The sequence below is a fragment of the Botrytis sinoallii genome (assembly GCF_014898435.1).
Source record: "Botrytis sinoallii strain Bc 23 chromosome Unknown BSIN_013, whole genome shotgun sequence".
Classification (NCBI taxonomy): Eukaryota; Fungi; Ascomycota; class Leotiomycetes; order Helotiales; family Sclerotiniaceae; genus Botrytis; species Botrytis sinoallii.
This window is the reverse complement of record NW_024066040.1, coordinates 436,717-508,330: the sequence shown is the minus strand read 5'-3', so window position 1 is coordinate 508,330 and position 71,614 is coordinate 436,717. Positions and strand designations below refer to the sequence as shown.

Below are 71,614 nucleotides of genomic sequence, written 5' to 3'. Positions count from 1 at the left end.
GTATTATAAACAGATTATATCATGCAGATCTTGTGCTTTACAATAAATACACTGTATAAGCACAGTTTGTATCTCAATTTGTATAAAAGACATATGCCGATTACTTGAAAATATTCCGAATTGAAATATTCAAATTTGCGAAAGTAATCTGATCATAGCTTGTTGTTATAATATTTCGATCATTAATATTCGTAAAATTTATACTTACAAAAATCCCTAACCTCTTTTATACCTATTTTCTTTATAAAATTAATAAGGTTATCCTGCTATTGCTCAATTATTATATTAAAACTATTAATCATAATAACTGATGATATAGTCGATTCAGCCACACTTCCAATATTATCGTTACATTTAGGCTTATACTCCGTGGAGTTGTTTTTATAAGATTCTGCCATATTGATGGATAGTAGATAGATAATGAGGTGAGATGCTTAAATATAATTTTGCCAAAATCTGGCAAAGTTGTATTTAATCATAGAAAATAATGCTTAATTCAAACTGATAGCTACTAATTTATATTCTTTAATACATATTACCTTAAAGAATAAAATATAGATTAAGATTAATTATAAGAATTGTTGCTATGTTGCTAACTAAATTCGGTTTGTCAGTATTAAACCATATTGGATTAATACTGAATATAAGAACTACCGTCACATTGCTGATGATTCTTATTTATATAAAAATAGGTATTAAACTACATTACTTTGATATGAGAGCTTATACCTTTTCAGAGAAATATTAACCTTAGTCACAAATCCATATTGCATTTGAAATTAAGGTGCCAGGCTCTTGATCTGTAATATCACTGATCAATGTTAATATCACCATGGGGATAATGAAGTAATATAGTATTAATGATTCACACTGTTATAATATTGCTCAAGGTTCTAAAAGCTAAAGGCTATGAACGTATATGCTATAGTGCGGGGGCGCTAGCGCATGCGCTAGCGCGGTCAGTCACATGATCCCTATCCCAACAATATCGAAAAGCAGTGTAATTGCGTATATATCGATATTTGCGACTATATTTAGATCTTGCTATAGAGATTCGTATATAATCTTTGTATCCATCTGATTATCTTTTATAAACTGCTGAAGACGATTCTTCTTTTTAATATTGTTCTGTTAATCCAACTCGTTAGTATAGTGTATAAACGTATCTGTGAGTGGATTGTTCTTTCCAGTACAGTATATAATAATGAAGTTATAATTAGCAAGTAGTTCTATCCAGTATGCTTATCAAGCATTTAGCTGTTTAGTAGATATAAAATACTCAAGTGCTGTTACGGCGCCAACTATATGATCTATAGTTGCCTTCGTGCCTCAGGTATAGCATACTAGTACGCCCTACTTCCTATAAATAGGATTTCACTTTTCCATAGCTCTTCTACCCTTATAGTACAATATAAGTCTTTACCCATATCTTAATAGTTTGTATCATCTTTAAATAAACTATTACAGCTTTATTTTTTATTTTATTTCTAAAGCCTCATCAATGCCTTATTCTAATCGCATCAATCACACTCACTATTGATTCATTATATATTCTACCGCCGATATTTTGAGCCTCAAAAAGTATCAAAGATAAATAAACAAACACCTACATCAAAAACACCTATATCTAGCTTACCTCCACAGTTTCTTTTCTTGAACCATATTCTTAATTCCGCTGAAACCGATATTTCTCCCTTTACAGATTTATTCAATGATCTAAACACTACACACTTCGCTACTGTTCAAGTTGTATTTGAATCAATCGAATCGATTATAAACTCATTACAAACTTAAACTGCTATTGTTTAGATTTAAACCATCAATACTCAATCAAAGATTATCGAATTAAAAGATATAATTAAAATATTAAGATTGTTATTTATAATAATTTACAAGCTTCATTTTATTGCAAATATCTTACTACCTCTGAAAAGTTTAGTAATAATAAGTAAGATATTGCAAAGCATCAAAATTAATATACAACTTTTGTAGTATAATTAATTACTATTTAACTACAAATTACAAAAATAAATCAGAGTTTCAGAAAATCATATTTTTTATTAATCTATTTTTTAGCTTTATTTATACAAATAATCAAATATATTTTAATATAATTATAGATAACATATATAATTCCGATCTTTAGCCCTTTGGATGACATACTATAACAGGTATTTGGTGTGAATTAAACAAACAATATCAGATTCTAGATCTTTTATATAAAACTTTTATAGATTATAATAAATATAAAATAAAGAAAATCCTATTTAGTAATTTTATTACCAATTCAAATAATTTGTTATTAAATATAAAAAGACTACCAAATAACAAATTACTGATTTTAAATTCAAAGTTTTATAAAAATTAATCAATACTTCAATTAACCACCCCAATAAACCTTTTGTTGCTAATATCGATATATGGGTAGTCTAGTGGCAAAATATTTATAATAACTTAAAAAAAAAGATTCATCTTGATAATCAATACAAAAATCAAAACATCAACTTTAGTGATCAGAAAAAATCCAATAAAAAGAAGCCTACTATCACTACTATAATATCTATACCTGATTTTTCTAAAAATTCTATACAACTAAATACTGCTCGCCAAGGCTAGTGATTCTTATTACATTACAATAGAAAACAATATCTAGATCTTAGCCTCTGTCTTTATTACAAAAAGCCCGGTTATATCAAATTCAACTGCGAAAAAAAGCAACACAACAATACAAAATATAATATTAATTCAGAAATTATATAATATCCCGATTATCCCCCTGCTACAAACCAATATGCTTCGAATATCCACCGTTTTCCTGTTACCGATTATTATTACAACCCCGAACCCTATTACAACACTTATAGCCCTATTTACCAGAATACATTCCCGCCTACTAATTGTTTTCCAACTGCTACAGTATTATTTCGATATGCTTTTCCAGTTCCTATTGGTAATAGAGATCTGGGCGGATTCGTTGAAGGCTCTGTATATTCGGATAATAGCGGAAATTCAATTCCCCAGTTAAGTATATTAAAAGACTAACCTCGATTTATAATCGCGAATCGAGGTTCTTTATAGAAAGTTTGCCTTTATGGATTAAGAGATCAATTATATCTAGGGATTCTTTATATCTTAAAATAATGAATAGCAAATCTCTTAAAATCTCAACAGAAATTTTCCTTGTGTCTAATATAATTATTCTATTTATTGACTTAATAGATAATAGAGCTACAGAATATAAGTTTATAAATAGAACTCTTATATTCAAGCTTGATATCCCTATACATCCCCTTTCTACTATCCATAACCTATTACTTATAGACAGAAGGATTTCTGATATTCTATCTCAATATATACTATTAGATTTATAGATTAATAATCATAAAGAAATTGGGCTTATCCTATATTATTAATCTTTCCAACGCAAACCCTATAATCCTCAATCTTCTATAATTTCAATATTATAATCCTATCATTAATTGAGCAATAATAACTCTTAAGTTTATATTTATATACTGCTTCAGATATTGCTGTTAGTTAATTTTGCTGTAACTATCATCCCCAATCATAATGATATACCATCCCAGCAGATACAACACTTAATCCAATATTATATATATCTATTAGGAAATCTATTTTGAAATCTATTTCAAAGAAATCTATCTCAACCTATATTATACCTTTACTGAAGAAGTTATTAATAAAAATCTCCAGACTCCCTCCTTCTCATTTCAAAATTAGTTGATACTTTTGAATACAATCCTCCGACTCTAGTTATGGAGAAGAATACTGATAAAAACCTTTATAATATAGATTCTGCTGATTTAATACTATCTAACTCAAACTACTACTATATTTATTGAATCAACAGAAAAACAAAAACTTGTGCTAAGATGATACCAACTGGCCAATGCTGAAACCAAGCTCCAACACGGATCATTGCAGGCTCTAGGATATACAAAAGACTATTACAAAACTAAAATGTTTTATTCCTATTGAATCCCCTATTGCTATAGAAGCCTTTTAAGGAATCGATTGATGTTTTACGAAATATTTAATAGAAAATGAATGATATAAAATTCCTTATAGCTAATAGCTTTATTTAATCTGTAAAGATCAGAAAGTTTATATTACAAAAATAACCTGGGATGAATTAGATAAAGCTTGTGAGTTATATTGTATAGTAATAAACAATCCTATTCAATTATATTATAATATCATAAGAAAGCGATATTAAAAAGTTTATGGAAAAGACTGACCGACTTATATTATTTATAATAAAGATTCAGAGCAAACTATTATTCTGGCTTGGCGATCTGTTTACTGGGTTCTTATTCTTTCTTATTAATGAGCTCTTGCTATAATATTCTTAGGATTACAAAATCGAGAGTATACTAGGCAAAAAGTCCCTGTACAATAAAGGTTATCTAATATCCCCAGTCGAACTTCAATTGTTTACAAATAATTGATAATAATCTAAATAAAGGATTCATTTGCAAATCTTACTCCCAACGGTTATCTTACTTTTCCTAACTACAAAGCCCAGGGGGGTATTCGAATTTGCTAGGATTATTGTGAACTGAACAATATTATTATTAAGAACTATTATTTGCTGTTATTAATCAAAGAAACCCTTAATACCTTATATTATACTAAAGTTTATATCAAATTAAATATCATTACTGTATTTAATAAACTATAGATTACAGAAGATCACAAATAAAAGATGCTTTTATAACTCGTTTCAGCTTATTCGAATTCCTAATAATATCTTTTGGGCTTTGTAATACTTTTGTTTCGTTTTAGAATTATATTAATTATATTCTTTTTACTCTCCTGAATAAAAATTGTATAATATACCTAAACAATATCTTGATTTACTCTAAAAATATTATAAATCATTAAAAGCAAGTTCATAAAGTTATTTTAGAGATTTATTAATATTAGATTACAAATTGATATTAACAAATGCGAGTTTGAAACAAAAAGAACGAAATACTTCAACCTAATCATTATTCCTAATAATATTGAGATAGATCCTGATAAGGTTAAAACTATCCTTGAATAAAAGTTGTTAATTAAGTTAAAAGATCTCTAATACTTTTTAGAATTCGCTAACTTTTACCAATACTTCATTTACAACTTTTCTAAAATCACAAAATCTTTAAACTATTGCTGAAAAAGAGAATATATAAATTGAACTACTAATCAAGAAAATATTTTTGAAAAACCTGAAGTATATCTTTTGCCTTTACTTCAGTCCTTACAATATTTGATTACCACCACCATACAATTATCGAAACAGATACTTCCAATTAGGCTGCAGACAGAATACTCTCTTAATATAACGATAAGAGCCAACTACGCCCGGTTATATACTTCTCTTCAAAATATAGTATTGCCAAATATAATTATAAGATCTATAATAAGGAATTACTAACTATCATTAAATCCTTAAAAAAATGAAAACCCAAACTATATAGAATTCAAGAGCCGTTTGAGATTATTATTAATTATAAGAATCTAGAGTATTTTATATCGATAAAGATATTGAATTAAAGATAAGCTAAATAGACTGAATTCCTAGCTGGTTTTAATTTTTATATTATATATAGATTGGATCTTAAAGTAATTCGCCTTAATATATTAAATAAAAAAGCAGAAGATCATCTTATATATACCGACTCTAATAACAATTGAATCAAGAATCGCTTACAAACAGTTCTCCTGAAAAGAATATTCAATATTACTACATTCAAAAACCTCATCCAACAAATAAATAACAATATCAACCTCACCGCGGCGTTTATGAATATAATTATTCCTAATATTGAGAAGCTGATTGATAATCTTATCAATAAAGCATATAAATCATTCGAATTGGTTATTATTATGTATAAAACACTTTAGAATCTAATTACTTGCTATTGGTTGCTATCGATCTGAAAAGATCTCTGAATCGCTCTTCAAGACTGTAGATTAATCAATAATAAAATTTTCTATCACAACCGCTTCTTTGTTCTCTTTTTTGTTAAGCTTCATATTCAGATTATATATTGAATGTATTTTATTGGTCTAGTAGAATATTCTGGTTGAATTAAAATTATTGATCTCGTTTCCTGTATATACTAATAATCCAATATATCGAGGGAAATCAAAACTTACATATAAGCCTATCAACTCTACTTTCAAACCAAAGTCTCTCGTTTTACCGCATCCGGATTCCTAAAACCCTTATCAATACTATTCCGCCTCTAATCCAATATCTTCATTAACTATATTACACTGCTATTGATTAGTAAATACTATAGCAAAAAGTATTAATATATTATTATAGTTATCTGCCGTTTAATGAAAATATATTATTTTATTCTGATTATAGAATTATTCGCAAAGGAGTTTGTTAATTAATTTATCAAAAAAATCTACTACTTACATGGTACACCTGATAATATAATATCTAATAGAGGTTTACAATTTATATCAGAATTCTAAAAGCATTTATTCAAATATTTATTAATCACTTTAAAACAATCCTCCTCGTTTCACCCCAAATCCGATAAACAAACAAAAAGAATCAATACTATAATAGAATAATATCTTCAGGTTTTTATAAACTTTCATTAAAATGATTAATACAATTGGCTCCCATTTGTAGAGTTTGCACTTAATAATACCACCTCAGAGATTACCAGCATATCCCCATTTTTTGTTAATTACAATTTTCACCCATACCTTGATGTTGAGCCCTCTTCATCTATTCCCTTAAACCTATTATATCAATACAAACACGAATTCCTAAAGGCCAATAAGATTGCAAATTGATTTGATATTATCTTAATAAAATTAAAAGTTCTAATTGCTCAATTTATTTAGAGATATAAAGATTACACTAACAAAACTTATACCAACACCCCTCTATACAAAGAAGATAACAAAGTATAGGTTAATACTAAGAATATAAAAACTAATTGTTTGATAAAGAAAGATAATAATAAATAAGATAGTTTTTATAAAATTCTAAAAGTTTATAAATAAGCCTGTTTATTTTAGCTCCCTACTAGTTTTAAGATCTTTCCAATATTTTATAATTCATTACTTTGATCACTCCATTACTCATCTGGATTAGTTAATTAAAAAGCAATTAATAAAGCCGAATTCCATCGAAACTAAGGCTATATCCTAAAAAGAAATAATAAAATGAACGAGGAAATCAAGCAATGGAAATTTAATAAATTATTTGATTATCATAATAAAAACAGATTTCATTATTAAGTCAAATGGAAATATTACCTAGTATTTTGGTAACCCGCTGAAAATCTTTGTGGTTAGGAAGATATAATTATTGCTTTTTATTTAGCAAATCCAGATAAATCAGAATCGCCTGTTTAAGTAAACTTCAAAAAATCTATTACTTCTAATCCTCTGCTAATATTTATATTAAACATACCCCTAAATCAAGACTAAAGCAAATCTAAAAAGCTTCGACAATTGATTATTACTCCCAAAAAAGTTTATTTTAATTTAATAATAGAAATTAGAGTATTTTAGTATTATTTTGTTTTCTAAAAGGTTAATTAATATTATAATTATAAACCAATCATCTTAAACGGGGGGTACTATCACAGCGCCAACTATATGATCTATAGTTGCCTTTATATCTCCAAGTACATATATACTAGCATACCCTACGTCCTATAAATAGGGCTTCACTTTTCCATAACTCTTCTATCCTTATAGTACAATATAAGTCTTTACCTGTACCTTGACAAGTGCTTTATAATCAGTATACATTTTGATCTAATACAAAGATCCAACAAGTTCGGCTTTCCAATGATCTAGGGATTTGATAATCACAAGTATTTCTTTATTATAAACTTTATAGTTCAGTTTGGCGATGATTATTGTTTTCGAAAAGTAAGCAATTGATAACTATTCGTTATTATACTTCTGAAATAGCACGCTAGCGACTACGCTATCGGATATATTGGTTTCCAGTATACAAGGTAGTGTATAATTGTAATACTGCAGGAGAGGAGCGGAGATGAGTTGTCTTTAAGTATATCAAATACAATTTGACAGATTTCGTTAAGTAGAATTTGATATTTGCTTTTATAAATTCATAAAAAGGTTTTGTTATTATACTATAATCCTTGATAAATTGACAATAAAAGTTATAAAAACCTAAAACAATTGGATATCTTTTACGGTAGTAGAATAAGTTCAAATAGCAATCATTTTACTTTTTTCTGAGTCGATTTGTATATTATTTATAGAGATAATAAAATCTAAATACTTTGTATGTTTGATATTGAATTCATATTTCTTGAGGTTTGCCTGAAGGCTAGCGGACTCAAGTCGTTCGAGGATGTGCTTGATATGTTTTTTGTGTTTATTTTCGTTTCAGAATATATAAAAATATTATTGAGGTAAGTAGTACAGAAATCATTAAATAATCAAATAGGATATCGTTTATATATTGTTAGTAAGTTGTAGGGCTATTGTTAATCTAAAAGATAAACTTTGTATTTGTAGGAACTATATCGAGTGTGGAAGGTTAGTCTATTCTTCGGAAACTGGATTTATATGTATATAATAAAATGTTTATTGAATGTCTAATTTGGTATATACCTTTGTACTAGTGAATCGTACAAGTATCTTATCAATGAGAGATAAAGGATATCTATCTTTGCATATTAAAGAATTAAAATAATCAGAAGTTTATATAGAACCTTAAGCTCCATTCGGTCTTTTTACAAAGAGAATTAGTACTACGAATAATACTTGGACTAGATTCTATAAATCCTTTAGTAAGATTTTCTATAATATATTCTTTAATAATCTTAAGCTGTTTAAACAATATCTTATATAGAGGACTGTATTTGAAAGCTTTTTCAATCTTCTCTTTCAAATATAATCTTATAATCATACAACTAAAAGAAAAATAGAATATCAGATTTACACTTAGAGAACACCTCAATAATATTGCTAATAAACTTTAGGAATCGAAAACTCTATCTCGTATCTGCGATAATGCAATTGAGAATAACGATAATTTTCTGATTTAGAATTGTTTAAAACAGCAACTACAATTGAGATTTAATAATTATTATTATTAGAAGATTGGTGGAAGAGGCCTCTATATTGACTATATAGTTACGCGTGTAAGCATATTGATCTCTCCATAGTATTATATGAGGGATCAATATGCCTTCTATGGTTCATCTAATCTAGCCCGTTTAGAGAGCTGTATTACTAATCACTAGATATACTTAGTACCAATAACTTCTATTCTTTTACACTTCTTATAAAAAATTACTATCTTTGATCTCCCTAATCTTCCACACCTTTACTATTCAATCCTAGTATATTTTGAATCTTTCGAATACTACTCTTACTAAGAGTTTAGTCATTCTATCTACTACTATATCCGATGTATTAATATAACTAATTACCACCTTTTTTTTTTTAATAAAATCCCTAATAAAGTAATAGCATATATCGATATACTTTGATTATTTATGTAAATGCGGGTTTTTAGTTAAAACAATTACTCCTTAATTATTGCTTAACAATTAAACAATATCTTTATGTGCAAATACATATTCAGTCTTTTCAAAATCTTTAAGTACTTAAACTAACCATCTTTCTTGCTTGATAAACATCGCCATTAATATATATTCGAATTCAGCACTTGATATTGTTATTGAATTCTGCTTTTTATTAGCCTATAATATTAGTTCGTTATAGAATATAGTAATTTTCCTAGAAATACTTTTCCGATTATATTGATTATTTACCCAGTCTGTGTCAGTAAAGACTTTTATAATATCTACTAATAAATTATATTCCTTTACAATTTGGTATTATACTCTCTCAGATCCGTATTTGAGTTTCTAAATAATTATAGTTTTCAGATATTATATTAAGTTCTTTACTCTTATTTTATGGTATTTTGTTGGCTTTATTATATACTATAATAGTTAATTTAATATAAAGGAAATATCTAGTTTTATGTATACTATTGAATAAATAAAACTATTTATAGCTTATTAGTATTTAATAATATTAATCAATTCGTTATCTTCTATAGCAGATTATAGATATAAGTAATTAGTAATAGATATCTTCTTAGTATAATACTGAGCATATAAGATTCTGAATTTTGTAAGTATAGTTTTTAGATATTCTTTTTGATTTAATATAAAAGATCTATTTGCTTGATTTCTTATAACCCTAATGCTTAGAATCTTGTTAATCTTCTTTAGATTCTTGGTATTGAAATATAATGAAAGTATTATAAAAAACCAATTGAATTAATCTTTTAAGGTTGAAAAAGCAATTATATCATCGATATATACTAGCAGATTAAATTGATAAGCAGTGTATGTATAGAAATATAGATTAGCAAGATTTTGAATAAAGCTCTAATTGATTAATTGAGATTTTAAAAGTTAACTCTAATCTTATCCAATTTATTTAAAACTATATAAGCTTTTCAATATATATAAAACATATCTATTTGATATCTTGAGTTTTTAAGGTGATATAAGATATATTTTTTTTTTAAGATAGGATTCTATAAAAGTATTCTTTATATCGAATTACTAGCATTCCAAATTCTCTTTTGCAATAATCGCTAAGAATAAGTGGAATGTATCAAGTCGTATTGTAGGAGTAAAGGTTTTGTTATAATCTTTTTTAAGAATTTGATTAAAATCTCTTATTATTAATTGTGCCTTGAATCTCTTAATCTTATTATTCTTTGTTTTTATTGTAAATACCTATTTTGTTAAATAAGGTTCTCTTCTTTTGGTAGAATATACTTTTCCTAAATATTATTTGCAATTAATAAATTAATCTTTTCTTTAATAGCTTACTTCCATTTTTCTTTATATTTGGGGTTTGAGATTGCTTAATAATATATAATAGAAATAGGGATTTCTAGAATCTGTTCTATAAAGAAAAACTATATTCTTGTTATAGGGTTTCTTAAGATTACTTATAGGTTTTTGGATAATTTTGTTTTAATATTTATATCGATTTTTGATATAAGCGATATAAAGATCATAATATATTCGATAGCATTTTTATTTAGGTTTGCTATAAGTATTACTATCATTACTTTAATTAGTTTCTGGATATACTTATTTGATTTATTATTATCTGCTTATGTTTTTGAAAAAAGTATTTTTCAGAAGTATTTATATCCATAAATATAATCAGGATTTTAATCGAAAATTGAATTATAGATATAGTATCTGATATTTCTGCCTTCATTATTCCTAAAGATAATATTAAGTCCTCAAATAGATTGATTTTGATAATATTCCCTTTACTATCTTTATTGAATTTCTAGATATTGTTTATCTTAAATCTACTAAGGATTATTATCTTTAGGGTTTTGGGAATAGTAATATCTTATAATGAATCAAATAAACATTCTGATTTCTCTTACATTTTGTGAGATTTATTTCTAGGTCTTTTATCAGAAATAATATTCTTTATACTTTAAAGATCTAATACTGAATTCTTTATTTTCAAGTTTAGATCTCCTTCCTTTCTGGATTCGTTTATAATTATTCGGCTTGTTTATATAGTATAGCCTAATTCCAATGAGTACATTCTAATATATCTATTAGTTGTAATCAAATATTCCATAAAGATATCTTTTCGAATTATATCTTGTAACTTGTTATATTGTTGATTCTTTAGAATTGTTTTTGAATTGATATATATATAATACTTGCTTCCCTATATTCTATAATAATTGATGTCCGGGTTAATTCTGTGAATACTTTGATTAAGCTGATTATATTATTATTGATAATTGATTTAATATTTGTTTTGTTCCTATAATATATATCATATTCAATAGCTTCGTTCTAGAATTCTAATGGCAATCCAGATTCCTTTAGTATAGCTTTTATATCGACTTCAGTAATACCAATATTTCTTTTAATAGCTTTGTTTTGATAAAATGATATTATAGTTATTAATTCTGATCGGATCCCAGAATTCCATTCTTTAATAGTTTGGATTAGCTCTAATGCATTATCAGTTCGAGTAGCTACTATCTTGTTACCAATACCGAGTTCCAATTCGGTTTTCTATTCTTCAATCTGGGTATAACTTTATCTTTTTGTTTTTAGAATCAAAATCCAATTTATTTTATCCAGCTATTTATAATTAATAGGAAATAGCGGTTTTCTTATAATAATCTTGGGAATAGATTAATAATATCAAAATGAATAAACTCTAGTCTTTTTGTTTTATAAGGATTGAGTTGTTTTGGAATTAAATTCTTTATCTTAATAAGTATACAAACTTTGTATATAAGGATTTTGGATAGGATTTGATTGGCTTTTTTAATATAATAATTTTATAAAGATTCTGTATTTTCTCTAAATTAAGATAATTAAATTGTTTATATTATAATAAATACATTTCTAGATTCTTTTTAATTTTATCTAAAAAGATATCTAGAGTAATTTTATTTGGCTCAATATTATTAATGATCTTTATACTTAATAGAACGATATCTTTATATCCCTTTTGCGATATCCAAGAGTATATAAATTCCTTTATCCATTTTTGCTTTAATAATATTTATTCTATTTTTTCAAAAGTATATATAATCTGAATTGAATCTGCCCTTAAATTTAGCTTTACAAATCTTTTTATCAAAAGGAGATTAATTCCTAATCCCAATATATATAACATTTTTGAAAATAAAATCATATTCCCATTTTCCAGCTTCATTACAGCAATATCTATCCGATTATAGTATATAACTCCCCTATTAACTTTTATTGTTTTTCTCTTTATTTTCTTAATATTTCTAAAAGAAAAAGTTGGTTAAATATATATAAGGAAATACTAATATTTGTATACTAATAAGAAGGGGTGATTTTATGGATAAGCTTTTTGGATACACAGCATTTTTCGTTATTAGATTCTTCTTCGCTTTCTAATAAATCGAGATCAATTAGAAGGCTTTTGCTATCTACAAAATGAGCTTGATTGCTTTTTTTAGAAAATGATATTTTGGTTATCTTTTTAAATATTGTTTTCTATTACTGGACTTTATAGTATTTGTGGATTAAAGTTTATACAAATAAAAGATCTTACAATCACATAAAAAGTATTCTTTTTATTTATACAGGTAATAAGTAAAGGATTTTATATTATCATTTTATTCTTGTTTTCCAAATAGATTTAATCCTTTATATTCTCTTTATTGATCCAAGATTATATACTTTCTACTAGCGATATAAACTTATTCTGTCTCTTTAATATTGAGTTCTTTAGCTATAAGATATTTGATCTTATCTTCAACTATTAGTATACTTTGAATGCTTATAGTATCAATTGTTGTTTAATAATCAATTGATAAGCTTTTTGTAAGAATTAAAAAGAGAGCTTGATTTTTATATGAATCTTTGAATGTAGGATTAATTGTATTAAGCTTGTATTAATATTCCTTGAGCTTGTTTTAGGCTTTAATAATAATTATCTTCGATTGATTTGAGGGTTTGAAAATAAATATCTAAATCATTATTAGGTATAAATTTGTTATGATATTATTTATTCTCGAGTATTTGGATTTCAGATAATTCTATAATGTATGTGCTGTATTGTATTTATTGACTAATACTTTATTGTTATCGCTAAGCGATTTGTATATATATAAAAGTGTATTAGTTTTGTTCTTTAAATATGCAGTTTTCTTTTTAATATTGAGTTTGATATGTATTATTGTAGTACCTTTAGTGATCGAGAAGATCTCAGTATTATCAATCTCTATCCCAAGTTCTCCAATCCTTGCATAATCCTAAAACGTAAATTCAATTGTATAAAACCAATTCTTTCCTCTCAATTGTATTTTTATTTATTGAAACCATCTTTCGTAAATCTCTTAGGTAAAAATTGGGATATGCTTGGCTTGTTTCTTGATATCATCCATTTTGGTGTCTGTGTAGAGAATTTGCAGAGTTTTTTCCTTTTTTTTTTTTTTTTTTTTTTTTTTCTTTTTTTGTATAGATAATGCTATATAGATTTGTGATTGTAAATATATAAATGTAGATAGCATTGTGTGCTTTTCAACTTTACAAGTTAATAATAGTAATCAATTGTAATACTGTATACTAATTGTAAGGTAGTGCTGCGCATTCTTCAATTCTGTGAATTGAATATAAGATAATATTACACACTCTTCAGCTTCGCGAAACTAAATATAATATTAATCACATTAATTCTATTTAAAGGCCATGTTAATCGAGTCTTATAATCTATTAAAAGATTAAATGGAAGAGACCTCTATATTGACTATATAATTACGCGTGTAAGCATATTGATCTCCTTATAGTATTATATAAGGGAATCAATATGCCTGTCTATAGTTCATCTAATCTAGCCCGTTTAGGTAGCTGTATTACTAATCACTACACGTGCTTAGCATCGGTAACTTCTATTCCTTTTAACAATTATCTTGATTAGATTTGTGAATCGAGATAATATTATCAATCTCTATATATATAATTATAAAGATCTTATAATCTTTACTTTTTTTATAGATAAGTTGAAATTGAATCGGCTTGAGTACATAGATATTGAACATATCGGAGATACGAAGCAAAAGGGATTCGTAAACAGACTAAATAGAGATTTGATTGAAAATAGGTTTCTTCTTCAGATTGACTAGAACCTGAGCTTCGATTACATTTGAGATTACTATATTAATCTCTTGAAAAGAAATAATAAGTATTTCAAATACAATCAATACTATAATCGATTATCCATTATCAAATCAGTAATACATCTCTTCCAATTAGATATTCCGATCGTCAGCATCTTTCTATCTCAAATAACTGATTCTGGATTATTAAAGACTATCTCTAATTAAAAGTATATTTTTTGATAAGGAAATAATAGAAGAATGCTCGAAAGGCTATTCAAGATATCAGTTAAAACAATCAACTTTAATTCAGATCTTTACTAATCATTTGTAATCTAGAATTACACTATATAAACCCAAATCGATAATAAGAAATAGCAAATAAGATTATTGTCGAGCATCAATCATAAAATTAAGAAATATAAAATGAGTAATAGTTTTATCTTGTATATTATTATAGCTTTTGATTTCAATTGATAATTCGAATAATATAAAGCAGGGTTTGAATATAGGAAATAATAATAAAAGGAATATCTTATCAATAAAAACAAAGCTATTCGCTTTGGAATCTATAAGAGATTGAGTATTATATGAATATCCGTTCTTTGAAAGTATATATAATAAGTTTATAAAATTACTTCTCATTAGTTTTATTAAATCGAGGAATCTCATATCCGAATTACATTTAGAAAGAAACTTCTATCTAAATATATTGATTTTAAATATTGGTTTTTGGTAATCTAAACAGACTTGATAGCTTCCACTTACACTTCTTGATTTACATTCTCCTCAACATTCTCTTTTACATTATAGAACTCTTTATCTTCTCTAATCTCTTGAATCTTAATTATAGTATTTATATTATTTGTATATAGTATGAAACTGCAATTCACTTTTAATATAGGGGGTAGTAGTATTATAATTGAAATTGTTTTCTAAAGATAGAGTATTATTTAGTTTGAAGGTTTTTATATAGCTAATAGGAGTGTAAGGAGAATATTGGATATGAAATTGAGTAGATAGGTTTGAATTACTTGATAAGCAAAGAATGCTTTTAGAAATAGTTAACAAATCAATATTATTAGATAGTTTTCTAAAAGATATCTTTTTAACTCATTCTGTAATAATTATATTCTCAAAGTATAATTTCAAGTTTGTTGATTTCAGTAAGCTTGATAGCCAAATCCTCAATAGTATAATATTTATTGATATAAAAGCTAATAATTTGTTAAAGGAAATTAAATATTTTTTTTTCTAGATTGTAAAAGAAAGTTATCGGATTGATGATTTCTATTTGTATAGTTAATAGTCTAAACCTATAATATTATACTAGGAAGTTTTCTTATTGGGTGTTATTAGATATAACTCAGTATTTATATTTAGTTTGTGTGTAATTAGCTTTAACAGGATTCTTATAAATAGCTATAAGCTAATCGATTAATTATTATTCTATTAAATAGGGAACTTGAATATACAATAAGAATACATATTTTTATATCTTTCCTTCTATCTAATCTACTATATAAGATTGTTGTTATACTTCCGAGATAAGCGAATTTTGTAAAATTCGAATTACTCGGTAATTAATAGTTATTAGAGGCTTGCTTTCAGTTTTACATTATTTTTAAGTTTGAATAAAAGATTAATGGACTTTGGAATATATAGATACTCTATTACAATGATAAATAAACAAAAATAGAGTGTTTAGTGAATTTATAGATTGTTTAATAGAATGATTAGATTTGAAAAGGGTTTACTATCAATATTCGAAAGAGATTATCACGAAGACTGATTTTGCAAACAGGGTTTTTCTTATTCTTCCTTTTTCTGGTAATAGGAGATGCCTTTTTAATAGAATTGATTAGAATATTAGGAATCCGGATTTTGTGATTTATAAGGGAATCTGTATAATATTGCTATTGGTATTTTGGAGATTGAGATGGGTAAGTAATATTAAAACTATATTATAGTAATTTGTTTTTGAGTTTTATGATTTCGTTTTTGTAAGTTTTTAAAGTCCTTTAAGGATTGATATTTATTCTTTTTATAATAGAAGAGTATATATCGATATGCTATTCTTGAGAATTAATACTTTAATCAAGGACTCATTTCCAGACTGTTTATCCTTTCTACATCTACTAGTATTTATATTAGAATTATAAGAACTATAATCATTGCTTTATTGAGATTGATTATTGTTGGCTAAGGATATTTGGCTAATGAGAAAGGGAGAGTGATAGAGTCTTTTTAAGATAAATGAATTGGATATAATAATAATACTTATAACTCTATATATTGAAGGTTTATTATCTTCTATCAAATAGATTACTCAGAATCAGCCCTTTTCCTATAAGTAATATCAAATGTCCTCGATATACCTAAGAAGATATTATAGTTATAAGGTATTATTTGATCGGCCATCAGATAGTTATATGATTATATAATGAGTTATAAATAATATAACACTTTGTCTTAAAAGAATTATAAAAGCAGAGTACAATTTATTCTTAGAATTTATTTATTTATTTATTTATTTATTTATAGTGATTAACGTCTAATATCTGACCTCCCAAGGGGTATTCTAGACGTACTAAGGAGCGGGCCTATGGGCCACTAGTGTTCCAGCCGCTTATAGTAGTGTAATGTTAGCTAAATAGGGGCTTGTTGCCTTTGGTATTCTCCTGTTCAATATCGCTTATAGCGATCCTACAACTGTTTTATCTAAGAATTTGTGATTCTGTTTTAGAGGGTCTTGTTTTGTATACTATCCAGATATCGGCAAATAATTAGATCGATCACTATCAATCGGGAAAGTATTTGGAGCGCTTATAATTGTTCAGTATAAGTTTTAGATTGATTAGGATAAAGAGCTTATTCTCAGGGTATTGGAATAAATTGGAATTCATATAGTTCCATATAGTTTGAGTATATTCTAATATAGAATCTGGATTTAGTGAAAAGGTTAATAAAGCTATATTATATTTACAGGATATAATTGATATATATTATCGCATCCCATTCGGATTGAAGTTGATTTGATACAAGCGGTCAGTTACTGTACATCTGATTATTGATTGAATATTAAAAGAATGTAATAGGCTTTTTTTAGTCCTATATATATAAATGTTTATACTATTTTTGTAATTGAATTTGATATAATAGATTGCAAAGTCATTATATTCAGTCCGTATTGCTATAAGTCTATATAATATCTCACAAAGAAGTTTGAAGCTTTCTGGCTCTGAGGTATTATATATCAGTTTCCATATATTGTACATTTTAAAGATCAGGTCTCTTTTTTCCTTTCACTATCTGTTTTCGAAATATCGATATTTGACATATAGAATAAAGCGAAAGCTACTAATTATAGAGAAATAGGATAAGCTAGAGTCAAGCAGCCTAGCTATATCCTGATTAACAAGGCAATCAACTACTTTGTTGCCCTCAATCTCAATATACCTAGAGGATCACTTGATTATAATATTGTAGTATTGCATTGTTTGATAATATTTATAATATACTTATTGAAAGAAGACAGTAGTACTTTTTTACATTCCCTAGATTACTGAAATACTATCAATACATAATTATATTCGTTTCTGATAAAGACAATTAATAATGCTTAGAAGGTATTTTAGTCCCTACCATATACTGATCGCCTTAATGTCAAAAATATGCGATTATTCGCGTATATAGCTGTAACCGGTATCGATTTGTTATTTGCTATAATAAATTGCAAAGCTATACCCCATATGATAATCATATTCGTTGTATTGTTCAGATCTGTCTGAAAATATAAAATAGTTTTTTTGGAGAATTAAATCCCATTATTTCTTGAATACTTTTGCAATATCCTTTTTATCCATATTATTTGTTGGATCAATATAATATTCAGAAGAGAAGTAAAGCCATAAGAGTCTGGGACACTTGGTGATAAAAATCGCCTATCCTATTCTTTGTAGTTTTGTATTGAGACCTTTCAGAATACTTATATTTTATTTTCTTTTTCTAGTATATAGCTTTAATTGGTTTATAAGTAGGTATTGTACATTCATTATCTAAAGCCAAAACACAAACCTCAGTCTGGCTTGCTTTAGTACAACAATTCCAATTGGGAAACCAGCTTTTACAAGGAGTACAGTCGTTGGGATTGTTTTGTAGATAGGTAAAGCTTTTTGTATTGTATTATAAATTGTTTTATTAACTAAATCGATATATTTTTTGATTCTAGTGCTAACCGGAATATAGCCTGTATTTGAGCATTATTTGTATAGCTCATTGAATTATACTTTGGAGTCGAAAAGAGTGACAGGGAGTACACAGGTAATAATCGCTTTTCATAAGCAGGCTATAGATGGTCTATAGGCTGTATGAGTTATTAATTGGATATAGGATGTAATATGTATAGTTTTTGTAGTATGCATTTTGATATACTATAGAAATATTAGATGTCAATCAAAAAAGACGCTAAACTAGTATAAAATCGGTTGTACTTTATTGGTAAGCCTTAGAGGGATTGGCATAATAATTAGATCCCGATTTATCCTTATAACCAGATTTGCAATTTCATATTTCCTCGATATATAAAATAGTTCAAATTTTTCTGGAACGAAAAAGATCTTATTCTGATCTTCTCATTATAGAATGTATCGAATGGTTTGGTGGAGTATACATATATTTATAGATAGATTCTTAGATGTATGATATATAGTTATATTGTTAGTATATCTAAAGCACTGTACTTTATCTTGATTAAGAAGTTCAATAAGATAAAGGGTATACAGGATAGGGGAGAGTAGCGATCTCTGGGGGGTACTGTATACGACCGGGAAATCCTGTATTGTGATCCCCTCAAGTCTTACACATATATATCTCTCAGTCAGGAATAAATCAATAAGTTACAAAAGCATTATAAGCCAACCCTGTTTCTTTATATGTTATAGAAGCCATCTTTAAGAAGTATATTATAAACACCTTATACATCCATTATTACTAGTATAACCACTTTGCCAGCTGCTAAAATAAGCTTAGCATTATAAGTGAAGGCAGCTGTGAGATCAATACCGGCTCTTTTCGGTAGCGCTTTGTAATACTAAGGGCTGATAATGTTGTATTTCATGGCTGTTTATGTAATTTGACTGGCGATATACCTTTCTAATCCTTTTTCAATATATAATATCAATACAATCAGTCTCCACAATCTCGGAGACGTTCTATCCTTCTTATCAACCTTAGATAGTATAACTATTTCAATAAGTTTCTACTCGTTAGGGTAATAGCTAAGTCTAAGGCAAATTGCGAAAATCTTATATATTACATTCTTTGTACTAAATCAGTATGCCTTGAAAAAACAAACAATTATTTGATCGATTCCGGATGATATGCTTCTAACTTCTATTATATGTTTTTCCATTTTCTTTATAATGATTGTTCTTTTTTATAATAAAGTTATTTAACAGTCCTGTTTCTATAAAGGGTTGTGCTGTAGATTGTCTAATACTTTAAAGCAATCAAGTATCATTATAAAGAGTGCTTCGGCTTTTTCCCTAATATTAATAATCTCCTAACCTTCAATCACCAGAGAAGAGACCTTAAGGCTTGCTTTTAAGGTTAGCTTATACCAGTTCATGACTTTATATAATTCCTGATCATCCTATACATTATCCAAGCGCTTAGTCCAATAGATTTGTTTCAATGCTCGCATGACCCTCTGTAGGTCCTGCTGAGCCGTTACCATTCCGTCAGCAGTTCCAGTTCTCCTGGCTTGTGTGTATGTTCGGTGTGCCTCCTTACACTCGTCGGTCCACCACGGGGATGATCGGTAGGGTTTGCGGCCTTTCTGCTCCACAGCTATTACAGAGGCGCTCAGTGCGCTTGTGAGTCTGGTGATCAGTCTGTCGACATCGTAGGTAGATCGGCAGAAATGAATTATATTATAACTACTTTCTAGAATATATTATAACACAAAGTAGGTTCGCTATACCTACAGACGCTTTCCCGGCTCACTTGTGATAAAGCCACTAGTACTAGACTTCTGTAGAATCTTCTGATTACATTAAACTACTTATTATATGATTACCTTCAGAAATTTCGGCTAGAACCAAAACCATTTCTTTACGCCTCCATTCCTGTTTGTTTTTTAAGCCTATCTAATACCTCCATCATACCCTCTGCCCTATAATATCCGATTATAGATCGATATACACATCCGTCCTCTCGAGCCATATAGATAGTGTCACTATCACTGTCATTATATGCTATGCCTTGCAGCTAATAATTGTTTTGCATTACCTTACCAGATCTCTCCTGCACAATAAAACCGACTATATTTTGCAGGCTTGTTATTTCAGATCCCTAGCCAGGTAGTTCTTCTATAATGTTTTTAATCTACTAATTAAAGCTCTGCTTGTAAAATCCATTTCCCCAATATATAGTTTATAATCGAAAATAGAACGCTAGGAGCGTGTTGCACATATATATTGTAGGATTGGCCTCTACCTGAGATTCTCTATTACTGTAATACCGATCGAGTGTTGTTGAGTATGGCTTACTAAAAGCGTTCTTCCTATATCGAACTTCTCTACCACTATATTGCTTCCACACACTCGAAAATAAGGTACTAAAAACATTTCTTCTCCTACTCTATATATACTCCTGTTGGTCTCAGTAGATATTATTCTAGCCTTTGTATACTTCTTATTACTCCCCTTACTATTTGTAAATATCTGATTTGGTATACTTACGGATTATATATATTATTAGATTATGAAAACTCTGTATACTAGTGTTTCAGAAGTATTCTATCGATTTTCGTTCGTTAAATTAAAGATATCGGCTTTATTCTCAATATAAGCTTCAGTTAGATTCAACTATATTATAGAAGCTTTATTATCTATTGTTTCAAGGACTAGTTTCGCTTTGCAGATATTTTGTTGTGATATATTCTAGCTTTATTTTCTATATAGATTTGTAAAAACATGATTCCATATCAATCCCGCTCTCATCTCCCTTCCACCATCGAATAGTTTTTATTTCCATTTTGTTGATAGTTCTCTGTTCTAAGTATCTTTGCGATTACCCTCTGGTGATTAGCTATATATACCTTTGCTCTCAGTACAGCCTCCGATTAGTGTACAACCACCACCCAGTTCCAGCTGACTCTACTTAGCTCTCCGATCGCACGATCAAAGGTTTGTAGGATACACCACGTACAGGTGAGAGTCATCGTATCCCTTCTTAGAATTTACAATTACAAAATTAAAAGTAAAACGCTTATAGAACACTTCTATATACTAACTATATATACATGATCGTGCATATGCGCAAGCACGCACATAAGCGATCACAACTGCGATTGGGTGCGATCCGTGACAATATATATAATATAAATGAAATCGAATTTGGAATTGGAAATACTCAAAGTATTTATATAATAATTGATTCTATTCAGAAATCAAATTGGAAAGTTATAGCTAGTAAATAAGAATAAATAACTGTATTTGAATATATCAATATAGCTAGAAATACTCTATCACCTATAATCATTTTCAAGGCTTAGAATACAAATTCTGTATGGATTTTAAAAGACATATCTCAAAGCTGGCAGTTCTCTACTAATACAAATGGATGGACCTCAAATAGTTATAGATTAGAATAATTAAAAAGGGTTTTTGAATCAGAATCCAAGAAAGTGTTAGATAACCAATCTCGACTTTGATTATAGATGGCTATTCAAGCTATATTATAGATAGCTTTATTGCTTTCTATATAGATAATGATATTGATTTATTTATATTACCTTCTCATTGCTTTTATTTGCTTCAGCCATTGATATTACAATGTATAGACTAATAAAACGATATTATACTTTAAAGGTTAATCGATATTCTCGAACTAGTATAAAGCAAATCCAAAAAGCTGAATGGATAGAATTCTTTCAAAATATTAGAAAAAAAGTATTGAATTCTTCTAATATTAAAGCTGGTTGAAGAGGAACTGATTTAATACCTTTTGCTTCACGAAAAGTATTCGATTCATTATTATTTAATTCCTTCCAGCAACCTTTTACTCTACAAATGAAAACCCCCAATCAAGATCTAGACTTGTCTATACTCAGGAGTTCTCCTCCAGATGGAATAGAACTAAAGCAAGCAAATCAGATCTTTAATACAATTCTAGTAAATAGTGGTTCTCCTGTATTGCCAACTTATCAATATATTAAGAGAATGATTAGGCTTGTAGAATCTCAAAATATTAAGATAGCTTTATTTTGGAAACAGTTCTCTAATACCCAGGAGGTAATTAAAATTCGAAAGAAGAGAATTAAAGGCAAAAGAGTTAAATTACAAGGTCAATTTGTTTTTAGTATTAAGGAAGTATTGAAAATGGTATATAAGGTGGAGGAAAAACTGAAGGAGAAAAAGCCATAAGGATAGCTATGCAAATATCCAATTGAAGAATCAGAAGAAGAGATTGAAGAAGAAAAGCTAGAGAATAGTTTAAGTGATTCGGAATTGGAATTGGAGGATTATATAACTTGTAGAACAAGATCGCATATAGAATAATTGAAAAAGTGTCCGAGTTCCCCATATGTCCGAGTTCTCTATATGTACGTTATATTATTAACATTTAATTAAATTTTGGATCAAGTAAGGCCATCTAAATTCATCAAGGTCCTCTACTCCAATCTAACTCATTCAACCAATCCAGATTCCCAAATGCTCCCACATCATCACCCATTGCATCTAGATCATCTACTCCCATAATACCCCACATCCACAATTCCCATTCCATTCTCACACTCCCAACCCATCATTCCCATCCTCAACCAACCCTATTCCACTCCTCTCCCCTCTTGTCCCTGTCCCTGCGAATTCCCACGACCACCAACTCGATGATTCAAAATCTGATCTAGAATCCTCTTCACCAATTTACTCATACGTCCCCACAGTAGATAATTCCCCGCACTCGGTTTGATCCATTCGAAAAACCCAACCAACAAACTTAAGTTCTGCACAATTTCCGACGTCGGGAGTTTGATCGTCGATTCATGCGGCGATTTCATCTGTTTAAGGATTTCTACACACAAGACTCCGCTGGAGGGAACACCCCAACACATCAGCATCCAATCGTAATCATGATGGTGTTCGACGAAGCGATCGCGTTGGACCCAGAAGAGGACGGTCAGTTGAAGCATTTCGAGAGCGCAAGATATAATGGATTGGCCGGAGAGAAGGAGAGATTTGTGAGCGAGTCGTTCGAGCGTGAGTCGTTGTTCGAGATATGCGAGACGCAGACCGATGCGACGCCATAGTACACTATCAGATATCAAAGGAGAGTATACGTCGTTAGGACGGTAATGGGTGTAGCAGGGAAAACCATCGTAGGTTTCTTGTAGACGAGCTAGAAGATCGGTAATGCGGGTATCGCTGATATTACCAGTGAGAGATAGTTCGAGAATTTCATCGGTGATTATAGTAAGATAGCCGTGAGCGCGAATGTACGTTGCGTTTGTCATTCTGCCTTCTTGATTCCAGCCATTGGCGTCTAATTTCCCCGCAGCTTTCCTAAGAGCTTCGGGACCTTGAGCAAATACTTCATCGTCGATGTCAAGAGGGAAGCGGAACCGTGTATAGCGGTAACTCAAAGCTGGTGGGCGACCTGTAAGATGGGCAGAACTTTTATCGACATTGAATATTATCGTGAATAAACGTCTTTTACACTCGGATAAGAATGTGACGGGTCCATCATTATCCGGTTGGCGATGGAGACCAAGTGCCGTTGACATGCTAACCAAGTCTCCTATCTGTCTCCAAACAATCAAACTCGCGTCGCCCATGATTACAGTAGCAATTATAAGATTTTGAGTCAAAAGTCCCACCATGACGGTATTAATGTAGTCCATATAATTAGACAATGTGACACAAGCTTGTGTGCAATCTTTCAACTCTAGAGCGAAATGTTTTCGGTCTTTCCTTTGCCCAGGCTGAGTTGTAAAAAAAGCATCTCTTTCAGATAGCGACAAAATGGATTGACATAGAGCCGCAAATATGAGTCCCACGGACTCCCATCTCATATTGGGTCCTGTAATACTGTCTAACCAAGGTTGGTAATCCTCTGCCTCCTGTAAATGATGCTCGGAGTTCCTGCATAGATGCGTTAGATACGTTCCATATCATCGAGACGTCTTGGCTCTTTAAACTCCTTTCCCCATTGAGACCACAAAGAATATACTATTTGTGCCGAAATTAGTCTTGGGGTATAAGGACTACACTCGCCTTTCCTTTCCAAAAACCATTTCAGCAAATGGTCACATGTTCGTTTGTCGGGCAGTTTTTGCAATATCTTGATTCCGAGCTGGATTCGTGGGGACCCTCCAAATGCATTTCCGGGTAGCATCAGGAAGTTATGAGTCTGGAGACTATCATAAGATGGAAGTGCACCAGAGTCATTGGAGATTTGTATATCGTTACCGATATTCTCCCGATTTTCCTCGAATACAGCGGAGAAGTTTGTTGGGCCAAAGAAACCCCCGGATTGTATTCTTCCTGGTTCCGTGGGCCTACTATCGGGAGAAAGCAGGTGATCATTTGTAGATATAATAGAAGGAGTTGGAGCTGGAGTTGGAGTGGGGGTTGACAGAATACCGACAGTTTGTTCGTGCTCCCTACTTGTATTGGATTCCCCTGTAGGTGGTCGACGGGTCATAGGAGCTGAGAGGTATATACATTTTGCCGATGCTTTCCGTCGCTTACATCGATCACATACGGGAAGACTATGATCACAAGAAATTTTTGCTTTTCTGCATGGCTCACACGCGGGCTGTTTGCCATTTCGTCTCCGTGGGACAACTCCGTGTCCGGTCTCTCTGCGGATCGACATATGTATTGAGTATATAGAAGTTTTAAACAATTATCGCATTACAATGATAGCTAGTTAGAATTTGCATGTAGGACCAAAAAGATAATAAGAAAAATTGAAAAGATGTGTCGAGAAAACACAGGTTGATAGAGGATTAGCAATACCGTTTCGTGACGGAGTTCAACGTCGGCCTCGGAGTAGCTAGATTTTAAATTAATCCCGGCTCAACAATTCTAATCATGAAAAAGCCAGCAACATGAATATCGGTTCCAAAGCTCCTGAGAGATTATCTGTATCGAGTATGTCTACACCATTTCTAATTACTTTATCGATACCGAAGATAGTTCTTCGATGTGCTGGTAGCGACACGCCATTATTAGATGAATGAAACCACTCTCTAGCATTTTGAGCAGGAGAAACGAGTGTTGTTGACGCCGTTGAGCTACATTTTCTTTTGTAAGTCCTTGTTTTATATGGCTTGTAACTGGGATATTATCTTGCCATTGTCCAAATGAGATGAGTACAAGTAAATATAACACGGAGTCATCACAGGAGCCTCTATCGTGATATACTTTTCGGCTTGCCACACAAGAAGTTCCGAATGTACCGTTCTTATATATCGACAACGACAGTTCAATAAGTGCCGTGGATGGTGCATTTACTTTTTGCTCATATTGGTGGATTCTCAGACGTAATCATCAGACAAGAACTGCTCCGCAGATGTCTCAAGGGTGACAGCATAACCATAATCAATATGCTTTATGTCAATTTTGTTCGTCGTAGCAAAATACCATTGTAAACACATCCAAGTGGACTCAATACTGTTGAATTCCCGTCTGGAAGAGAGTAGAGTACATCGTTTATGATTTTGACAACCAGTTCATTATAATTCTCGACGCTCACCGCAAATCTTGACTAGATCTAAATTCTGGGCAGGCAGATACTTCACCATTTTGAAAGCTAATCGCATTGTTGATGGCGAAGGCCAGATCGAGGACCCGTCATTCTATAATCTCAAATATATAGCATGAGAGCAAGAGCCACTTATTTTGGAATATTTACGTGACTTCACTCATGGAAACAGACATCCCAAGTCCCCATTGGAAGCATTTTCTTCCATCCACAATGTTGTCAATTTAACCTCGGGATTTGTGGGTACACAAGGAGAATTATCGACTTTTCTAGACAGTCTTGGAAATCTTCATAACTTATTTGAAGGCGATCAATGTTCCAACAGGCCGAAAGCAAAGTTGCGATTGGCTCATTTAAATCCAAGCCCTTTCCTTCATACTCTTCATCCGAAATCCTAAACCTCCTAGCACAGACAACAACCGGCATTGAAACGCACGACATTCATATCTCCATTTGTTTCACAGCATTATCAATCACGTGTTCTTGTTGGAGAAAGCATCTCCCTGTAAATTAAATATATGCCATGACTCGTGCGACATTAATACCTAGGGATTTCCTAATCGGGTTTTGATCGCGAGAGAACATTTTGGTGGAAGCGCTTCTCTGGTCTTAAATTCTTCAGTCTGATCATGCCTGGGAGTACAGATGATCCACTACAAGTGCTTGAGTTCAGCCACTACACGGGATGGTTTCCATCGCTCGGCATATTGTACTGAGTTGGGATTCGTGAAGATATCCCAAAGACGGAAATGTAACGAAAATACCACAACGGGTCGTCTTTCATAATGATCAACTTATAGGGCTGGGAGATCTTATATAATATCTATTTCCCGTTGTTTTCTTAACATAGCATTCTTGTTACATTCATTCATCTTTTGGTTAATCAATCTTCACTCCATTCATCTCAGAATACAAATACCAGTACCAGCTGCGCTGTCTACCATTCTTTCATTACCGTTCATCATCAACGAAATCAAAATCAAATCAAAATGTACTCCCCATCCCTCCTCCTCTCTCTAGCCCTCACAACCCTAGCCTCCGCATCCACCATCTCCGCACCCCACTACCCCCGCGCAAACTCCAGCACCTCCAGCACCTCCTCCGCCTGCGTTCCCGCCGGGGCAATCCACATGATCGTTGCCCGCGCCTCTACCGAAGCCCCGGCGAGGGAATCATCGGCTCCGTCGCCACCATGGTCAAAGCCTCTCTTCCCGGCTCCGACTCCGAATCCGTAGATTATCCAGCTACACTTACGCAGTATCAAGCCTCTGAAGCGTCGGGCGTAGCCGCCATGCAGAAATTGGTACAGGCGTATGCGGAAAAGTGTCCCGGGAGTAAGATGGCAGTGATGGGGTATTCGCAGGGTGCGCAGGTGGCGGCGGATGTTATGTGTGGGACTTCTGAAACGGGGTTTGCTGGGAATCCTCAGGCGTTGTCGGCGAATATTAGTAGTAATGGTGAGTTTTTATTTTTCTTATTGACGATTTGGAACTTGAGAAGAGGGAATTTGACTAACCGAAACTCAGTCGTGGCAATGGTTCTAATGGGCGATCCATCCCACGTCCCAGCCGAAACATTCAACGCCGGTACCGCCAAGAACAATGGACTTTTTACCCGTCAAAATATTGCCGCCTGTCCTGCCGAGAAAACAGTCTCTTATTGTGACGATCAAGATGAGTAAGTCATTCCCTCTTCGCCTACCCTCTCTACCCTCTCTACGTCCCAACCCCCATCAACCACTCTAACACCCCAATCAGATTCTGCGACTCCGGCAACTCCCTCCAAGTCCACCTCTCCTACGTCACCACCTACGGAACCGCCGCCGCGAAATTCATCACCGATAAAATGTCGGCGAAACCACCTCCTCCACTTCCACCTCTTCCACCTCCACAAACGGAACCGCAAATGCACAAAGCGCGCAGAGTCTTACGCGCGCGGCTACTACTACTAGTACGAATGATGTCGCAAAGATGAGCGCCTCTTGGGGTATGCTGGCTTTCTTTTTGGGATTGGGAGTTTTGATTTAAAATTTGAATTTGAATTTGATTTCGGATATTGTGTTTTTTTTTTCACGCTCACATTTAGTGATAAGAAGATCTAATATCCTATCTTTTTTTGCGGTGTTGGGACACAGCATAGGCGTAGGCGTAAACTAGGCGTAGGGGACGATAAAAGGAAAGGGGTAATCGATATCCACTTCTTTCTATTTCCATTTCTCTGTCTCTTTCTTGATTTTCACATCTCAATTCGAAGAGTCGTTATATGGATTGTACTGGATACCAGAGGAGCAGTTGATCACATAGGTACTTTGATTTATTTCAAAAAGAATTTATTCCGTACTTTCAAATGTCAAATGAGTACATAGTAGTATCAATCAAGAAGATTTTGTTATACCATGCATGATGATGATATGTGAATCTGATAGACGTGATATCGACCCCAACTATTTAACCCACACTGAGAAATTTCACTTCCACTTAACTGCTAGATAAATAGCCAATAACTCCATCATTCACCTACGAAACATTTCAGCACTTCTCATCATCACAACCTCAGCTCCCATACATCACCGCAAAATTCATCACGGCCTACCCTGAACTGAAAGATATAAAGATATACCACCGATGACTTTCCTGTATTGTAATGTGTAAAATGTGTCAATACACTATAAGCTATCTGATAAGCTCATCCTAATTCTAACGCCAAGACATACAGACACCGGCCCATTAATACTGAGGATACACTTATAGCGCCTAGGAAAAACCCACTCCAAACACCAATAGCTACGCACCAGAAATGTCTACTTTACGTTACGTTGCGCTCTGCACTCGTTACTCATTCGCTTAATGCTGTCATTTCAAGATTTGACTTCTACCGGGTCCCCCTAGCACTTCAGTCATATCTTTATCGTTATCTTCATCTCCATCTCCGTTGCTACTTCTAAGAATAGCTGGGCTTGGATTCACGAGAGATTGACTTCCGCCCCTACTCCCATTTCCCTCTCCGCTACTAAACGGTGATATGTGACTTTTTGTTTCTTTATCACCAGCATCATCAATAAAGACAACATGCCGTTTTACTCCTTCATCTGCATCATCATTCACATCTTCAACCTTACTATCAACCGAGCCGCCTTTCCAACTCGAGCTATCTCCGCCCCCACTCTGCCCCGACCCCCTTTTCAATTCCGGACTTGGGGTTCTCGGTCCCGGATGTGCAGGATAATGCAAACTGTGCTTCGCCTTCCTGTGAAGATGTTTCCTCTCACTCTCCTCTATCCTATCCATCTCAGCCTGTTGCGCTCTCGTAATTTTTCCCTGTCGTCTCGTGTACCTATTCAAGCTCTCACACAGCCGATCTAATACCCATTCACTCTCGCTAACATCCGCTAACATCGGACTATCCTCACCAATCCAATCCCATTCGACCAATCCCTCATCTTCCTCTTCCTCCTCAACTTCCTTCGCATTGTGCGTGCTGAATCTGATTAAGCGAGTGAACTCCACCCATTCCTCATAACTATATGCCTTTGGTTTCTCAGCTCGTAGATCGTTCGCGACGCGTTTGATAGCTGTTGCTAATTTTCGGGCTAGATCATGTTCGGTATGTTCAGAAGGTTCCTCAATTTCCTCAACAACCTGACCCAGAGAGGATTCTGGATCTGGACCGATATCGTCAATTATAGGTATTTGTCTATCGTCAGGATTTTGCAATTCGAAACCATGACGAATACGCTTTTTAGCTTCTCTTTCATCTGTCTTTTTCGACAACCATGCATGTATTCTTGGGTGATTCATGAGAAAATCATGCCAAACACCCGCTTTAGGCATAATCGTCCAATCGGCTAATGTGAATGTACCACGATTGATGGCTGCTATAACTGTAGAACTCATATCCGAAATGAGAATCGTCATGGTAGGTATTGCAATCAAAGACCAAACGACAAAGAATGGTTTCCCAGCATTGGATCTCGGTGCAAAATCGCCATAACCAATAGTTAAAAGAGAAACGTAGCAAAAATACAAAGCCTGAAAGTATGTTAAGTCTTGTTCACGCTTTTCGGCTCTCCAGAAAACAGTGGCACCTCCGCACCAAAGAATTGAGAAGGCGAAAATAGACATTGATAGTGCGTAGTATTGCTTGAATTTTCGTACATTTGTTTGAATCTGGCGCATAGCATCAAAACGATCCTTTTCTTCTCTGAGTAGAATTAATTTCTCTCGACGCTTAGCATACTTTACTCGGGGAGATTTGTTTTCGGCATGTTTATGAAGCTTAGCGTCGCGACTAAGAGGAATGAGTGAATTATGTGTCAGCCCAGCTCCCCCTCGACCACCAGATGAATAGGCTCTCCTTTGATGGAAAGTGATGTTCTGGCCTTGAATATCAAAATGACCATACTGGTCAAGCGAAGGACGACGCATTAAACCTGAGCCGGAAGCTCCGGAAGAATCTCCCACTGCACCACGGCGATGTATGTCAGGTTTGGGAGGTAAGCCGAGACGGTCGCGAATCTCTTTCTCATTCGTGACTGAACGACCAAAGGTTTCTTGTTGTTGACGCATTGCATGATGCTTGACAATCTTGTCCTGTGACATACTAGAAGCGAATTTGCGCAAACTATTGATCATAAGACCAAGGAAGATGATACCAATGACAGCATATGGAAAAAGAAGCCCTCGACCAAGACTGTTATTAGGCACGAAATCTCCGAAACCGACCGTCAAGATTGTGACATCACAGAAATAGAGAGCATCGGCGTATTGAAAGCCACAGACCGTTTGATAAACTCCAGCTCCACCAGCCAACCATATAAAGAACATCATGGTTTGTAAGATCAAAGTTCTTTGATCGTCATCGAGTTCAAAATGTTGTGGGTAATGACCGAGGAAATAGCCGAGCATATTGACCATGAGAACCATTGACCCTAAGAGATATAACGAAGCTGCCATAACTGCGGACCAGAATCCCTGAGACCAAGTTTGACCAGGACGAATTGGCGGGACGTACTCGTGCATAGCTAATAAGATACCAATAAGCTATGAAATACATGTTAGAATTGAAATTGGTACAAGGACCTTAGACTTACGATGCCAGTAGACAAGTACCAGAAGATTATCGATAGAGGTAATGCGACGATATACCTGACCCTGCGCATAAAATTCAGGAGCAAGAAAAGATTGCCAGCAAACCCACATCCAAGAGAAATAGCATTTAGGACGATTTCCCTTAAATCTCAAATTAGTAACATTCGTGAGTTTCTTCAAAGATCTCCCACCATTCTGGATCAGGTATGCCAACGCCATTTTCATCAGCACCAAATGGCAATTGTCCATCATCGGGTAGGTCAGCCCTCCATTTTGTAACCAGAGCGGAAATTGACAAAACATTTGCCAAGGGCCCAATTGTGGCAGCGATGAGAGGGAATGCAGTTGATGCAACCCACCAATCTCTATTGGACTATGGGTCAGTGTATAAATTAGGTAAAGAAGATGAACTCAACGAACTGTGGTAGATCATCCATTTTTGCTCTGAATTTGAACCTCCCAATTCTAAGCAGACCCGGCCCCGACAGTTCATTATTCAAAGTGAGTCGACTGCCGTTATTACCGCCGTTGGTAGTAGTGTGGCCATTGTTCATGAAGCTGGCTTCAGAATTGTTACCCGCCATTGTCATGGTTTATTGGGCGAGATCATCATGTCTCTGACTCCCGTCTTACCTCTCAAGTAGATGCGCTTGTGATTGTTGACCGGCGGATTTTGTAATCGATTTTCTTGAAAGGGCAGACTTTGATTTTCTTTGCCCGGATATCTATTTAAGAACTCAAATTGATATCGGCCGTTGTCTTTGTTCCTTGGCAGTCCACCAAGCTTAACCTTGATTAGGTATAAATACGCTAACGGTGAATTGAGTTGATGTACTTCTCTCAAGCTTTGAAATCCGAATATCTTCAAAATCAAAAGCAGTCAACTGGAATCAATATAAGTAAGTACACACAAAAGAACGAAGAGAATGTAAAGTAAACCAACTAAGTCTCTGTAGTGGGATGATAGCTTCCTGGAGATTTGATCGCCATCACGCTGCATGCAAAATGCCAGGGTATGTATGCGGGCTAGATTACGTAAGGTCAACTAATGCATGAGAATGTGATCTAGATCGTTCCCAGAACTTCGATTGTGTTTGTTAAAGTTTTTGGGAGATTATACCGGATTAGTATCGAAGATAGCAATGTTACTGTGAATGCAATTCTAATAGCTTGAATGAGAAAGAAGGAATTGTATTGAATGCTATTTACATTGGAGTCGGGTAAAGTTACTTATTACTCTCTCTGTGCTGCTCATCATTCATCGAGACCTACAAACATTGGCACATAGGTACATGAAACTTGTGCGGGGAAGCTGCTTGCGAAGAAGCAGCTCCTGGTTCAAATAGATGAAGCCATTTAAAGCTGTAGTCGTATGCGGACGAAATAAATGAATGATAGGCGTTCGTGGCTTAAAACATCCTGATTGGCGTTTAAATAAAGTTTCTTTTCGCATGCTTTAGATCTATATCTAAATGATGATATAACAAATGAAAAAGGTGCTCTCATCTACTCCTATTATCGCATTAGTGTTGAGACGATGAGAGTAGCTTCAAGTCTCAGTGTCCGCTGACATGTAAACAATTCCAAATGTACAAATTTTGCTTTTCTGATTTTTTCAACCCAACTGATATATACCCAACGCCTTGCCTTCACTTGGCCCATATTTACTAAAGAAAAATATTGTCTGAAGAGACAGAGATAGTATGTACTCATTCGGCCTCTTCTCGACCACCCACCCTTTCTACAAGCCTGATAGAACATTAGCAACGTTGAAAAGACATACACCTCAGACGAAGGAACGTACCGAAATATGCTAACTGCAAAAGTCATCCCCCATGCGAGTAATGCTATGGTTATTATGGCACAGAGTGTTTTAGCTCTATCACACACCACACCATTATATCCCGTGTTTCCGACTTTACAGCTCCCGTTGTCGTCTGATATGGCATCAAAAGCTAATGTCAAATTAGAAGCCTCAAGAATAATGAAAAAGAGATCTAAAAGAACGAGTCGAATTTTGGCTTTCGGTGCTCGAAGGCCTAAAGGTTTACCCGTATATTCATCCCAGGTCATGTAGAGAGTATACGGAATTGCAATCACATCTACTACAATTGCCATAGTTGTAGATGGACTTTGAGAATAGGAGTATTTATTCGAAAGATGATGAACCGAGCCTGCAATGCTCAAGGCGATTATTGAAGTTATAAGCACAATCAGTCGAAAAATAAGGGGAACATAGGGGTTCATGAGAATGGTTTGCTAGATACCGTTAGCCAATCATTCATTCCAAAAGCAGAGTGTGGAGCTTACCTGCACGCGTTTTAGAAAGGTTTCCCGTTTCCTTTTGTTGTATATGAGAGATGTAATGTTATCATCATCGTCACCTTCACCCTTCTCAAGATCCCCGCACCATGGTCTATCGTAACCGGGAGTTAAATTATTTAAAAATGCCGGATCGACTAATTTGCGATCCTCTCCTTCGGGCACACCATACGATGATGCTTTGATAAAAGTTCGCCATACAGCTGCATTTGGTTGTACCCCAGCCCTAAGAATGACAGGTTCCGCGTCTCTAGCATGATCCCATTTCCTACCTCTGACCGGTTCGCGCAAACCTCCAAAGAAACCTGTCTCTACTTTCTTGTCGCTTATGGCATTGTACGTATCATCATCGGAGTCAACATATCCATCGAGAGATATTCTTCGCGAAGATTGAGTTGGTGTAGAATTATGCTGAGCTGGATGTATTCTCGAAGGGGTGGAAACTCTTTTGGGTTGCGATGGTGGGTCGTTGTCTTCATATGAATCTATCCAGGCTTTTGACAGGTAAGCTCAAGTCGAGAGTTCGACTGTGGGCCAATAACTTACAAGGAAGGGAACGAACTTCCCTTTGAGCTGCTCGATTCTGTGCATGCGTGCTAGTTGTCGATTGTGTGTTTTGGGTGCTGTAGGTCCTATAAGAGGCGGACGAGTAGGTTTTGGGTCGAACGGCATGCTGAGAACCAGCTCTCTTTGTCCCTTTCATGGCAGCATTCTCCGATGAACCGACGCTCGCAGAATCCGAGAACTGACGTGGGACTGTAAGGGAATCATGTTGAAAATTATTATATGCTTCGAATGGTAGTCCCAGGCCTGGTGTGGTCCGTGGCAATCTATCTGATGTTGCCATAATACCAGGATATCCCCCGATTCGTGTGTCGCAGAGTTAAGACGATGAAATTTTTGACACTTCTTGCAATTCTTTCTTCCAGTCCTAACACGCGATGGAGCAACCCTGAACGACGCTTCAATCGCGGTCGACCCCTCTCCTATTCCTGCATTGTTGCCTTTCGTAATAAGAATTGAAACACGGATTAGCTTTTAGTTATGAATTGAGTACGACAAGAAAGGAAATTGATTGAAGGAGGGGGAAAAGAATTGAGTAAATGAGTGTACGAATGAATAATGAATTAGAAGAAAGAATTGAAGAAAGTGACAAGAGGAATTTAGAAGTGAAATTTTGGATGTTTGTTTCGCGGTTAGTTAAGATTAGAGATGTAGTTGCACTTCTGTAGCTATGAATAAAAGATTAAATGATCTACGGAGGACCACACAGGCCCATTAAACATCTCTATGGGATGATTGGGATGATTGGGATGATTGGGATTATATGGATTTTATGGATTATTACCATAAACGAAACGCGGCGAAGATGGGAGAGCAAGGGGGTGAGGAGTGATCAGAAGGATAAAAAATGATGAGAATAATAAGACAATTCAAGGTATAAATTGGAATTTGAGAACATGGGGGAGTTTATAATAAGCCTTGCAAGGATTCCTTACTAGGTGCCTTCAATTGCAGGTATTGTGAATATATATAAATATACCTTGTGTATACATATATATGTGTATATGTATATGGATATATACGAAGTATTCATAGTATTCGTGGTGTTCACGATATCATGATATTCACAGTATTCATGGGATTCCGGTGGGTGGGTAGATCCTCACGTGGCACTATATGGAGTACCTTGGTAGATATTACTTGCATCGTGTCGTCGGGTATTTGTGAATCTTCACCCACTTCTTCCCTCCCCTCCCACCATTTTTCACCCACCATACACTCAAAATACCTATCGAGCCTATCATCTCACTCCTCACTCACCTACCTAGTACACTTCTATCTAGATCAATCTTTTCTTCTCCCCCCACTTGGAAAATATTCGACTCCATGTACTCGTTCGTACTAGGGATTTATTCACTAGGTACCTACTAGGTATTCAAGGTTATTCTCATGCGTCATTCTATCTACAAGTGAAAATGGATCTTATCTTAGCTCAGCCTCCATGAATCCAGGTAAAAAGCTTTTCGATTTTTGGGTTTTTTTGTAGCTTGATGTTCATCTACCGGTAGTTCTAATCAGTCAAAAAGAGAAAGAAAGAAAGAAGTGCAAGACGTTACTCTCCTAACCAGCACCATCTTCTCATCAAAACTATCATACACACTCCAATGCAATTGAAGTAACAAACGGCATTTCACGAGCAGACGAATAACGACCATTTTACGTATAACGCCTAACGATCTTGTACGACATAATACCCATCTCGAGAATCGCAATTGTGTAAATTTTCCATCTAATTCTCTGGTCCACGAAGAACGAACTATGCGACTCTACCTACTTCCCATCTCCACGCGGCGAACCCTTATTTACTGCCAGCGACTTAATGTTACCACTACAAATGAGGTTTCCTTACTAGATAAGACAAGTGCAAAGGCGAATAATCTTTGGAATAGTTGGGAGAAGAAGGAATCAGGATGGCAGAAGAAGGTGGTCGATTTTGGGAACAAGGCCCTGCAAAGAATACCATATGAGGAATGGGGTTTAAAATCCATTCCTCCCTTGTCTAAACGAAGGCGAGCAGAAGAATTGGGCGACAGAGAGAAAGTTGAGATCTCATTTCCCTCAAATTTTCTTCCACAGGAAAACATTTCGAAAATCCTGCAAGTACTTGGCACAGAGAGAAGACAACTTCACAAGACGAGGTTATGGGGTTCAATCATTGGAATGCCTTTAGTTGCTCCCTTCGCGCTTGTTCCGATGTAAGTGCAGCCAGCTATAACCTCGCCGATAATATTTGGAAGCTAACATCAATCAGTATCCCAAATCTACCCTTCTTCTATCTATGCTTTCGGGCATATAGTCATTGGAAAGCGCTAGCAGGGTCTAAACACATCGACTTCCTTTTGAAGGAAAATCTCATTGTACCAAAGCCATCCAAGATATTAGACGAGCTGTATCTGAGGAACAAGATTCCGTCTCCCGACTCGAAAAGTGCGGCTGATACACTATCATCAAATTCGGATGTATCGGGTGTTGAGACGATGCTACTTCATGCTTCTGATGGAAAGGAAATTGCCAAAGCATTAGACATACCAGAATTGCAAATGGAGCTCGATCGAGCAGTATGGCAAGTAGAAAATGATCTGGAAGATAAAAGGAAAATGAGGGAGGAAAAAGACCAATTGGCCTTGACCAAGGAGGAGGCCAAGAAAAAATAGACAGCTTGTTGTACATTCGTAATACAACCGAACGTAACATATTAGCAAAGGGCAGTCTAGATTATGGGCTACCACAAGAGAAATGACGCATTGTAAGCATAGCGAGCGTATCACGCGCCCAACAATATAGAAATACAAGAGACTATTCACTACCCTTCAGAAGAAAATCGTACCATCAGATCCATTAATCGCCGATCAAGGCAATTAGTTTTCTGGGTTATCAATTTTGGCGATGAATAGACTTCTAGACCTTTACCTAATAGAGAAAGTACTAAAAGAGCTAATTCCGAACTAAAATATCTACCGACCAAGTAGATAAAACCTGCCCATGCTGTGCTGTACTCAGCTGTGAATCATTCACATTACCCGACCCTTTTTATATTCATTATTGTTGTCTACAAGAAAATTTCTTCAATTATATCCAATCTCACTTTGGGACCATTCCAACAATTTCCAGCCTGACGTGCAGTCCCGATAAGAGATAAAAGCGGCATATATTTATATTCGGTACAAGGATTAGCACGATCTAATTTCACCTTGGGATTTTTTAAATATCGCGACCGATTACGTCTCGATCAACGCGACTTTTCAACATGCCCCCACGACGATCCCGAGACAGCGATACTATCGTTGTTGATAAAGATGGTGACGATGAGTGGGCAGCACCATCTTCACCTGAATCAATAGGATCTGATATTGATTTCGCACCAAGAAACAAAATGGCGGCCGTTAGTCCTCAAAACCTCGAGTCGCCTGAGCCAGAGCTGGCTGACGAACCTTCGATCGCGACGCCCAGTTCAGCATCTAAACGATATAGCCCCAGCACACCTCCGAAGTATTTGAATCAAATTTCATTCAGAGATCCAAACTCATCAACAATGGAGGAAAGATTACAAATGATGCCTGCAAAACGTTCTTTGCCTTGGAGGGAAGGAGTCGAAGCGGGCTCTGAGATCGAGACTGGAGGAGATTCCCGTAGGAAACAAATTAGATTTGGCTGTTTGCTTGCTACTCGAGGAAATGTAGTTGAGGATCCTTGCCTCTCATGTGCCAATTCTCGGGGAAAGTTCACCTTATGTATCGCGCTGCCAGGATTTTTCAAGGGAGCATGCGCTAGCTGTCAACTAAGTGGCAGACCAAACCGTTGCAGCATCAAGACTAATGAAGAGAGTAAGTTTTTCTTTGTGAGAAATTCACATCAATTACTAATTGCATACCAATGTAGTCGAGCCCGATGAATTTACTGCAGAAGACGGAATTCGCGTGACTCCAGAACCTGAATCCTCAAGTGCACGGAGAGCATCAGCAAAGAATACTGTCAAACAGACGCCAGATAAATCCAGTACAAAAAACAAGTCTGAAGAAAGCAATCATTCTGGTCCGCCAGCAAAGAAAGCCCGTGTCGAAGAACCAGAAAAGCCAATTCAAACGGGATGGCAAGAACCTCCTGTAGTAGACACAGGTTTGGGATCTACGAAGACGCGCGGAGGACGCCCACCTCGTTCATCTTTAACCTCATGGGCACCTGTCAATTCTCCACACATGGCTACGCGCAACTCGTCCACACCCAACACTCGAAATGGCGGTTTACGCAAGTCTGTTGGCAAATCCGCTGAGAAGGAATCGACCGTCAAGGAACCAACCAGAAAACCAAGCAATACTCCAAGTGCAAGTACTCCTCAGTCAGCTCCAAGCAGACCGGCATCTACAACTTGGGCTTCTGTCAACCAGACTCAAGCAGGATCCCAACCTACATTTCCAAATCTACCCAGACCACAAATTCCAAAACCACAACATGAGCAGTCCAAGCCAGAGCAACAACAAGATAAACCAGACCCGAAGCAAGCCAAACCACCACAACCTCAGCCTCCTCAACCTCAAGCTCAACAACAGCAGCCGCCTCAAACTAGACTACAGCAACATCAAGCTCAAGTACAAAAACAGCAAATTCAGGCCCAAGTCCAGCAACAGCAACAGGCGCAATACCAATCTCCATTTCCACCTCCACCTCCACCTCCACCTCCAGTCCAACATCAACATCAACCCCAACATCAACCTCAACCCCTACCCCAACACCAACCTCTACCCCAACACCAACCTCAACCTCAACTACCCCATCCGCAATTTCAAGTTCAACCTAATCACAGCCCCAACGTCTTCGCAGGTCAGCAACAAGTCATCATGAGTAATGGATCAACTATATCGCAACCCCCACCCCAGAAAGCGGGCAACAAACGTCAACAACGAGAATACCAACCAACTTTTGTTACTACCCCGAATGGACTAAGTTTTGCCGCGGCTCCACTCATAGAAACTTTGCCAAAGCGAAAGCAATTACAGCTAATGGGAATTATCAGTGGTCTTCAAGGAGGTATTGACAATATCCAGAGAGAGCTTAATACGTTGAAGAAAACACTTGGTGTGGAGGATGATGATAATTGATACGTTGCTTCGATGACATTCTGAAATTCACAAGCATTACGGCATCAGAGTACATAAGTTTTGTAAACTAGCCTATATTAAACCTAATAACAATAAAAATGCGTGAATCTAGAAATCATACTTGCTGATAATCTCACGATGTTACAGGTGATTCGAATGATACAGTGATCATAATATGATATCTACATCGCTATGAAAAGACTTCAAAATGAACTCTAAATGCCCATTGTAGGAGATCAGCTAAATTGGTGAAGAATCTCTTCATAAGCGAAAACATGCGAGCGTTCAAGCTGTGCCCTGAAGTCATAAAAAATCACCTTCAAGTAGGTACCTAGGTAGGTAGCTTTAACAAATAAAATTGAATCAAAGTATTCTCTCAATTCACTCTTTATGGGGTCCTGTATTGTTGGGAAAGGAATTGAGGAATCGATTTCACGCTGCTTTACATCTAATTCATAATTTTGTCTAGTAACCCTTTGCCGAGTCATCTAGTTAGATGTACGGTTTCCGGAGGCTAGGCACACCGATAAGAGTAAAATTTAAGGTTATCGCTTAGGCCTAACCACCTCAAGCTAGACCAATCACTCACTTAGCTCTGCACATAACAAAATCTCTCGCTGTCAAGTCCCGCCGACCAGCTAATAAACCACATCATATAAAATGGAACTTCGCGACCGAGGTAACGCATCTGCCAAAACAAGATATTCAGCCAACGGACCAGGACTCTGGACGCGACAGACTGCCGACAACGCGCCAACTCCTGAACCGCGCAATCGTTCTGAAGCAAGTTCAACTTCGCCGTCACCAGAAAGAAAACCAAAACGAAAAAGAGAAGGAAGAAATATGCGTCCCAGGAGACATAGGGCGCCTTCGTTCAGAACGGATATGACGGATGATATAGAAATGAGTGAGACGCCAGAAACAGGTCCAGGACAAAACTACACACAGAACGGACAAGCGTCAGAAAGTAGCAACGAAGAAAGAGTCAATGGACGAGAGTTAAGCCATGGAGATACCTCTGCAGACGATGCAAACGACAAGTACTACTCATTTTGCAACCATAGAAACGAACCGACTTTTCTCGATCGCATCAAGGTTCTACCTGAAATGCGCGATCTACCATGGCGCGAAGACCAGGAATTACCACCGGAAAGATCGACCGAGAGTCAACGTGTTCAGCAGAGAGGTGCATGTATGGTAGCCACCAGAGGAAGAATAATGGCAAACCCATGTTCGCATTGTAAACAGGGCTATGGACGATTCTCTCACTGTATTGTGCTGGAAGAATGGTTTCAAGGAGCTTGCGCGACTTGTATTTTCACGAGTAAAGGGAATAAATGCAGTTTGAGAATAAAAAATCTGGGTATCTACATCCTCTGTTTTATGATCTCGTATGGTGAAAATAGTATTACTGACTCTTGAATTTCACAATTGTAGGGGATCAAGATGCCAGAGCTTTAAGATATACGGAAAAAGTTGACCCCCCCACCAAGCGAAAGCGATCCGAATTCGAAAACCCATCATTTGAAGAGGAGAATAGCATATTCAGTAAATTCAATTCACCAGGTCATTATGTCAGTCCATACCCACCTCTTCCGTCTATACCACGACCACCATTAAGAACCCCCGGATTGAAGGAAGCTCAAGAAGCAGAATTGGATTCCATGTTACAAGCTCAAATTGCCCGCGAAGAACTCGATCAAGGAAATATGGATGAAGGGGAACCAGGCACAAATGGGCAACAGTCACGAGCAGCTCCCATTGTATTGCATCGACCACGATTCTACGAAACTCCTGCGATTAAACAAGTCATACAACAGGGAGGTCCACCTCTTCAAAATAATCAATTTGCCCAGCCGTTGCCGATGCACAATTTTCCCAACAATCAAATTGTTCAATATCCTATCCCAGCCGACGGTTCTATGATGAAAGAACGATCTCTCATCGACGATACCCCGAAGAGTACGCAAAAACAACTATTTACTGTCCTGAGCGGAGTGGCAGGAGGACTCCAACAACTACAAAAAGAATTGAATTCGTTGAAGTCGGTTCTGGGCTGGGATAATGAAGATGATGAACAAGAAGTCGTTCGTCAACAAAACTCATTGTCGCACAAAGATCCTCGACATGGTCCTTGAGCTACTATACTTGACATGAGAAGAGCTAGCTGGAGATTATTGAATAGTTGGCTGTTTATAAGACCCATATATGTAAGGATGTTACACGAGGAAATCAACCCCATTGTTTGTCAGACTTAACTGAGCGGATTTGCATCTTCCGAAGAGAGGTTAACGTGTCGCCGAATTTACGGAACTCGAAATTCAATGGCTGGGCATGATAATTATGAATTGGCTTTTGGTCTTGAGGGTATTGGAGGGAAAGAAGGAAAGAAAAAAGTTGATGAATAAATTGCTCGAGAATAGGGGATTAATTTTACTCGTTCTATATCGATATTACTCGAAAATGGAAGTGGATGAAAGGAAAGGGAATGAATGAATGAGAGGTCTGGAATTCAAGACACGAGAAGTGATGAACTTGGAGAAAGCGGAAGGGTTGTGGGAACACAATTGATGATTGATTGATTGATTGATGGACACAGCAGTTTCGGAATGAAGAAGAGAAGAGGATGATATCAGGTGTGTGTATGTACTACGTGTATACTAAATGAAGTATTGATAGGCGAGCGAGTGAGTGAGCGAGGGAGGGATTACGGATTGCGGATTGTGAAGTACCTATGCAAATCTGGACATCTGGAATGGATGAAGTGATGAATGAACGCATAGACGCATAGATGCGATGATATTCATGAAGTGGTTAGGGAGAGCATGAGGATACTAGGTACCTAGTACGCATATGAATGGATTAAGTTAAGTATTCTTAGGTGTGTGGAGGATAGGTAGCCAGCACCAGCTATACGATAAGATAAGCATGTGTATATGTATATGTATGTCTGTGTGAGCGAGCTAGAGAGGCAGGCAGAGAGAGAGAAAAATCAGAAAGTAAAATGCGGAAATGCTAAAGTTGAAGTTGAAGTTTATATTTGCTAATAAGTAAGAAGTCATAATCTTGGAAGTAATTGGTATGTGGATGAGTAGGTAGGTAGGTATCTAGTAGGTATCTTTCGTGATGGTGATGGTGATGGTGATGGTGATGAGCTCTGTTTGTAGGTATGTTTATGTTTATGTTTATGTATCTCGTATGTATACTAGGTAATGTTTTTTCCGATCATGTATGAGTATACGGTACCTATGTCAGGAAATTATCTATTAGGTGTGATGCGAAAGTACGAAAATTTGAAATGTATGAAAATTTCCAAGGTTGAAATGTATATGTGGAGCTTGTGTATGTAGAGGTATGGTATATATGTATGTGTATTATGTGTATTATGTGTATTATGTGTATTATGTGTATTATGTGTATTATGTGTATTATGTGTATTATGTGTATTATGTGTATTATGTGTATTATGTGTATTATGTGTATTATGTGTATTATGTGTATCATGTGTATCATGTGTATTGAAATCGATAGCGGGTTTATTGTAGTGTATGTACTATCTGTACTATCTCTATTGTATGTATTGCATGTATTGCATGTATTGTATTGTATTGTATGTATATAATTGGTCGAGAATCAAGATCGAGATAGGCTTTACTTGTCTTGTTTACCTACCGAGCCTACTTGTTTGTATGCGTCTTCGTTACTCCACATACTGTGGAGCGTTTGGGCGATTGGATAGGAGGAGAGAGGGTGGATCAATAGATGCCCAGACCAGGTGGGCAGATGAATATAACGTTCGTTAGTGGCGTTGGGATGGGGCGGGTACGAGATGTAGATTGTGGAGCTTTCTTTTGGTTTTTAGATTTTGATGGATGGTGGATGGATGGTGGATGGATGGATGGATGGATGGATGGATGGATGGATGGAGAGTGGTGTGTGTGATGAGAGTATTTTCGGTAAGGGATTTATGTGTGTGTGTATATATGTATATATGTATGATGAATAGATGGATGGATGACTAATCAAATGAGTGATTGAATATCTAATTAATATATCCATAGATATTGATATCGACATGAGGATATCATATTTCCATCTTGCGATTAGATAGATAGATATAGATACCTACAAAAGTTATCTAAATACGACATCCACCCTCGGACTCGCGAAAGTATAGCTACCGGTGCAAGAGAGATGGCTTTCTATCCACATGCACATTCGACATTTCGACTCTGTTCTGTCTAGGGGAGTAGAGTAACCGAGATGGGATTGGTGGATGGCGATATATAATTGGTGGGTGGTGACGGGTTGGTAGATAGCGGGAGGTGCTACTAGGTGTATATATGTATGAGGTATGTATGTGTGCATTGAGTTGGAATTTATCCTTTGGCACTTGCAGTTACTTGCACTGGTGAGTGTAGGTACGAGGACTAAGTACGAGATGAGGACCAGCTAGGTATTTTACTATGAAGTGCTTTTCATTCGTTTCGTTTCGTTTCGTCTCGTTATCTTGGTTTCTTTTTATTTCTTCATCTTCTTCATCTTCTTCATCTTCCTCCTCCTCCTCCTCCTCTTCTTCAACTTCTACACTCTACTGTCGTTTTCACCTCACCTCGATCATCACTGTCGCTTTCGCAGATATATTTCTGGTGCTTTATTATCAGTCATCAACTTGATGATAGACACAATTATATATTCCTCAATCGTTTCGATTGCTATAAATAAATACCGGATTCTTTCTTTCTTTCTTTCCTTCTTCTTTCGTTGAAGTCCCGATAACCTTAAGCCTTGATCTTCAATTTTGGGGAAATTCTCCACCGGGAGCTCTTATCAGTCACCCACGAGCCACTCCACATTCCAGAGCTCCATGCGATAAAAATAAAAATATTCGAGTACGTCATAGCCAATTCCGGACCGCGATAGAATTCTCGGAAACTCCTTTGTCGTTTTCGGAAAATACCTATCGATTTATATTTATAGATATATTCGAATTCAAAACGACACGCTCTTGGCAGATTGCTTTAGGTTGTGTGGTTGTGTCCATCGCCGAATTCGCAATGCGATTTTGAATGTGAGGATTGGGTTACATGAGTGAAATGGATGGTTATTCACTATTTGATGTATGAACAATTTCTTGAGGAAATCTCTGCTGGAAATTTCAATCTTATATGGATTTTATGAGGTATATTGTGTTTAGTTTGGTTTAACCGAATTCAACTTGAGGAGAGATATTTGGAGATTTGGTATCTGCTTCAACAAATCAAGTGAGAGAAATTCCACGCACAATGTCGCCATTACGAAAAGTTTCTCCTCCTGCAAAGGTTGAGATGCGCAATTCTCAACAACCTCTTATGGAAATGGTCCAAGCTGGACGCTCAAATGTGTCGTTAGCAATAAATATCAACGCGGGCCCTTCGAATTCACCTAGTTCTACTACAGATATTGTCAGACCGGATTCACAAAGACTTTCAAATACTCCGCCAATGGAAAGACGTGCATCTAATTTAAGTATGAATCGAAAATCATATTTGCCAGTTATACCATCTCTCTCAATCTTCGACTTCATCAACGACAGTTAATAGTAGTGACGAAACAAAAGTGGTCTAATGGTGGTACGATTTCACCTGCAGGTTCTTCTTCTTCTGGAGATCTACCTCTTCCTACATCCACAGATTCGAGTGGAAATACACCAAGCAATGGAAATACAAATAAGAGAGGAAAGGGTCTGAGTTCTCCGCAACAACTTCTAAGACGAAAATCAGAATTGGCAGGAATAGGTTTGCAGATTGGAGATCCATCACGAACGGGTACACAAAAAGGATTAAAAGATCTAGGCCATGATTACTCCCGCTATCCCAATTCTCGCACACCATCTTCATACGGTTCGGAACTAAATGCTCCTCGTCCACTTTTTATATCTGAAGCGTCTACATCCTCCGACTCCTTATCCTCTTCTATACCTCGAAATCCCTTTCGCGATTCCAGCGCCGCTCTCATCGATAATCCTGAAAAATGGAATTATCCCGACGACCGCGTAGCAGCATTCCATCCCTATTTTGGAGGTGAAAAGGGATTTATACTATATGATGATGAAATTGAAGATGATGATAATCTTCACATGCCGAATGAAAATGATGATCGGGATTTTAAACCTACGTTTCATGAATGGATGGAAAAGAAAAGTTTGATAAATGCCATTGGAGGGGTTTTAATGGTTATTGGATTGCTTTGTGTTTTTATCTTGTTGCCGGTGTTGACTTTTACGACGAGGGTTTGGGGGACCGGAGGAGGTGGTGGTGGGAATTATGTGGATTATGGACCGGCGTGGGCGCATGTTAATAATGTTAGTTTGATCTTTTTTTGTCTTGCGTTTTGTCTTTTCTCTCAATCTGTACCCTTTCTCCTCCCGAATCTTTCATGCTAACTCCCACAACAGAGAACTTATCCCTCCTGCGCAATGTTCGCACAACCCTAATCGATCCCGACACACCCCAAGCTTCGAGAACCAGAAAATCAACATTTAATGGGGAACTCTCCAATCTGGTTTTCTCGGATGAATTTAATAATAATAATCGAACTTTTTATCCTGGGGATGATCCATTTTGGACGGCGCCGAATATTTGGTATGGGGCTACGCAGGACATGGAGTGGTATGGTGAGTTTTTGAGATTTCTTCTTGTTTGGGATGGAGATGAGGATGGTGATTAAGGGAAAAGATGATTTCAGTATTGGATTTTGAGATTTGGCGAAAATTAAGGGGAAGAGAGGAGGCGAGAGAAGAGCCGAGAAACTGAAGGTGGAATTAAGGTTGTGGGGCTCTTGGCATGCATGATGAGCAAGTCAGATTTGGTTTCCATATTTCAGCAATGATGCATGCCGTTCTGGACTTCGTATTTTGACAATATTGTTCACTGCCATATACTAATACTCCTATAGATCCCGTAGCCGTCACAACTGGAGGAGGCACTCTGCAATTACGCATGGATGCTTTTGCAAACCATAACCTCGGATACCAATCCGGTATGCTTAACTCTTGGAACCAACTTTGTTTCAAAGGCGGTATCCTCGAAGTATCCATCTCCCTTCCAGGCCCCTCCGCAGTTCCTGGTCTCTGGCCCGGTGTCTGGTCCATGGGTAATTTGGGTCGTCCAGGCTATAAAGCTACTACCGAAGGCGTGTGGCCTTACACCTACAACTCCTGCGATTACGGTATTACCCCAAACCAAAGTTCTCCCGATGGACTTTCCGAGCTCCCAGGTCAAAAACTCAATTCCTGCACATGCAAAGGCCAAGATCATCCCACCCCCGGAACCGGTCGCGGAGCCCCAGAAATCGACGTCCTAGAAGGAAGCGTCGATCCCAATAATCGCATTGGAGTCGTAACACAATCATTTCAAGTCGCTCCCTTTGACGTCTTTTATCGACCCAATCACGCATTCCCTCCAAATCCCAACTACAACACCACAAATATGAATTCGTATTGCGGCGGTCCTTTCCAACAAGCGATCTCCGGCACCACCCTCCTCAACAACGACTGGTACGACGGCCTCCAATACCAAAAATACGCATTCGAATACACCCCCGGCGTTTCCTCCACGGGCAAAATCGCCTGGTTCGTCGGCGACGAACAAACATTCATGATGGACGGCCGCGCCATTGGCCAAAACGGAAATGTAGCCCAGAGACTCGTAAGCGAGGAACCCATGAGTGTGATTCTCAACCTGGGCATCAGCGGCGCCTGGAGTCAGATTTTGCTCGGCGATCTGAGGTTTCCGACAACCATGCACGTGGATTATGTGAGGATTTATCAGCGCGAGGGGATGGAGAGCGTCACGTGTGATCCGAAAGGTTGGGAGACGACGGAGTATATTGAGAAACATCCGGTGGCGTATCGGAATGCGAATTTGACGGTATGTTTTATTTCGGTGTTTTGTTTTGATCCTCCTCCCCTTTCCCCTTTCCATCCATCCACCTCCCTACCCACCCCCCAAACTACCCACTCACCCCCCTATCCATCCATCCATCCACTCACCCCCCTATCCACCCCCCTACACATCACCACAATAATCTAATCCAAACCAAACCAAACCAAAACCAAAAAACCCCAGCTAACAACCCACTCTCCCACCCCAACAGGCATGGAACCAAACAGGCTACGAATGGCCTACCAATTCATTGATGAATGATTGTTAATTGTTAATTATTAACTATAAATAATATAATTGCTTAAATAATACATATAAATATAATATAACTATAAATATAACTATAATCTGATTGCTTGATAATACATACATGTATAGATATATCCATATAAACTATTCATTCATCTTCTGTCTTCTGTTTTTCGTCTTCTGTCTTGTTTCTTTCTGTTCCTTTTTCTCTCTCATAAATACACATATACTTACATCACCATCATCATCACCATCACCATCACCATCATCATCACTCAAACTCACTACTAAACTCAATTAACTTAACATCATTTCATATCATATCATCCCATTTCGTTCAATGCAAAAGAACACTAGACTATCTAGAGATCTACTTTCCATTCCATTCCATACCATGCCATGCCATGCCATTATATTTCATTTTCCTTCAATCCCCATACAATATCCCCATTCATCGCGTCGCATAGCATTGCAAAACTTTTCTTTCCCATCACTCAAGCTCATCATTCCCTATTCATCATACAACGCATAGTGTAATCGATCAACCAGACATATACGAATGATATCAATCCGCTCCCAGCAGAAAAAAAAGAGCAAATCAAACTAATTAGCTAGCTGAAGCTTAATGCAAGTAAACTCCTTAAATCGCAAGCGAAGTTGTGAAAAAAAAAGAGAAGAAAATAACAAGGCAAAAAACACCAGACCTCCCTAAATCCATCCGAAGAAAAAATATCTGGTAACTAATTATCGGTAAACTGGATAAATTTACCAATCAAAGCGGGTTCCTGATTTCTCTCCCCGATTAGTTGTAGGTACTGGTTTTGGTTTGACTGCTAACTTTCCATTCTTTCCTCTCTTCAAATATCCACTACCATCTAACCATGGTGTCTCCTTTGTCATCTTCTTCTCAAAATTCGAAATCTTATCTTCCATTTGAAGAGTCAATCCAATATCATCCAATCCATTGACTAAACAATGTTTTCTGAATTCTTCCACCTCGAAACTACAGATTTTCTTTCCAGATTCATCATTGATGACTTGATTTGGAAGATCAATTTCAATTTCCTTGCCTGCATATGCTTCTGCTGCAATGGCATTGAGATCGGCTTTGTTGGTAATTGGGATTGGAAGCATACCATTCTTGAAAGTGTTGTTGAAGAAGATATCCGCGAAAGATGGGGCAATGATACATTTGATACCGAAATCAAGAAGAGCCCATGGAGCGTGCTCACGAGAACTTCCACATCCGAAATTTGGTCCAGTGACAACGAGAACCTTAGCCTTTCTGTATGGTTCTTGGTTAAGAACGAATTCCGGCTTCTCCGTTCCATCTTCGTTGAAACGAAGAGCATAGAAAAGAGCAGATCCAAGGCCAGTTCTCTTGATAGTCTTCAAAAATTGTTTAGGAATGATAGCGTCGGTATCGGCATTAGCTCGGTCTAATGGTGCTGCGATTCCCTTGTAGATTTCGAATTTTGGAAGACCAGCAGAGGAGTGTGCAGCGGTGGTGTTTGTGTGTGGGGAGTTATCTTCTGGTTGATCACCAATAACTTCTCGCTCTTCATCATCAGTCTCGACACGTTCATCAACATGTGCCTTGCCTTGATAACTAGTTGGTGATACCTTCTTCGGTGCTGAATCGGCTCCCTGGGCAAATTTTCTCACATCTGTAAGCTTGCCAACAATAGCGGAAGCTGCTGCTGAAGCTGGCGATACCAAATGAGTACGACTTCCAGCTCCTTGACGACCTTCGAAATTTCTGTTACTGGTACTAGCACATCTCTCCTTTGGTGCCAAGATATCAGGGTTCATTCCGAGACACATACTGCAACCAGCTTCTCTCCATTCGAAACCAGCATCCATGAAAATCTTATCCAGACCTTCATCTTCTGCCATACTCTTGACAAGACCGGAACCTGGAACAACCATTGCTCGCTTGATGTTGGCAGCAATCTTTTTTCCCTTGACAATACCAGCTGCAGCTCGGAGATCCTCAATTCTGGCATTTGTACAAGAGCCAATGAAAACCTTGTCCAAAACAATCTCTTCCATTGGAGTTCCGGCAGTAAGTCCCATATATTCCAACATCTTAATAGCATTCTCCTTCTTTCCCTTGTCGGTGTAAGATTCTGGATCTGGAACCGAACCAGTAATTGGAACGACATCTTCAGGACTGGTACCCCAAGTAACTGTCGGAGCAACATCCTTTGCATCGATAAAGACATCGATATCGTACTTGGCGTTTTCGTCTGATTGTAAACTCTTCCAGTATTTTGTAGCTCTCTCCCATTCCTCCGAACCATACTTTGGAGCAAGTGGTCTATCCTTGAGATACTCAAAAGTGGTCTCATCTGGAGCAATCATACCAGCTCTGGCACCACCCTCGATAGACATGTTACAGATCGACATTCTACCTTCCATACTCAAGCTTCGAATAACCGAACCACAAAACTCAATGACGGCACCCGTTCCACCAGCCGTACCAATTCTTCCAATCGCATGTAAGACGACATCCTTTGCTGTGACACCTGGTGCAAGTTCACCATCGATTTGAATTCTCATATTCTTGCTTCGCTTGGTGATCAAAGTCTGTGTCGCAAGTACATGCTCCACTTCGCTCGTACCAATTCCGAAAGCCAAAGATCCAAAGGCACCATGTGTGGAAGTGTGACTGTCACCACAAACGACCGTGGTACCCGGAAGAGTGAAACCTTGTTCAGGACCAATGATGTGCACAATACCTTGACGCTTATCACCGAGACCAAAGTATGTGATTCCAAAATCCTTGACATTATCTTCGAGTGTCATACATTGAAGTCTAGAATCTTCTTCCTCGACGAAAGTTTCGATGTTTTTGAGGGATTTTCGGGAACTGGTTGGAACGTTCTAAAGGGAGCATTAGATTTGCATTTTTGTTGGATTTCATAGACGCAAACTTACATTGATCAGTTGTAGCAAGAGTACAATCTGGTCTTCTAACTTTTCTACCGGCATTTTTTAAACCCTCGAAAGCTTGCTATAAAAAATTGGTTAGGAAATTGACCCCATGATAAAGTACCAAAAAGGAACATACCGGTGAAGTGACTTCATGTACCAAATGTCTATCTATATCAAGAATCAGTATTTGAATGCCCAATTCCTTTCGAAATCCACATACCGATGTAAAGTAAGATGGTGCCATCCATTCTCTCATCTACGATATGGTCTTGGAGAACCTTATCGTAGAGAGTTTGAGGTCTCCCTTCAGCAGTAGGCATATTGGCGACTTGGATTGAAAATAACAAGACAAAGGTATCCTTCTAGTGTCGTATCTCTTTCTTCCCTCTGGTGATTGACTTGGTATTGAATTCCCCCAAAGAACAAATTCTCAAAACTCCTCGGACAGAAACTTTTATGAATGAAACGAAAAGAATTTCAGAAAAGGATTTACAAGAGTAGTAGAAGTAAGTAAGTAAGTAGTCAAGAGAATGATTCAAGTTTCCAGGGAGTGCGGGGTGGATATTATTTATGATGCTCTCCTCTCGAACAAACTCAAAGACCACTGGTACCGATATCGGGGTTGTAGCTCCCAGATGATCTCCGGTCGGTGCAGATCCGGTGGCCAATGAAAGGAAAGGTATTACCCTTTTCTGCCACTTTCTTGTCTTTGTCATGTTCATGCAAGTTGACTCTGGAGCTGGGAATTGGATCCACTTTTATTTGGGAAACCAGCTTTTGTGTTGTGGATCTGCTATGTAATGATGTATTGACCAATTAAATTACATGTATTATTGACTATAAATGATTCGTATTACTCATAAAGGCCCCTCACTGTCGCTCACTCTCGAAGGCGGTGAGGGTTGTTTTTATACTGTACATCCATCGTATACGTAGGTATGGTAATCCAATGACTCAATCAAAGTCGTCGCGAAAGCGGAAGGGTTGAGTCGTCGAGACTCCAGTATCGGAATGTTTGACCTAACCATCGACTCTGTAGATAATACCGTGACCTAGGGATGTTAATGTCAGGTTGGTTGAATGACATAGAATATAAAAGATAGAATACTAGTATATAGGTACAACATGCAATATATTTATATTTCAAATCTCTACTTCCTATCATATATAGTATCAGTCAGTACTTAGTAATCAAGATATTCAAAACTCCATTCTCAACATAGGTACTATCAAAAGATTCATCAAACATCTGAATCTTCATATCAAGCCAATCCAAGCCAAATCTAGCCCTCAGTTAGCCTGCACCCAGTCACCCTCTCCCATCACCCTCTCCCATCTCATCTTCCCACCACCCGTCCCCCACCACCACGGTGAATCCGTTCCCCAATCCCCCTCATCCATCCATCCATCCATCCATCCATCCCATCTACAAACAAGCCAACCCCCGATCCCGAAATAAGATCTCCATTACCTAGTACCTACCGCACCACTACGAGTATACCATCCAGTCTCCAGCCACCTTCCTATTTCCATCCCATTTCATCCAAATCATCCAAATCAATCTATTCCATCCGCTCATCCTATTTCGGTGTGTGCCTAGATATGCACACATACATACCTAGTACATACAGTACCTATCTCGCTTTCCATCGGCCCGAGCCCCCTCCCAAATCTACGAGTCCCTATCCCTATCCCATCCCCATCCCGATCTATCGATCTCTCCCCTACAAAACAACCCCGCAAAATACAAAATACAAAATACAACATACCACACCGCCGCACCAGGCGACCTCGCATATCTATTTTCATATTCTTCAAATCCTCATATCTTCACCGATATCGGAGCTCGGAGCTCTGTTACAGATTTGTTCATTCACTACCACTACTACCATCTACTAGATACTCACCATCTATTCACTCTCGAGTAACCCCATCCCATTCATCCATCCCAATATATCCCGATTTATCCTCATGAGTTGTCCCTTCACCTTCCCCCTTCCGAGGTATCCAAGTAAAAGCTAGTCAAATCAGATCAGATCAGATCAAATCCAGCATCCCAATCCCAATCTCAATCTCAATCCTCCCAGCCCAAGTATCCCAAGTCTAGTATCCCCATTTCCAATTCCCAATTCCATCTTCCATCTTCGAATTCCCCATTCTCATCCCCCATCACCCATCTCGCGACCGCCATTCCCTCCCCTCCCCTCCCCTCCCCAATCTCACCAATCTCACCACCCACCCAAACACCAGTATCACAACCTCCACCATCATTTCACCATATCCTCACCCTCTATCATCATCATCCTCACCCCATCCACAATATCCCGCTAACCTTACCACGCACACGTACGGTATACAGAGGTTGATGGGATAAGTCGTGTAAGCCCCACTTTTAATAAAAGTTGCTGTTTTACGAAATTCCAATGCTGCTTTTACTAATTTTACTACATATTCAGCCATCCCCCCCAAAATTTCGAATTTTGAATCCTTTTATTCAAATTTTCAACTCTTATAATTTTAAAGCTTTTGAAGCTTTCAAAGCTTTCTATAGGTTCTAAATAGGCTTAGAATAGCATTTCTAAAAAAAAACCAAACAATCTGAATTTCGATAAATTTGAGTGATTTTGCTAGGGGTAGAATAAAATTTACAATACTTTCACCACCTAGAGTTCACCATATAAATTTTCAATCGCGTGATGATATGATTGGTCCAAACGATAAAAAAGGGGAAAAGCTTGGTCGCTTTTGGGTGTGTTTTACAATACTTACGCCGTCAACCTCTATATATCACAACCTTCTCATCACGTTCATTCATCATTCATTCATTCGTTCATCCATTTACTCCCTCTAACCCTTAGTTAACCAAACAAATTTAAAATAAAATAAAATTCCCCCCTCCCTTCCAATTTCGATTTCAGGTCCAAAACCTACCTATTGCAATCTTACAATGACTACCTGGTAGCTCGCTAACTACAGTATTCATTTATTTTACCGAGTTACTCACCTTTAACATCTAATACCTAGGTAACTAAAACACTTGAATACTTAAATTACTTCCATGAATGTATTACATCGCTTTACTTTTCTTTCCCCAACTCCCAAAATCTAGCAAATTTCATATCCGCAGATACTGTCGATAGCAAAATGTGCTGTGTAAACCCCAAAAGATCTTTTCTCCCTCCTTTCCCCAACACCATGCTATAGAAACCCCACAAAAACCTATATAAAATAATCATCCCCGATATCTTCATCCCACCAACTCACCATCTCACCATCATACCATCTACTCCAACCCCCTCTTCATCCTCACATACCCACCCCAATCTATCTTCCTTTCTCCCTCCAAATCCTCCTTCCATCCCTCCCCCTCCCCATCCCACAAACCCAATCCACAAAGATGTCTCATAGTAGGTCTCCCATGTGGACAATTCCACGGCTGTTCAATCTCTCCCATATGCCTCACCACCTTTTCCATTTGTCCCTTTGTCAATGATTTCCCAATCATAATACTACTCCTACAAGCCCTCATCGCGAACATTTTTCTAACTTTACTCGGCCTTACCATTCCGGCTCTACCACCACTTTCCGCCAGTAGCGCAATCAATTCCTCAAGATCATTGATCGAGAAAGTGGTTTCTCGAGAAACAGGAAGAGAGACAAGTTGACATCTTCCCCCTACGTCTTGGGACGATTGATCGATGGTCAAAATGAATCCATTTTGTTCCAAAATATCGAGGTTTTCAGCTACAATTTCTTCCTCGAGTGCTGTGAGAGAAAGTGTTTTGGGGTAAACCAATCTTTGCGATTGTACTATTGTAGTAGCTTGCAATCGTTCAAAATTGTACTTTTCGTCTGATGAATGTTGATCGATAATGAAAACATTATCTGCTGTTTGTATTCCACCATTTTCAGTCGTCGGCTCAGGAGCTTTCGATGCGAGAATAAAGCCGAGATTGAATTGACCAATAATTTTCATCTTAGCGAAATCACTCTTGGAGATTGTGAGGGAGAGCCGCTCTTCGGCACCGTCAGAATCGAGAGCTTCGTCTTGAGAAGTAGAAGCAGTTTGGTTTGCGTACAAAGAGAGTGCATCTTGCAAAGATTCAAACTTCTGATTTATATCAAGAACAGTAGTGTCAACAGTCTGTGTCAAGTTCAACGTGGATTCCTTCCTCTTCGCGCCACCTTTGACAAGTAATTTTGCACGAGAAATATTTTCTTGAGATGGTAGCGCAGCCGTTCTTTCAACCTCCTTAATCATCTCTTGGACTTTCGCTTCTTCGCGAACCTTTTTCTCCTTCTCATCCAAGTACTCTCCATCTTCCTCCTCTCCATCTGCATTGTCTTCTGGAGGAGCTTCTGATAACACAGAAGCATCCTCATCTGCCGGAGAAGCTGTTGGTAAATCTTCATCGACATCTGCATCAGAAGCGCTTGAGGAATCAGGTGCAGCTGTTTCTAACGTAGATTCTGGCTCTTCTATATCGATCATATCCGTATCATCGCTAGCTTCTGAGGTTTGAGTTCCAGGTGCACCGAATCGTTGCAGAAGCCGTTTCCCAAAAGATGGCATAGGTAAGTTCTGCTGAAGTTTCCCACTTTCACGCAGGGAAGCAGAATTACTGTCAACTTTCAATCTTTTAGGGGGAGGTGTTCCAATAGAGCTCGTCACAGTATGATCACCTATTGTTATTGTAGCCGTCTCTTGTTGAGAACGTTGTGGTCTGCTACTTCCAAGCGAGCTCAGTATTCCCGGAGTAGACATCGGGGATGGTGATATAAGTTGAGGAATGGGCGGATCTTCAGCGCCTTCTAACGCTTTTGACCCTTCTCTCGAGACGCTAGCCTCAGCCATCCGGTTATTAAAATCAGCAACGTGTCGAGGGGGTCTATAAGTGGGCGCAGGCTGAGAGTCTTGAGCAGTCGCAATCGAGCTTTCAGGGCTCACAAGATCATCTTCAGCCTCCTCAACCCGAGCAGCTTCCCTGCCAAACTTGGATATCAATCTTTGCTTTTCCTTCGACGGACCTTGGTCAACATCTTGCATAGCCTTCGAGGTGCAGGTGTTGATCACTCCGTTCCTCAGACTTACGACCGACCCAATTCGAAATCAAACTTATAGCTGCGCCATCTCGCGACAATGAGTTTCGTGATATAGAAGAACGTTTTGCTTTTGAATTAGACTGCACTTGAGAATCCTGACTAGCTGTGCTTTGAGCGTTACTAGATCGTCTAGAGTCCGAGATTGCGCCCGAAGCTTGCTCTCCCTCTCCCTCTTCCTCCTCCTCTTCTTCCGCGTCACCCTCCTCGGCAGATTGCGGGGATGCTTGCGGACGCTTTTGCAAATTTTTCGATGCACTAGCAGCCTCTCGATTAATAGTCAACTGTTTATATTGTGGTTGCTTCTGTGCTGACAACTGAGACACTGTTATTGTATGGTCCTGGCCTTCAAAAAGTCCAGCAAGAGCCGTCTTGAGGTTCTCCAACATACGACTCTGATCATGTAGTAAAATAGTACGTTTGTCAGGGCTAACATTGACATCATACAAATGAGTGTCTAACTCGATATTAGCAAATATGAATGGTGACTGAGTGCTTCCCCATCCATTATATGATTTATAGACCTCGTTAAAAGCCTTTGCCACTTGAGGAAGTCCACACGGTCTTGAATTTACGAAAAACATTTGCCTGTCAGGAGTTTGACGTCCTTCTCCCGTAGCTGGACGCGAAATATGACCAATAATTCGGATGTCTTTGGAGTCATCATCAATTTGTGTACTCCGTTTCTGACTGGGGCCACTCGTAGGCTCTAACTCCAGACGTAAATCCATTGGTATCAATTGGGTAAGAGTCTTCGCACCAAAAACGTTAACAATGTTCTCTCTAGTGGTAGGATTTCCTTTTGTAGAAAAAATTGTTGTCTTTTTGCCCTTGGCTGCCTGTTGCGAGACAGTAAATTTGATACCCGTTTGTATACAAGCATATTGTCCCAGAACACCTGTAACCTTACTCCATTCTCGTTTTATATTCTTCTCAAGCTCTCGTCTTCTCACTGGCAGATTGTTGAATAGGTTCTCTACTATCACCGTAGTTCCTTTTTGCGCCGCCACAACAGATGTGCCTTTTAACTTCCCTGAGATCTCGAATTCGAGCTTCGTACCTTTCGGGGCACTTTCTGGCATGCATGTAATGACAGAAAAATTTGAGAGCGCACATAGTGAAGATAAGGCTTCGCCGCGGAATCCAAATGTTTGAAGGGTCGTAAGGTCGTTGTATGTGGTCAATTTCGAGGTATAATGTTTGAGTGCTAGGGTATCATAATTGTGCGGAGAAATGCCACCACCATTGTCTTGTACCTCGATTGCTTCGAGTCCTTGATTTTTAAATCGCACATCTATTGAATCTTTAGTAAGCTAGATCTCAAGAGTATAGGTATGTAAACGTTCTTACCAATACTCGTTGCTCCAGCATCCAGACTATTCTCCACCAGTTCTTTCACCACCGAACATAAATCGACAATTACTTGGCCAGACTGGATCTGATGGATCTGTAGATTTGTAAATCATTAGTAAGTACTATATAGTGAGCTGAAGTCCTAGAGATATTCTCACCGTCCGGCCTTCAATAGGTTTTATAGTAGCCATGTCATTTTCCTTTCGTTGTTGAACGCGGTTGATGTTGGGAAGACGCGCCTGAAGATCCACGACTTTAAAGTGGTTCGTTTTCGCGTCATAGAATGTCACTTCGACTTCAATGTGATGAATGGTAATACAAATTTTATTAGCTATTTTATTATTTGAACGGATCTCGAAGTGAAATACTACATGTTCGAAAAGAAGGAGCACTGGTCGATTGAACCTTTCAGATGGGAAACCAGATACAGCGTCTACAATTGCTAACACCGGTCTGTACTCTCTCTCTTCCTTGAACCTAAATTTCGCGGGGTCAGATCACCGGAGCACACCAGAGCAAAGTACTATGGACTATGGAATCTCCTACAGCTCTTCTCTTTCTTTCCAAAGCATAAATATCGACTTGAGCCAATTCCCACAAACACAGTTTTAGTAAGTCAGTATGTCTACTCGAGGTCTACTACACTTTTCAAGCTCGTCGATAAATTCAAGCTAGATTCCAGCTTGGCCAATAAAGGTTGATGCTATTTTCTTGCATTAGGTTATACACATCACAATCGTTAGCTAATAATTTCGTGGGAAACCTTCACCGCTTTCGTCGATCAGGAGGCCCATTCATCGATATCGGGAGAAAAGGAGATAATAGATAGAGAGATAGCATAGCATGATAAGATAGTGATAGATAGGCTCGAGAGAGAGAGAGATAAGAGATTTTTTTTCATCATTTTCGCAGCATCATGTCATAAGAAAGGTAGAAATGGAGTCTTCAGAACCATGAACTTTTATTTTGCTCCCGAAACGGAATCATCTCATCAGTAAAGGCTAAACTATATCACAACGCTGCCATCCGCTTGCTATTGAAATATTGGACCGGCTTTCGTTGCAAAAAGGGAAGCGATAGTGCATGAACATGCATGGACAGCACGAGCTTTGATTTTTGCGTCGTGCATGAGCAGAAGGGGGAGGAAAACCTGGCGAGAAAGAATCCAACTTCATATCTACTCTTAACTCTCCATTGAAACTTATAGCTTAGAGTTCCTCCTTTCCTCAACAGCGTTGCCAATCGTGAAGTGTACGACAGACTTCATGCTGTTGCATGTCCAAGTCTAAAACGGGTGTCGTAAATTGCAATAGTTAAAAGATGTCGAAAGCGAAAGGTGGGTGGCTTATTATTTTGACATTAAAGTGGTGACGCGACCATCCATGCGTCTACCCGAATAATTTTTTTGGTGATGTGATAAGGATCATAAACATGACATGGGAAAGAAATGCAAGAAAGGAAGCGCATATTTTTGTAGTAGTACAATCCATCAATATGGGTGGATACTGGAGTACCAGTAGCAGTTTGATGTGAAGAGAATGCAAACAAATTTCCATTGGGATCAATGTGCTGCACTAGAGTAGAGGAAAGGGTTCGTTATGTGGTATCATCCATTGACAAGAAGCAAAAAAAAACGCCACACGCCAATCTTGATATTTTCATGAATCGCATAAGATCAATGAGAGGTGGTGGTGATTTTGCTGAACTATGAAGTGACTGATTGTGGAGTTGACGACTCACTGTCCCCAACCATATCTGCAACGCGCATTTTCTTAGCGCGAGGTGCCCCGTCACGCAATTCGTTGAGTTCACGTTCAACATCATCCAGGCGACGCTTCAATTGATTTTCTCGACGTTGAGATTCCTCGAGTCGATTCATTAAATTATGCTCTGATTCTCTAAGCATCGCCACTCCTTGATTCGCATTGGCTTCATCCTGTTCAAGTTGGGTAACTCGACCACGAAAGAGTTCGTTTATAACCTCCAGCTCGTTGACGCGGGTTTTCAAAGAAGAATTCTGGGCGATAAGCTGTTCGTATGTCTGAGGCACTTCAAGACCATGCGGACCATTCATAGAAGGGGACGTGGACCGTATATCGCCGGGAGAAGGTTGTCGGATGTGCATAGGCGGAAGAGACGGGGAATGATTGTAATGATGTTCTTCCAAGCCATTTCCGTTGAATGGTGGTAAATGATTACCATACATCGAAGGAGTCGCAGTTCTAGAGATAGGAGAGTTCGATCCATCTGAATGACCATTGGCAGACTTTCCTGATGCTCTTCTATGTCCAAGTGAACCTGGCGGTGGTGTGCCAGCTTGCGATCGCGCTTGGTCAAGACCATTAGCTTCGTATAGAGTCTGCGACAGAACGCGTTAGTCATGGTGCCACTTCTGCAAAAACAATTATGATAGAATAAATAAACACCTTTTTCTTTGCACCTTGAGCAGTGCCTGAACTCTTAACGCGATTTCGACTCTTGATAACATCTGTCTTGAGGCTTATCGGCCGAGGTCGCCCGTGCAATTTCAGGAAGAGACCACAAGCATTGCATAATACCGAACCTATTTCATCTCTTCGCCATAAAGGAGTCGTGGAAGTCTGACAATTCTGACAGGTAGGCTGTTGGGTTTCGCGATCATTGTTAGCCATTGTAGCCATGATTGTGGTATAGATAGTATGATAATTTGCAAAATCGCTATCGTTATCGGAGATTGGGAAGGAACGAAAATTCTCGCAGATTGCTCTTGCTGATATCGCTTGAGGTAGGAAGTAGTGGGATGGGCAGGCACGGACGGAAAATCCCGAGTACGGTTGATCATAAAAGACTAAATGACAAGGGATGATGGACCCTTGAAGAAAAGGTGACCGTATAATACTTATCGGCACATCAATCCCTAAGGATTGGTAGGATAGGAGGGACAGGACGAAGAATATGGATTAGGAAAGGAAGAAAATGGAAAAGGTAAATAAACCTGTTACATGGAGATCAGATCATCAGACTCAGAGAGAGACATTGTAGAATGTTCCCGGCGATTTTCTGAACAATGACCATATAAAGAATAGAACGGGAGTTTGATACAAGTAGACGACGTATAGCGGCATAAAGTGGTAGGTGAAAAAAGAGAATATACAACATACTGGTGAATTGTTTTGCCCTCCTCCGGATGTAGCAGATGGTGATGATGTCGCATACCCCATATTTACATTTTGTCCAACATTGAATGCTCTATAGTGTGCTAAATTAGCTTTTGAACCATGCTTTAGTATGCTGTGCATCATAGAATTCAATCATATGAAACTATAATTCCCTTATCCATGAAAGCTTCAAGGAATCCCAATGTTGATTCAAATATCTTCGAGGATGGATTGTCTTTGTTCATTCATAAGAAACAAGAAGCATTGAACTCAAAACTTTCATCTCCAATTGGATTGAAACCCTTCCATCATCCGAGACAATAGTAACATCGATTTGTATTTTCCTCCGCAATTTAAACGTACCTCAATTGTGGTGAACTTGTACCCGAAGCTAATGAAGCCAGTGCTGATAGCCCAGGTAGTTGCGGCAGTGATGCGCTATGGTGTAGAGAGGAGTTCACTGTCGAGGTCGAAGATGGTCGAGAAATTGGATCCATGGGTGGCATGATTGGCAATGATTGCCTCCCATCACTTATTGAGGGTGACATTCGGAACGGAGGCAGATCTCGACTTGAGTCTCCTGACGAAGGCCGCAGATGGATATCGAGGGGCGATGCCCGATAAATGGGAGCGAGTGTAGAAGCCGTGGTTGCGGTTTGGGGGGGTTGTTATTAAAATCACGTCCGAAATAGAACGCGAGGTATGTGGTTGTATTAAGGTTGAAATCGACTGTTCCTTAACTTTTATATATCTTCAAATGTCTATATCGAAAATAGCAGAGATCGTTCGAATTATAACTAGAAGGAGGGCGACTACGCTGACACTAGTAGCTAGAATGAAATTATTCTTCGAGAATTGCAGGTAAGTGAATGAAGCACGAGACTTTTCGGTTGACCCAAACGAATGACAATGATATTCAAACTTTTAAAAGGGATCGATTTGAATTTTGGGTATATGAGAACGATGAATGAAGAGACAGTAAATGATGTTACAATACAATGTATCAAATCAGAGTTGCAAAGGTAGAGAGAGAAGTTATTGAGGGAAAAGGAATGGCAGCTGGATCCTGGCCGCCCCTTATCCATTCGCGCTACCCTGCAATCGAAACAATCTATAAAAAGGATACTCCCGGACGCAAGGTACCTGATAATGACAATATGACAAGCTCCAAAAATGTACAATTTTTACTACGAGGAATGAGTTATCTACCTACTCATCATTACTTTTGAAATCAAAGAATGTATTTGAAATTGGAGTACAATACGTAGGAGTTTCACATTGTTATGATTGAATTGAACCACTTCATCTCCTCGGAATCTCCTCTACTCTGTGCAAATCTCTAGGTACAGCATTGAGCACATCAATCGATGCATGCAAGATCGGAACATCCATCTCACTAAAGCTGCTGCTAAGAAGCTATGGTAATATGAAGTTTCAAGATTCAGATAGATGGACGGATAAAAAGCAATCTTCTAGAAGCAGTACGACAGAACGAGAATGAATGGAAGCAATCATCACTCAAAGTAAGCTTATCATCTAGATTGAGTGTAACCTCTCTTGAATCCTCTCATGCGATCAATGCAAGCCCTAATTATCATAATCTATACACAACAGTTGGTATCGTATGCTAGGTCTGATTCGCCTGATTCGATCAAGCTATACGATATGATATATAATGATATGTATCCGGGTGGAGGTTATGAGGAGATGATCCACGACTATGGCGCTAAGGCGGCACAAGGGTTTGAAAGTTCCTGACGAACTGAGATAATTGAGTGGATCAGCTCAATCGGCACTCGATAAACAATCGAGACAATCTCAACAGTGTACAAGGAAATTAACAAGGCTGACCATTAAGAATCCTTGAAAACGAGCCATCGAGAACAACTTTAGTTTACCCCTGAGATCGAAATTTAAGATTACGGTCACTTCTGTAGGTTAGAAGGAAGCTCAAGGAAGGAAAGGATAAAAATAAAATGTGTCACGAGCCAGTTGGAAACAATAGATTAGTCCTTTCCTGTCCCGATCATGTGTGCGTATAAATAAAGACGTACGGAGTAATGTGCATGGTGGACCTATTCTGAGATGCTCAGGTGTATATATCCATTTACCCCAATAAGCTGATCAGCGTAAATCGAGCAATGATATGCATAAATGATATAAGCTGGCATGGACGGCATGAACGGCATAAACGGCATTAACGGGTAGGTACCATTGAGATCCTACATAACATGAGGGTCTTCAGCTGGTAAAAAGAGGGCCGAGTTGTACTGAGTACAGGTACGGAGTAAAAACGTTTATGGATGACGAATTCGTGGAACACGATTTGATAACTTTAATCCTAATCGCCTCAATTACCAGCAATCTGTAAATCTGTCAATCTTGTCAATCAATCCTCCGCTTGAATATTCAGGGGTAAACGAATATTCCGATTCAGCCGACCCAGGATTGGACCTCGTGATCCATATCACGTGATTAATACACTAATGGCACTCTTTGATGACCGTAGCCACGAGCTTACAAGCTACTACGGAAACCTAGATCAAATGCAAAGTCTCAAAAATATTCTACTCGTAATTCTGCCATAACTTTTTTTTGAGTAGGAATTTTAATTTTGAAAGCTTCACCAGTCAAACACCCCTCACCATCAGCATTCACAATGCCTTCGGTATACAATAAGGAAAAGCCTTGGGATACAGATGATATTGATAAGTGGAAGGTAAATTCTCCAAGACTTCTAAAGTTTTTCAATTCCACAAGTTCGGCGCAATACTAATTAATACCTCCTAGATTGAAGCATTCACACCTGCCGACAATGCAGGCGGTACCTTCACAGAAGAGTCCTCCTTCGCCACACTCTTCCCCAAATATCGCGAAGTATATCTTAAGACAGTCTGGCCACTTATAATGAAATCACTCGAGAAATATGGTATTGCTGCGACACTTGATTTGCGCGAAGGTTCTATGACGGTCAAGACCACCCGAAAGACATACGATCCAGCCGCTATTCTCAACGCACGAGATCTTATTAAGCTACTTGCACGAAGTGTGCCTGCGCCACAAGCGATCAAGATTCTTGAAGATGGTGTAGCATGCGATGTTATCAAGATCCGTAACCTGGTTCGAAATAAGGAACGATTCGTGAAGAGAAGACAGAGAATCTTAGGTCCAAATGGAAGCACCTTGAAAGCGTTGGAACTCCTTACAGAATGCTATCTACTAGTTCAAGGAAATACCGTATCAGCAATGGGTCCTTACAAAGGCCTAAAAGAGATTCGACGAATCATCGAAGATTGCATGGCCAACATTCATCCTATTTATCACATCAAGGAACTAATGATCAAGCGAGAGTTGGCAAAGGACCCAGAATTAGCGGGCGAGAGTTGGGATAGATTTCTGCCACAATTCAAGAAGAGGAATTTGAACAAGAGAAGAGTGCCTAGAAACGTTACCGACAAGAGCAAGAAGGTTTACACCCCATTCCCACCAGCACAAGAGAAGAGCAAGGTTGATCTACAAATTGAGAGTGGAGAGTACTTCTTGGGCAAGCAAGCAAAGGAGAGGAAAGCTCAAGAGGAAAGAATAGAGAAGCAGAGAGAGGAGAAAGAGGAGAAGATGAAGAAGAGGGCCGAAGAATTCGAGGCACCAGCCGAAGATGGAGAGAAGAAAGAGAAGAAGAGAAAGAGAGATAAGGATAGTGGGGAGAAGAAGGAAAAGAAGAAATCGAAAAAGAAGAAGAGCAGTGATGCTGATGGGGATATCGATATGGCCGAAGACTAAAACTAATTTATCATGTGTATCAAGGATGGTATATCGAGGCGCAATCGGGCGTTCGTGGGAAAAAGATACCTAATACAGTTTTGTATGTGGTAGATAGTATGATCTATCTAAATTTTGTAGACTCGTACCAATTCAAGTATTTTCTACAAGCTCATTTCTGTGGGAATTCCCTTTGCAACTGCAAACCTCGTCCCCGATGGCCGGACGGACAATGGAGAAACTTGACATAGGAATTCCGCATGCAATATAGAAATATGGACGTGTACAAGCCGATTGGCAAAATAGGAAGATGGATCCGCTGACAAAGATCACACTTCTCCAAGTTCAGCAGATCCCCCGAAGACTTACTAAACAACCTTAATACTTTAATACTTTATAACCATCACGCAACCTTTCAATTCATATCTCCAAGCACACATGTAAGGATAATTGGTTATCTTTTATCTACGTCCCTGTAGATTCATCTCTGACCTGCATATATGCGGAGAAGACGGTAGTTGCTAGTCCTCTTTTTTATTCCGACCATACAATGAGCAGCGATACTCTTCATGTTACGAATTTATTTATGATATCCAGTGATAATCGGGAATTCGCATCAAGTCGGGAAGGTGGTTGAATGGTGGCTATCGTGCATGTTTCTAGAATAAGAAACTTGTGGTCTGGCGAGTGCTTGGCATTCCACTCACGAGCATTGCTCTATACCAACTCTTGGAATCCTTGTACATATTTGAAGAAGAACAAAAATCTTGGCGGACAACGGCCGTCCCCGATTTATGCTATCAGTAGTTTGGTATATGCGCGTCGAGATCGTTCCGTATCTTTGATGTGTTATTCGTGGGTGGTGTTGAAGATCTCTGAGGGTGGGTGGAAATTGGGTGGAATGGGAAGGCAAAATAAGTGGTACCTGCCTCTTTCATAACCACCATCACGGAGGGGAAAAACGATGTGGATAGCTTCACATGTAGGACGTCACAACCCACATTGATGCCACTCTTAGTATGTGGACGATATAATCCATTGTCTGAAGTATAAAGAGTTATGTATTTCCATCCAAGCTTTTGATCAACCAGCAATCTTTTCCAACAGCAGATCAATCCCCACGGCTTTTTTCTCCATCTTTCTTGGCGTTCCAACTTCATCATGAAGGTTCAAACTAGTGCAGCTCTTCTCATTTCCTCTTGGGTCCCAGCTACCTACGCTTGGGGTACCTTGGGGCATTACACTGTTGGATACGTTGCCACTAACTTCGGTGAGTAATGATCTTTACCATGATATCAGACGTATCTCTAATATCACGCTTCCGCAGTCTCTACCGCCACAAAGACCTATTTCCAAGACATTTTGGGTGATACCAGCACAGATTATTTGGCCTCTGTTGCTACCTGGGTTAGTCTTCCGATATAGATATGAAAGTGAACATGCATTTTTCTAAACCCTCTACAGGCTGATTCATACCGATATACCACTGCTGGAACTTTCTCGGCACCTTTCCATTACATTGATGCTCAAGATAACCCACCTACTTGTGAGTAAAGAGATTTTCATAACGAGTTCCTCAAGTTTATTGATAAGGGGAAACTTTTCTGCTCAACTCAGTTACCTTATCGAGTAAAACGATGCTGATGCAATACTTTTTCAGCTTGTGGCGTTTCATACTCCAGAGATTGTGGATCTGCAGGATGTGTCATTAGTGCCATCAACAACTACGTGAGTCTGTCGTAGATCAATGTCATTTACAAGTGATGCTAATCCACAATAGACAACCATCTTACAAAAGGGCACTGCAAGTGCTGCCAATTTGGATATTGCTGCCAAGGTAAGCACCGATCCTTCTTTCAGAAACCATTACTAATATTCCCTAGATGATCATTCACGTATGTTCTGATTTCCTCTCCCAATTCTGGATTCTATCATGTCTCCATTCTCCCTATTCTACATGTCATTTCCAAGGCACATGGACATCTCGCACAAAAAAGATGCTCCGTACCATTTTTGTCCCCACGTGGGCGAAACGTCAATATATCCATAACCACCCCTTGCTCATACATCCTAGTTCCTCGGCGACATCCACCAACCTCTCCACGATGAAAACCTCGATGTAGGTGGAAACACCATCTCCGTCACCTACGCCGGCAAAAAAACCAACCTCCATTCAATTTGGGACACTGCTATTCCCGAACAATACACTGGCGGTTACGCACTTTCTGATGCCAAGACATGGGCAGCAACTCTTACCACCGCCATTAAAACCGGAACATATTCTTCCTTGAAAGCAGGCTGGACTAAAGATATCGATATCGATGACCCAGTTACTTCCTCAATGGTTTGGGCGTCTGATACAAATGCCTATGTTTGCAGTACTGTTTTGGTAGATGGAGTTTCCGCGGTCGAGTCAGGTGATTTGAGCACCAATGGATATTACACAGCCGCGATCCCAGTCGTTAAGTTGCAGATTGCCAAGGCAGGATACAGGTTAGTAGCAGTTCCTCACTTTCTTTATTTCTATCGAGGAATTGGTATTTAGAGAGTATGATAGCTAATTGTTGATGAAAACAGACTTGCAGCTTGGTTGGACTTGATTGCTACTGGTACTACTAACCTCTAAATGAAATGAGAGTTGGAAATAGGGGAAAATAATGAGGGGAAAAGGTGGTGGAGGAAGTGTATATAAGAGCTCGTTTCAAAATGTCAATATTCATCCCTAGGCAACTTTTAAATGCACAATACATACACTTTTAACAAATAAATCTCAGTACTTCTGATAGGACAATAACACAAGATCATTCAAGGTGGAATTACAATTCAGAGTGTTTAAGGGATCTAGTCAATACAACGAATCATGAGCCAAATAGTATACTCTTGTACCAATCTTGCTAGCGAGGTTCTGTAAATATTGCCTAGTTACATGTTCGCCCATGTCTATTTAAATGAACATACAACGCTCACCTTAGCGAGAATGAATGAGAAGCCGTTATTACCTATGCATAGCAACATTTTGCATTTATATACGAGAGCACAAAAAATCATGTCATGAAGTCACCTCAACTAATCTCTCATCCGGTGTATACACAATATAGGATCCTGATATGAAATTAGTCTATTCTCAAAAGGACTCTATTGTAAAACATGAGATAATCGTAGAACCACGCTTATATATAAACACACAAACACATACATACATACACATTGTTTGAATTCAAGCTAAAAAGATATCAAACCAACCTCATCCATATACCCACCCTACTTCAGAAAATTTCCCAAATTACATATATATTCCCTCAAGCACGAATCAGGAAATTCGTCTCCCTATCTAATTCGATCAGATGGTATATCAACGGCTCAACTTCAACTCGAAGTACACTAATACTCGTTCTGTAGATAGATAGTCAATTAATGTGATTTTATTCATACTATCATATAGCATAGTGATAATCATATCCTCTACAGTTCTAGCTTAGCTACTTTCTTGTGGATAAACTATTGAAAAATGGACGTATAGGTGAGATGGATCGAGATATTTGGGGTTTATTTTTGGTGATGCCATTGAGATGGAATGAACGGATTAAATTGGAAAGTTCGTCCATTCCCGCAGATTGCGTAGTGTATGGATTGAATAATCATTGTATAATAGGTAGTTATGATAAGAATCTGCAACGTCGAGATTTTCATCACCCATATAGAAGGGAGTGGAGGAGATAGGTACGACATTATCACAATGAGAAATCAATGAAACGAAGTAGGTATAAACGTCGGAACAATATCTCCATTCATCCCTTTACTACATAACCAAACCATCTTCTCCAGTCTCATTCCATGTCTTCCACTCCACCACCAAATTCCGCACCAAATCAGCATGCCGTTTCTTCTTCCTTCCAATCTTCTCTCATCTACGAATTCCAATTCCAATCCATATATCACCAGCGTCAATCCCTCTACCATCCAATCATCACCATATCTCAACATTAGATATAAATATTATATGAATAATAATTCCCAAGTCCAGCCACCCGCCCACCAAGTAAAGCTCGCCAAGCCCACTCGCTTTTCCAACCCCCTAGTCCAATCTTCACTAGAAAGAGATAGGACAGAAACTGTTCCTGTAAAAAGTTCGTTCCAAAAAAGACTAAAGTCCGCGCCAAAAGAATCGTGTATGAACATCAATCACATATACGCATCATAAAAATTTAAAAAAAGGTAATCAAGTAAAAACACTTGAATCCATCACTCCGTCTCCCTCCAATCCGTGATACGAATAAGCATAAAATAGGGGTATAAATACGACAGAAAAAAATGGCAAGGAAACTGGTTCCGATAGACTTCAAAGATGTCATGTCTAGGATATGGAGTATTCGGGAACTCCTGCACCATAGGTGATATATTCGGTTTGAAGAAATAATTCGAAGCAAAAGGGAATGTTGCGTTGAGCAAAAATAATATAAGAATGTATGTGTTGGACAGAAAAAGAAGTCATGATAAAGGCGAAGCCGAAGAAAGCATTACGTGGTCCAGACGTATTAGAAGATAGTATTTGAAAAGATATCCAGGAGATGGGAAATTATATGATGATAATGAGGATATAGTATCATCAAATGACAGCGATCAGATTAAGCAGCCGATGGCAAGGAGGAGGACGAGGCCAAATATCGAATTTGATAATTCAGTTGATGTAGCTACCGATTTCTTGGTACTTGACGCTGTTGCAGAAGCGGTTTCGGCGGCACTTGCGATTGGACTCATTGCTCCAGTGCTAGTGCCAGTGCTGGAAACAGTTTGGGCAAGGGAGACACTCGATGCGCCAAAAGTAGAATTTCCAGCTTGAAGAAACACGTGAGCTTCGTCGGTTGGATAGGCGGAAGCAACAATAGAGGTCGTTGTGTGGCTGAAAAGTGAGGAAGTTGGGCTCGCTTTGGTAGAAATCGACAAGGATAAGATTGCGGAAGATGAAGACGAAGAGGAGGAGGATGAGGATGAAGATGAGGAGGAGGAGGAGGAAGAGGAGGAGGAAGAGGAGGAAGAGGAGGAGGAAGAGGAAGAGAGGAGGAAGAGGAGGAGGGGAGGAAGAGAGGAGGAAGAGAGGAGGAAGAGGAGGAGGAGGAGGAGAGGAGGAGGAGGAGGAGGAGAGGAGGAGGAGAGAAGACGAGAAGAGAAGATGTAGATGAGGATGTAGATGTAGACGAGATAGAACTGCTAGTTGATGGAGGTGGAGTTGACGAAGTAGTTGGAGTAGAAGATGATGAGCTGGGAGTTGGAGTTGGGGTTGGTGAAGGAGTTGGCGAAGCACTACTTGAAGCAGCTTTAGATGATGAGGAAGCCGAAGATCCAGAACCGCCGAGCTCAAACACCACAACCTCGGCAGTTAGACCTGAAGGGACAGTGACAACACAAAAGTTGGCACCTCCAGCCCCTGCAGCTTGATCGGCGCTGGTAACTCCTCCGATTCCATCAACTGATGGATCAATTGAACAAGGAAGCCCATTACATCCAGACCCAGAACATTCAATTTTGATACCAAAAGTAGGCATGGTATCTGAAAGGGAGGAGGATGTCCAAATTGGATTCCAACCAATTTTAAGGTAGGTATCACCGTTAGCGACAGTGTTAGCTCCGGCAACATATGGAGCCCAATTTCCAATAGGTTTTGAGCCATCACCCCAAATACAAGCATCAGCAGTCGAGACTCCTGGAGCATTGATATAGTAGCTATAGACTGTTAGGACAACAAAATCACAGTATGATATTCAATACTTACTGGGCTGCGGTTTCACACCAGTAGCTTGTACCTGGAACCGCCAATTGAGAGGATCCATCCACTGATGTTGGAATTAACATAGCCTCATTTCCAGGTAGAACCGTTTGACAGAATGAAACGCTTCCACCACAGCTGTTTACAACTCCAACTGTACCAGTCCCCGACACACAATAAGGTTGGTTGGAGAATGGTTTGCTGACTTTGCCGTTTGAGTCGCAGTATAATCCTCCATCCTGCGAAACGATTAGTATTTTATTTAGGCTCAAAATAATCCCAACATACCATAGATAATGGATAAGTGTATGAAGTGGCTTTTGGATTCCATTGCGCCATCACTTGACCAGGAGGACAAGCATATGGACAATATGAGCCTGGAGTACAAGCTTGATCTGGACTCATTGCCCATCCCGCATTTTTAGAATCGGGTGTAATAGCAACCAATCCAGCATCCGTTGGAAATGCGCAAGTATCACGCTTTTGTAACAAGTTCTTAGAATCTTCTGCTCGTGGTGATGCATGAAGTCTATTATGAGAGTGTCGTTTTTGTAAGATATCGAGATGGGATAGCCCATGGCCCAGCTTGGCTTCGCAAGGTAATAATAAGATTGCTGCGACAGCAATTGCGATTGGTACATTGAGGAACTTCATTGTGAAAGTGGTGAAGGCTGCGATCAACCAAATTCAGCTCGTATTGCAAGATCTTTGATGCGCTTCTTGTTCTGCGTGTATCCTTCCTTCCTCTCGTATGTGTTGGCGAAAACTTGGCGTATAATATTTTCCCCCTCAAACTAATGATACCCACGAAGTCAATAAAGTCAATAACGAGTCGGATTCAAAATGAGTGAGTTGCTTTCTATAGCAAATTTAATGAGCGTAATGGCGACGAGCAACCAAAAAAGAGTAAACTTTGAACACACTTGATATTGAAGAGAAGGACGAGGATAAAAGATGTAGGGAGTGAAGGTGGGCGGGTGGATAAACGGTTCAGTTGGAGGTATCTGCGCTTGCAGGTCACCAATTCCATATGGGAATGGTTTAGGAACGCTCACCAAAAAGGTCAAGGCATTTCCCCATTTCCTCTTTCCTATCTTTCTCATCACACGTTAGTTCACATTGAGTCTTTGACAGGCTTTGCACAGGCGGCATAGGAAATTGGATGATAGAAACCATGAATTTAACCTCAATGAGGCTTTTATCTTCCGTTCAATTCCAAGATTGATTGGACATGTGAAAAGCCATAATGTTGTGTTCCTGACGCTAATGTTTGAACGGGAATTAAAATGAAGAGATCGACCAATGATAAGACCCATGTAATTGAGATAGTTTAAATTAAATGAACCAAATAAGGTTTAGAGCTGATTGAAAGACATGCTTCTGATCCTTGTGTTTTTTTCTTGGCCGTTGGCGGGAAATATCATCAATTGAATGATAAAATTTGACATCCGTAATAGACCACGACGAAAGTCGGATCAATCAAATCAATGCTAAGAACACTTCTCGTTAAAAGATTTGCATCCCCTCTTCTCGTAAATTGTTACATCTTGAACTCTGAAGATCAATTCCCCCCTTTTCTTCTCCAATTCAATAGTTACAGACCCAGACTGCTAGCATTCGTTTGCTTGGAGATAAGAAGGAAGGTATTGACGTAACTATTTATCTTTACAACGCCAGGTATGCGTAGACTTGAGTATATGTATGGAAGCATTCTCCCGACTGTTTATTTTGGAAACCAGCTGGAATGCGGATACATATCCATGTGTATTAAGCCAACTCTTCGGCGAATCTCATTAAATATCGGATAAGTTCAAGGGGGCACAGCACAAGACCGGTACCTGGGTATGGATTGAAGAGAAAAGGTACCGGGGA

At 37.8% G+C, this 71,614-nt stretch overlaps 14 protein-coding genes across 14 annotated transcripts; 7 read left to right on the top strand and 7 right to left on the bottom strand.

The window, feature by feature from the left end:
• Positions 1–23,510: 23,510 nt before the first annotated feature.
• Positions 23,511–25,558, bottom strand: EAF02_007596 (uncharacterized protein; the record flags this gene model as incomplete). The annotated part of the gene is made up of 2 exons (XM_038903644.1): positions 23,511–24,760; positions 24,844–25,558. 2 exons carry the CDS (start codon positions 25,556–25,558, stop codon positions 23,511–23,513), a joined length of 1,965 nt encoding a protein of 654 aa, XP_038756458.1.
• A 2,083-nt stretch (positions 25,559–27,641) lies between these two features.
• On the top strand, positions 27,642–28,423 carry EAF02_007595 (uncharacterized protein; the record flags this gene model as incomplete). The annotated part of the gene is made up of 3 exons (XM_038903643.1): positions 27,642–27,906; positions 27,976–28,126; positions 28,207–28,423. The coding sequence occupies 3 exons, from the start codon at positions 27,642–27,644 to the stop codon at positions 28,421–28,423; spliced, it is 633 nt and encodes a 210-aa protein (XP_038756457.1).
• Positions 28,424–28,910: 487 nt separating this feature from the next.
• EAF02_007594 (uncharacterized protein) lies at positions 28,911–32,459 on the bottom strand. Its single transcript, XM_038903642.1, has 4 exons — positions 31,957–32,459; positions 31,728–31,901; positions 31,539–31,677; positions 28,911–31,488 (listed from the first exon to the last, which is right to left on the bottom strand). Exons 1-4 carry the CDS (start codon positions 32,124–32,126, stop codon positions 29,302–29,304), a joined length of 2,670 nt encoding a protein of 889 aa, XP_038756456.1. The 5' UTR covers positions 32,127–32,459; the 3' UTR covers positions 28,911–29,301.
• A 786-nt stretch (positions 32,460–33,245) lies between these two features.
• On the bottom strand, positions 33,246–34,705 carry EAF02_007593 (uncharacterized protein; the record flags this gene model as incomplete). The annotated part of the gene is made up of 4 exons (XM_038903641.1): positions 33,246–33,285; positions 33,341–33,795; positions 33,847–34,352; positions 34,405–34,705. The coding sequence occupies 4 exons, from the start codon at positions 34,703–34,705 to the stop codon at positions 33,246–33,248; spliced, it is 1,302 nt and encodes a 433-aa protein (XP_038756455.1).
• Positions 34,706–35,618: 913 nt separating this feature from the next.
• EAF02_007592 (uncharacterized protein) lies at positions 35,619–37,316 on the top strand. The gene is made up of 3 exons (XM_038903640.1): positions 35,619–35,873; positions 35,949–36,617; positions 36,674–37,316. The coding sequence occupies exons 2-3, from the start codon at positions 36,181–36,183 to the stop codon at positions 37,074–37,076; spliced, it is 840 nt and encodes a 279-aa protein (XP_038756454.1). The 5' UTR covers positions 35,619–35,873; positions 35,949–36,180; the 3' UTR covers positions 37,077–37,316.
• Positions 37,317–37,669: 353 nt separating this feature from the next.
• EAF02_007591 (uncharacterized protein) lies at positions 37,670–39,518 on the top strand (the record flags this gene model as incomplete). Its single annotated transcript, XM_038903639.1, has 3 exons — positions 37,670–38,246; positions 38,302–39,008; positions 39,246–39,518. 3 exons carry the CDS (start codon positions 37,670–37,672, stop codon positions 39,516–39,518), a joined length of 1,557 nt encoding a protein of 518 aa, XP_038756453.1.
• Positions 39,519–40,178: 660 nt separating this feature from the next.
• On the top strand, positions 40,179–42,597 carry EAF02_007590 (uncharacterized protein; the record flags this gene model as incomplete). Its single annotated transcript, XM_038903638.1, has 2 exons — positions 40,179–40,881; positions 40,956–42,597. 2 exons carry the CDS (start codon positions 40,179–40,181, stop codon positions 41,654–41,656), a joined length of 1,404 nt encoding a protein of 467 aa, XP_038756452.1. The 3' UTR covers positions 41,657–42,597.
• Positions 42,598–44,803: 2,206 nt separating this feature from the next.
• EAF02_007589 (uncharacterized protein) lies at positions 44,804–47,711 on the top strand (the record flags this gene model as incomplete). The annotated part of the gene is made up of 5 exons (XM_038903637.1): positions 44,804–45,026; positions 45,104–45,861; positions 45,957–46,173; positions 46,455–47,428; positions 47,655–47,711. The coding sequence occupies 5 exons, from the start codon at positions 44,804–44,806 to the stop codon at positions 47,709–47,711; spliced, it is 2,229 nt and encodes a 742-aa protein (XP_038756451.1).
• Positions 47,712–48,457: 746 nt separating this feature from the next.
• EAF02_007588 (uncharacterized protein) lies at positions 48,458–51,164 on the bottom strand (the record flags this gene model as incomplete). Its single annotated transcript, XM_038903636.1, has 4 exons — positions 50,850–51,164; positions 50,766–50,797; positions 50,629–50,708; positions 48,458–50,564 (listed from the first exon to the last, which is right to left on the bottom strand). Exons 1-4 carry the CDS (start codon positions 50,947–50,949, stop codon positions 48,458–48,460), a joined length of 2,319 nt encoding a protein of 772 aa, XP_038756450.1. The 5' UTR covers positions 50,950–51,164.
• A 2,748-nt stretch (positions 51,165–53,912) lies between these two features.
• On the bottom strand, positions 53,913–57,273 carry EAF02_007587 (uncharacterized protein; the record flags this gene model as incomplete). Its single annotated transcript, XM_038903635.1, has 4 exons — positions 53,913–55,657; positions 55,722–57,023; positions 57,080–57,176; positions 57,241–57,273. 4 exons carry the CDS (start codon positions 57,271–57,273, stop codon positions 53,913–53,915), a joined length of 3,177 nt encoding a protein of 1,058 aa, XP_038756449.1.
• A 1,514-nt stretch (positions 57,274–58,787) lies between these two features.
• Positions 58,788–60,725, bottom strand: EAF02_007586 (uncharacterized protein; the record flags this gene model as incomplete). Its single annotated transcript, XM_038903634.1, has 4 exons — positions 58,788–59,441; positions 59,509–59,703; positions 60,223–60,310; positions 60,583–60,725. 4 exons carry the CDS (start codon positions 60,723–60,725, stop codon positions 58,788–58,790), a joined length of 1,080 nt encoding a protein of 359 aa, XP_038756448.1.
• Positions 60,726–62,878: 2,153 nt separating this feature from the next.
• On the top strand, positions 62,879–63,999 carry EAF02_007585 (uncharacterized protein; the record flags this gene model as incomplete). The annotated part of the gene is made up of 2 exons (XM_038903633.1): positions 62,879–62,938; positions 63,010–63,999. The coding sequence occupies 2 exons, from the start codon at positions 62,879–62,881 to the stop codon at positions 63,997–63,999; spliced, it is 1,050 nt and encodes a 349-aa protein (XP_038756447.1).
• A 1,140-nt stretch (positions 64,000–65,139) lies between these two features.
• EAF02_007584 (uncharacterized protein) lies at positions 65,140–66,604 on the top strand (the record flags this gene model as incomplete). Its single annotated transcript, XM_038903632.1, has 8 exons — positions 65,140–65,248; positions 65,306–65,385; positions 65,443–65,524; positions 65,639–65,706; positions 65,759–65,815; positions 65,862–65,873; positions 66,053–66,471; positions 66,556–66,604. The coding sequence occupies 8 exons, from the start codon at positions 65,140–65,142 to the stop codon at positions 66,602–66,604; spliced, it is 876 nt and encodes a 291-aa protein (XP_038756446.1).
• A 1,994-nt stretch (positions 66,605–68,598) lies between these two features.
• EAF02_007583 (uncharacterized protein) lies at positions 68,599–70,396 on the bottom strand (the record flags this gene model as incomplete). The annotated part of the gene is made up of 4 exons (XM_038903631.1): positions 68,599–68,903; positions 69,284–69,699; positions 69,749–69,981; positions 70,031–70,396. The coding sequence occupies 4 exons, from the start codon at positions 70,394–70,396 to the stop codon at positions 68,599–68,601; spliced, it is 1,320 nt and encodes a 439-aa protein (XP_038756445.1).
• Between the last annotated feature and the right edge of the window lie 1,218 nt (positions 70,397–71,614).

Bases quoted from the DNA above. Each gene is read 5' to 3' on its own strand.
- EAF02_007594 (XM_038903642.1), bottom strand. From the start codon at position 32,126: ATGACAATGGCGGGTAACAATTCTGAAGCCAGCTTCATGAACAATGGC. The intron at 31,678-31,727 runs GTGGGAGATCTT...TTGAGATTTAAG, and splicing joins GGCATACCTGATCCAGAATG to GGAAATCGTCCTAAATGCTA. The intron at 31,489-31,538 runs GTAAGTCTAAGG...TGTATTTCATAG, and splicing joins GGTACTTGTCTACTGGCATC to CTTATTGGTATCTTATTAGC.
- EAF02_007592 (XM_038903640.1), top strand. From the start codon at position 36,181: ATGCGACTCTACCTACTTCCCATCTCCACGCGGCGAACCCTTATTTAC. The intron at 36,618-36,673 runs GTAAGTGCAGCC...AACATCAATCAG, and splicing joins CCCTTCGCGCTTGTTCCGAT to TATCCCAAATCTACCCTTCT.